This window comes from Ammospiza nelsoni, chromosome 24 (assembly GCF_027579445.1).
Source record: "Ammospiza nelsoni isolate bAmmNel1 chromosome 24, bAmmNel1.pri, whole genome shotgun sequence".
In the NCBI taxonomy this organism is placed as follows: Eukaryota; Metazoa; Chordata; class Aves; order Passeriformes; family Passerellidae; genus Ammospiza; species Ammospiza nelsoni.
In genome coordinates, this window is record NC_080656.1 from 410,363 (window position 1) to 477,308 (window position 66,946).

Here is a 66,946-nt window from a genome sequence, read left to right on the forward strand (position 1 = left end):
ATTTTTAGCTCCTGCTGTTCAGCACTGCATTGCCATGTTGATTCAAAAAATGTATATTGAAATGGGGTATAGATCAATTTTGCCAGCTGCTTGATATCAAAAGGTGTTACTTCCTCAATGGTTAAAAATTGCAGCACATTAGCAATGACAGGAGACCCCAGATCATGTTTGGCAATGAGCTGCTGTAGTTTGGAAAGAACTGGCCACTGGATGGGTGTATATTTATCAGGCACAGGTCCACTGCCTCTTAGTACTGGGTATACTTCAAGTGTCTCGCCTCCAGGCTCTCAGTCACCTGATAGGGGCACATCAATTTTGTCTGCTTCTGTGAAATCCCTACTTCTGACTGCAATTTGCTTTACCTGTTGCCAGATGCTGGTCGGGTTGGGTGTAGCCGTCGACAGCACAAGCAACAGTGGAGCTCCTTCAGGGTTCCACAGAGGGGCAACGGTTCTGGCTCTCTCCACAGGTGTCTGTCAAATCCCTAGTTGGTATATATCCCAGGGGCTGCTCTGACTCCAGTAGTGGTGGTGACAACGCTTGTGTCACTGCAACTTGGCGGTCTTCCATCCCGCCACTTCTTCCAGGTATGATGTTGGCTTTGGCATCCAGGCATTTGCAATCACGTGTCTCCAGGGTCTGCCCACTAATCACAGCAGTGAGCGGGCATGCCCAACGGCATCTGTGTAATAGGCATGTCGCTGACATCTTTTTGTGAAAATCTTTTCTTAGGATTTTTTCCTGCTGAGAAGCTACAGCAACAAAATGTAAACAATGGTTTGCTGCTGCTGTGGAATGCATCAGGTGTGTCTGTGATTGGCCCATCTTGAATGTTTACAATTAATGGCCAACCACAGACCAGTTAGCTTGGACTCTCTGTCCGAGCCACAGACCTTTGTTATTCATTCCATTCTATTCTTAGCTAGCCTAATGAGAGGAAACCTTTCTTTCTATTTCTTTTTAGTATAGTTTTAATGTAATATATATATATCATAAAATAATAAATCAAGCCTGCTGAAACACGGAGTCAACATTTTCGTCTCTTCCCTCATCCAAGAACCCCTGTGACCACTGTCACAGATGGTGACCCTCGACTGAGGGAGAAATTCACCAATTGGTGAGACCCCAGAGGAGCATTGCTACATTTGTGTAAATCCCCTTGTAAGTCACCTCACAAGTGACCACAGCAGTGAATTCTAGCCAGGAGTTGAAGAACTGAAGATCCTGATTTGGACAGAGTTCACATCAAGGCTGACCACAAAGAGAACCTTATGAAAAGCCTCCAGAGAAAATGTCTGGAAAGCTCAGCAGCACCAAGCAGCCTGCTGGAGCCTGGTGGACACTGTCACAACATACTGTTAACTTTTCCCTTCCTGACAATGCTGTCCTTTGCAGATGGTGGCTGCAAATGTGGTGGGGGCTCCCCACCGAGGTGGAGGTTCCTTTCTCCCCCTCAGAGGAGAAACTTATTGCTCTCTGGCAAAAATGGGGTGAAGAGGACAATGTTCCCATGGTGGAGAGACATTTTTATGAGTTTTTTTGATGGGCAAAGTTCTATGGGTTTTTTACGAATGTGCTCTATGCCCTTCATATGTTCGTATGGGAATGCATGGAATCAATTTAACAAGCTGTTTTGGACCATGGACTGGTGTACCCCCGGATTTATCGAGCATTTGGGACGCTCTTCCCGGTCTTGAAACGGACAGCAGCTGCCTTTCCCTGGATTGCTGCTTGCAGGAGGCAGGCGCCATTCCCCCCAGTCCCCAGCGGGAGAAGACCCTTTGGAGGGGGATGATCTGCTGCTTCCGAGCCCCTCTGACTTGCAGTGGGGGGGCAAAGTTTTGTCCGCAGCCGAAGAAGTTTTTTTTCCTGCATTTTCAGAGCATGTTCAGACGGAGCTGTCTTCCCCCCCCCTGCCTCCACCCGTTGCTCTCCAGGGGATTCTGAGTGGGCTGCGCTACCCCTGGGAGGCCTGCAGGCCCCACCCCGCCGCTCAGAGCTGAGGGCGGCATCGGTCTCCAAGGTCCTGCCTCCTGGGCCCACGGGGCCAGCTCCCGAGCTCGCAGGGCCGCCCCAACTGATAGTGGAGCCCTGGAAAAAGTTAAAGGTAGAATCTAAAATGTTAAGCTTTGTGTTTTCCCAGATCAACTGCACCTGCGTAAGCAGTGTGATAAATTATATAATTGTTAGATATGATGATTGTTTAGTAATTAAATATAATTATCATATAACCATAAGAAGAATAATGAGAAATTATGTTGGAAATTCAGAGGGGCCTAAATCTATGTATATAATAGAACAATATAAGTTTAATAATTAACATGAAAGTTATATTACGATGGAGTATAAAAACATGATCATTTCGGATGTATGGTCGGAATCAGATTTGGGTTGAATATACCCCGATTCCCAGAGCTCTTTAATAAAAAGCACGGCATATAATCCCCCGTGATTATGTGTTTTTGAACGCTAACACAACCCTCCCTGCGGGTGCAGGCGCTTCCCCGCGCGGCCTCTCCCGTGGCCGCCCCTCCGGCAGAGCCTGTGGGTGCTCCGGCGGCGGCAGCTCCGCCTGCGATCTCAGAAACACCACATCCTGCAGCTGTGTTGCTAGGCAACACACTCAGCGACACTGCGGATGCGCCAAGGGCCGACCCCGTGTGGGTCCCTGCAGCCCCACCCGCGGTCGCTGCTCCAGCAGAGCCTGTGGGGGCTCCGGCCATGGCAGCCCCGCCTTCGCCCGCAGCGCCAATGCTGGAGGTTGCAGCTGAAAACAGCGACCCGGCGCCGTCCCCACCGCCTCCCCTGCCGCATTCCATGCTGACTCCACCGCATTTGCCGTCTGTGCCTGCGCTGCAGATTCCGGTACCCGGAGACGACGTGGCTGCTGCTTCCGGGCCACCAGAGGATGTACCCTCTCCAGCCTCGACGCCCCCTCCTGCCCCCCCAGCAGCTTCGCCACCTTCCGCCGAACCAGTCCCAGTTCAAGATGATGCTGAAAACGGCCCCGAGCCCACGGGACCGTCTTCGGAGCTGCCCGCGGTCCCGCCACCCCCAGCGGCAGCTGCTGCGGCACCTCCTGCAACCAGTGTGTCTTCCCCCCTGAGTTTTTCGGGCTGTCCCAAGGCTGCCCCTGTGGGAGGAGCTGGAACAGGGGAAGAGGGCGTCAGCCTCTCCTTCCGTGGAGGAGGCATGGCCCGACAGCTGAGTGCGGGTGCAGCCCGGCTGCCTGCTTTCAAATTCAGCGTTCTTGGCGGGTTGGGGGGTGTTTGGTCGGTGGTTTCCCCTTGGAGGTTGCAATCCCTGCTGCCCCTCACATGCCCCAGTGGAGAGGGGGTGGTGGCTCCCAAAAGTTCTGCCTTTGGTCCTCAGCCCAGAGGGGGTGAGTGTGGAGGCAGATGGGAGGAACACCTTTTGCATTTGCATTGCAGAGGCAGAGGGCACAGCGGGAAGCGATCATCGCTTGCTTGCTGTGGAGAACAAACATTCCCAGACCCGAGAAGATTCTTGGGACAGCTTCTATTCCCTCACTGCTAGCATGCCTTGGTGGTTCAGCGGGAAGGAAGCGTTTGGTCACTTGTTCTGCCATTGCATTGGCAGTGTGGTGCCGGGCTATGAGAACACAGAGCCCACCTGGCGGGCTGGGCCTGGGCTGTTTGGATCGGTTCCCTGGGTCAGGGCCACCACCCAGCCTCAGGCTGTCTGCTGCTGGTGGTCTTTCTGAAAAAGAAAAAAAAAAAAAAAAAAAAAAAGAAAGAAAAAATTAAATAAAAAGGGTTGAAAGAGCTGGCAGCAACTCAAAGCATTGAAGAGGCAAAAAAAGCTTAGCCTCAGCCCAAGTTGTTCAATAGGGCTGTGGCCAAGACATTCCAGAAATTTTCTCGAAATTGTTTGATGACTGTCCCTGCAGGCTGTCGGCATCCCCCGGCTGCCCCATCTGGCTGGGCCCTTCCTTTGCTGACAGCTCTGCCTCCTGCCTGCCTCTGCCTGGACACACAAAGCTTTGGGCTGCTCCAGGCTCCTTTTGAGGAATGTGTTGCTCCACATCACTGCCCTGGGAGAGAAATTCCCTTCTCCTTGTGTCTACTCTGGACCTCCCCCAGCTGCACTTGGTATTAATTATTTCTTTCTCTGGCTGTTCTCTACTATATCAAAGGGATCCACCATCTCTGAAACCACTCTTCAGGTACTCCCAGGACTCTCCTCTGCTGTCCTCAGTCTCCACTTCTCTAAGCACAGTGCTCCTTTGTCCCTATATAGTAGTCATGTGCTTGAGGACTCAAAACCTCACCTTGGGAGATCTCTGGGCCCTCTCCAAGGTGTTGGCAAATGAAAACATTGTGCTCACAGTTTAAGAAAATCACCAGAGGCCAAGGCAGACAGACCTGTCTGTCCTGGCTACTGTTGTCTGGGAGTTATCTTTGGATAGATGGAATTTGGGAGGTCAAATTCCAAATTCGGCTATGGATGCCTTTAAAAGAATGGAAGTTCTTTTCCATCTGATGGAAAGCAGAGCCCCAGTGATTCAGGGGCAGATAAGCAACAGCCACTGGAGGCCAAGGGCCAGGCAGACTGGTCTGTCCCGGCAGCTTTTACCTGGGAGCAACACTTGGAGAGACAATTTGGGAGGTAAATCCTAATTTTGTCCAAGGCTCCTTGGACAAGACCAGGAGTTCTTTTTCATGGAAAGGCAAACATGTAGCCTCAATGTCGCAGGTGTTGCAGACATCTTTTAATGAAAAATCCTTTCCTTAGGATTTTTCCTCCTGAGAAGCTGAGACGCCTTAGGAACAAAATGTAGACAATGGTTATCTGCTGCTGTGGAATGCAACAGGTGGATCTGTGATTGGCTCATGTTGGTTCGTTTGTAATTAATGGCTGTGGGGGTTTGACCGGAAATGGGATTTCTGGGATGCTGTAGTCAAACCAATGGGTGCTCAGATTTTAATATTGGCACCTGATTGTGGCCATTGAGACATTTGGATCCGCCTCTGAGAACACAGGTTTAAAAGCAGGGCTCCCGGCAAAGGTTCTCTTTGGATTTACAGAGAGGGGAGCAGGTCAGACCTGTCCTGCACAGCAGTGGACTGCTGAGCGGGGGAGGGGAAAGCCACCTGGCCCAGAAGAGGTAGGCCTGACCCTGAGGGGCCCAAGTGTGGAAGAAAGAAGTACCGGGAGGCACCGGGCAGCCCATTCCCCCACCCCCCACCCCCACCTCGGGGGGAGAGAGAGAGAGAGGAGAGAGCCATGCTGGGGACTGTTATCTTGAAACCTGATATCTTGTGCTGCCGGCAGGGCTTGGCCTGAGGCGAAGGCGGGGGGGGGGGGGGGGGGGGGTGTTGCAGCGAGGAGTCCAGCCGTTTGAAGGAGCTTTTAATCCTTTGTAGACAATGAAAACTTTACAGAACATTAACCCTTCCTAGAAGAGAGATAAGAGTAGAGGATTAAGAAGGAAATGGGCAAATGATGAAGGTCTGGGACAGAGAGAGAGATGCTGGAGGAATAGAGAAGATGGAGTGGCATTTTTGCTGGACTCTTTTTTGTATAGCTATGGACAGAGCCATGTTTCCTTGTGATACAGTGACTGCATCCAGGGGGGACAATGCCCCAGAGCCAGGAGGGTTCAGTGTGGGTACCCCTCAGCCCCTGGGGGTGAAAAAATATGGGGGGGACAGATGTCCCAAAGTTGAGACTGTGCCTTTTTTTTTGAGTGGGACGAGGCATCCTTAAAAGAGGAAACCCTGGAAGCAGCCCTGGTCCATGCGCAGTGGTGAGAGCACTGGGCATGGAAGGAAGATGTCATGATGGCAAATGATTTCTGTGTGGTGCCACATGTGACAAGAAGCCCATGGCACAAAGAAGGACTCCTTCTCCTCTTGATGAACAGAGGATTGAGTATTCTAAAGGGTGGTGCCAGACCAAGAGTTGGTGATTTGGGAGATGTATTGCATTGGAATTTGGTGAGGGGAGGGGGAAAATGCTTTTGTAAGGTTTTCATTTTCCTTATGCATTTTTTTCTTTCCTTGTAGTTTAGTTATTTTCTTGTAATTTAGTTAATAAAGTTTTCTTTATTTCTAAGTAGGAGCCTGCTTTGCTTATTCCTGGTCACATCTCACAGCAGACACCAGGGAGAGGGTATTCTCATAGGGGCACTGGCAGTGTGCCAGTGTCAAACCTTGACAATGGCCAATCACAGTCAGCTGGCTCGGACTCTTTGTCCAAGACAGAAGTTTTGTTATCATTCTTTGCTTTCTATTCTTAGCTAGCCTTTTGAGATGAAACCTTGTCTTCTATTCTTTTAGTATAGTTTTAATGTAATATATATAATAAAATAATAAATCAAGCCTTCTGAAACATGGAGTCAACATTCTCATCTCTTCCCTCATCCGAGAACCCCTGTGAACACCATCATATCTCAGTGCTTGGTGATAGATGAGAGACAGCCCTCAGAAGGCCAAGCCAGCCAGATTTGTCTCCCCTGGCAGCTTTTTGCTGGGAGCAATCCTTGGTTATATGGATTTCTGGGCACCAAATTCCAATTCTTGCCACAGCCCCTGGATGAGAAGGCTTGTTGTTTTTCATAGGAAAGAAGGAACAGAGCCCTAGTGTTTCAGATGAGAGGTGGCCACCAGAGGCCAAGCCTAGCCAGGCCTCTCTGTGCTGGCAGCTTTTGCCTGGGGGAAACCCTTGCATATAGGCATTTTTGTAGGGGGAGTACCAATTTTCACCATGGTCACCTGGAGGAGTATGACAGTTCTTTTCTATAGGAAGGAAAGTACAGAGCCCCAGTGCTCCAGAGGCTGATGAGCATCAGCCCTTGACGTGCCAAGACCAGCCAGACCTTTCAGGTGGCCCCTAGGAGGCTAAGCCAGCCTGACTTGTTCCATATCCCCTTGGTTCCGTGAGGCCCTACAGTGTCACATGGTTCTCCTTGCTTCTCACTTTTCACAATGACCTCTTGCTTCCAAGAGGCCCTGCAGGATCACAATGGCCCTTTTGTTCTCTGGGGCCCCACAGTGTCACAATGGTCTCCAGGATTTCATGGGGCCTTGCAATGCCACAATGGTCTCTGTGGATCCACAGTGCCCTGCAGGATCACAATAGCCCTTTGGCTCCATGAGGCCTTGTAATGGCCTCTTGGTTCCACAAAACCCTGCTGCTTCACATTGGTCCTTTGGGACCATGCAGCCCAACAGATCCCCTTGGTTCCACAAGGCCTCACAGTGTCCCGACGGTCCCTTGGATCCATAGTACCCAGCAGTGTCACAATAGCCTCTTCATTTCACAAGGCAACTAAGTGTCACAATGGTCTCCATGGTTCCACAAGTGCTACAATTGCTCCTTCATTTCACAAGACTTGTGTCACAGTGGTTTTCATAGGAAAGAAACGGCAGAGCTCCAGTGTTTCTGGTGGCTGATGAAAGGCAGCTACCAGAGGCCAAGGCCAGCCAGACCTGTCTGTCCTGGCAGGTTTGTCTGGGAGCAACCCTTGAATATATGGAATTTTGAATGTCGAATCTCAATTTCAGCCATTTGTACCTGGAGAAGGATAGTTCTTTCCATAGAAAGGAAAGCACAGAGCCCCAGTGTTTGGAAGGAAGGTGGCAGCCGGCCCTCAGGAGGCCAAGGTCAGCCAGACCTGTCTGTAATGGCAGCTTTCACCTAGGAGCAATCATTGGGTAAAGGGCTTTTGAATGTGGAATTCCAATTTCGGCCATGGGCACCCGGAGAAGAAGGATGGTTCTTTTCCACTGGAAGGAAAGAATAGAGGCCCAGTATTTCAGGGGCAGCTGAGCAGTAGCCACCAGAGGCGAAGACCAGCCAGACCCATCTGTCCTGGTAACTTTTGTCTAGAAGCAATCCTTGGTTATATGGAATTTTGCAGGCAGAATCCCAATTTCAACCATGAGCACCTGGAGAAGGATGGTTCTTTCCTATAGGAAGGAAAACATGGAGCCCCAATGTCTCAGAGCAGGTTTGAAGTGATCACCAGAGGCCAAGGCCAGTTAGACCTATTTGTCCTGGCAGCTTTTGTCTGGAAAAAACCCTTGCATATATGGAATTTTGGAGGAGAAATACCAATTTTGGCCATGGGTATCTGGGCAGGAGGGACGGCTCTTTTCCTTAGGAAGGAAAACACTGAGCACCAGTGTTTGAAGGCAGGTGAGACCCAGCTCTCAGAAAGCCAAGGGCAGCCAGGCTTGTTGGTACTGGCGGCTTTTGTCAGGGAGCTATCTTTGGATATAGGCAATTTTAGAGGCAGAATCCGGTTTCATCCATAGATGCTTGAATGAGAAGGGCAGTTCTTTTCCATTTGAAGGAAAGCCCAGAACCCCATTCTTTCAGGGGCATATGAGAAGAAACCCTTGAAATGCCAAAGGCAGTTGGACCAGTCAGGCCAAACCAACCAGACCTGTTACCTGTTCCCTTGGATCCATGGGGCCCAGCAGTGTCCCAGGGGTCTCCTCGGTACCACAGTATCACAATGGACCCTTGGTTCCATAGGGACTCACAATGTCAGAAGAGTCTCCTTGCTTCCATGAGGTCCTGCAGAGCCCCTTCAACGAGGCCTCAAACTGTCATAATGGCCTCCAGGATTCCAACAGGCCCCACAATGGAGACTACTATCTGTAGTGTCAGAATAGTCTCCATGATTCCATAAGGCCATGCAGTGTCAAAACAGACCACTGATTCCATGAGACCCCACAGTGTCACAATGGCCCCTTGGTTCCATTGAGCCCCATGGTGTTACTAGGTTCTTTTTGGTTCCAAAATGCCCTGAAACGCCACAATGGCCCTTTGGTTTCACAAAGCCTCGAACTGTTAAATGGCCTCCATGGTTTCATGAGGCCATGCTGTGTCACAGTGGATCCTCAGCTCCATGATGCCCCACAGGGTAACAATGGTCTCCTTGGTTCTGCAGTGTAAGAATGCCCCCTTGGTCCCTTGGAATGCCACAGTGTCACTATTATGCCCTTGGTTCTATGAGGCCCTGCAGTGGCACAATGGTCCTTTGGTTCCACAAGGCCTCAAAGTGTCATAATAGTCTCCATGGTTCCATGAAGCCCTGCTGTGTCACGATGGCCTCCGTGGTTCCACGACGTTCTGTAGTGTAACAAAGGTCTCCTTGGTTGCATGGTGTCAGAACGGCCCCTTTGTCGCACAGAGTCCCACACTGTCAATGTGGTCCCCTTGATTCCATGAGGCCCTGCCATGCTACAATGGCCCCAATGGCTACAATGGTCTCCAGTGATAAGAGACATTATCACTCTCTGTAGCTACCTGAAAGGACGTTGTAGTCAAGTGGGGGTTGGTCTCTTCTCCCAGGCAGCCACCAACAGAACTAGAGGACACAGTCTTAAACTGCACCAGGGGGAGTTTAGGTTAGACATCAGGAAAAAATTCTTCACTCAAAGAATCCCTGGCAGCATTTAAAAAAAGCTGGACGTGGCACTCACTGTCATGGTTTAGTTGATGAGTTGATGTTAGGTCATAGGTTGGACTTGATGATCTCAAAGATCTTTTCCAACCTCATTAATTCGGTGATTCTGTGTCATACTACTCTTTGTTGTTCCATGAGGTCCCACAATGTCGCAATGATCTTGGATCCTCAGTGTCACAATGGCCTCTTGGCTCCACGTGGCCCCACTGTGTCTCAGTGGAATGTGGTTCCATCAGGCTGCACAGTGTCACAATGGTTCCTTGGTTGCCTCAGGCCTTGCTGGTCCACAATGGACTTCTGGTTCTATGAAGTTTCATAATGTCAAAACAGTCCCTTTGGTTCTGCAGTGTCACCATGGACCATTTGTTCCATGAGGCTCCATAGTATAACATGGTCACATTGATTCCATGAGGTTCCACAGTTTCACCATGGTCTCCTTGGATCCACATTGTCACAATGGACCCCTCCTTCCATGAGGCTCCACTGTGACACAATGGTCTCCTTGGTTCCACAAGGCCTTGCTGTGTCACAATGGACCCTTAGTTCCATGAAGCCTTTCTCTGTCACAATGTACTTTGGGTTCCATGAGATATCTTAGTGTCACAATGGTCTCCTTGGATCTGCAGTGTCACAATGGCGCCATGGCTGGATGTAGCCCCACTATGTCACAATGGTTCGTGGTTCCATGAGGCTCCGTTGTGTCACAATGGTGTCCCTGGTTCCATGATGTTCTGCTGCATCACAATGGAGCCTTTGTCCGTGAGGTTCCACAGTGTCACAGTTGACTTCTTGGTTCCATGAGGCCCCACTGCCACCAAATCTCCGAATTATCAGAATGAGACTCCTTAACACTAATTCTGTGTTAAAGAGCACATCATTTATTCAGTCCTGAGGTCCAACAGGGGGTAACTCCTACTCTTATGTGGGCATGTGATTCTGCAAATTATGCTGAGGCAACAAGATAATGTTGTCCCATCATCTTTCAGTTCAGCCCCTCTCCTCCCTCCTTCCTTTTGATGCCTAGGCAACAAGATAATGCTTGAGCTATGCAAAAAGCTATGCTAAAGAAGTAGTTATTTTGTAACAGGGTATGTGAATGAAGCCTCTTTAGAAATCAGCAAATTTAGCAGAACAAACTATTTGAGCAGATAATCTTATTGAGCATATACAGAAAATAGAGGTGAAAAGTTCAAGCACGAAGATTTATGAACCCTCATCAAAACGACCACCAGGAAGTGGATGACCATCTTGTGCAGAAACTGTGCATGTGCTTACATAATCATGTAATCAGAAAATATGTTACAATATGAAGGTTAGGAGAATATAATGTGGACATTAAGTATAAAAGCTAGTTCTGTGCTGTGACATGGTGTTCCCATGCTTGAGACATAACATAAGACAGACTCACTTGTGTTTCCTCAAACAAACAGCCTCATTTATTGTCTCCAACACCCTTTTTTATAGACTATTCAAAACTACTGCTGCTTCCTGGACATTGGTCTAAACTCTATGCCCCGCTGACTCTTAACCAGTCAAATGCTTGCATTTTAGGAGAGCTCCCATTGGCTGTGAGCTTCTGTCAGTCAGCCCAGAGGCTGGTTCGTGGAGCTGAGCTGGGCTGCTTATTACAACTTGATTAATGCTAATGCTACATCTCACCCTGTTTCTTTACTAAAAATTGTGATCTATTCTCTGTCATGTATTTGTAGGAGTCCCTAGCAAACAGGGTAACAGAAACAGCAGGGTTTTCATTTGCATGACTTACATATTAGTGAAGGTGCAGTTTACTGGTTTAGAGTCCATAGGTAAGAATTTTTTAATGTTTAGGTAACAAATTATAGCTTATTTTAACAACAACAAGAAGCCACGGAACTCCTAAAACTGTTGAAGAAAGTCTAACTACTAGAGAAAACAATTTGTAAAGAGAAAACAGTCAGTAAACATGAAAAATAGTTTGTACACAAGGCTGTAAGTTATACCTTAATTCTGAACTGAAATTAGAAAACCTAGAAACATTCAACTTTGGTACAAGCTTAACAAATAAGGCAATTAGTAAATGAGCAGAGTCCTTATATGAACTGTTATTTCTAAAGTCTCAGATTTCTATGAGGTAGTTATTTGCTATGGTTACATGGCTTTGTAATGTCCGTTGGTTTTGGTAGCTGAATATCATAGGGTTATTGTACTATTATATTATTTACCTAAGACTCAAAGAAGGGGATGTACCCTCACCCCAACACCCTTCCCCCCCTTTTTTTTAAACAAAACTTTATTAGTATCTAATTCAAGAAGAATTTTAACAAGAATAATAGTGCAACCCATTTATCCCTTAAAGAAAAGCCCAATGCCCAGAATAGATGAATTTTAAGTTTTAAAATTATGAAAAGTGGTAGAACTTCAGTTAAAGAACTTTGTAATTGAAATTTGCCTATGATAAATTGATTTTGTTATGAGTATCATAGCGGATATCCCCTGGATCTTACTCATCCTTCTTGAAACAATGCAATAATAATTACTTGGAGTATTAAAAAGATACATAATAACACACACACTAAATTATTCCTTGATGAACAGCAATAATTGTTTGAGACAGAAATACAACACTTTACTAACTATAGGGATACTGATTTTGGTCCTAACAATCCAAAAAATCCACAATGAATATTGTACTATGAGCTCCAAGGCATATCTCACAAACAGTTGCACATTTTTATAAGTTTTGTAAGTGAGAACCCCTCAGTTCTTCCATTAGTTTTTGGAACATGACAACCCTGATTTATCAGGGGGTAAAGTGGTTGTGAGGCTCTTGAGAGGTGGAAACTTGGTGCCTATTTTCTTCTTCATCATCCATTTGTAGAGGAAAGCTGGCTTTCCCTCACTGGGCTGGATGAAAGAGTGTGTTGTTTTTAGTTGCTTTGAGACAGTTATCCCATGTGTCCGACCCATTTCTTCGGGCAGACTCAATTGTTTCTGCTCCCACAGCACCAAATCTCTGCATGTCTTTTTCCACTGCTTTTAGGCGGGCAACGTCCCCGCAAAGGTTTTTCCCATGCGCTACTCCCGGGTTCTGCGCTTGCAGTCCTCAGTGGTGACGTTCTCAGAGCCGCCCATGGAGGCAGGACTGGGGTAGGACCTCGCCTGCTGGAGGCATGGCTGTGTTCTCTGGGCTTCGGCTTGGGTGCGGGCCCCCGCCCCCTGACGCAGGCTGGATGGGGATGCGGGTAGCCCCAGCGAGGATGGTGGGGCGGCGGTCCCGGTGACCGGATGATATTTCGGGGCTGTTGAGGCTGCACAGCCTGCTGGAACCATGGTGGTCATCATCCCGCCGCCTTCCTGAGCATTGCCAGCAGTCGCGGCGCAGACAGGCTGGGGATGTTCACTGCTTCTTGGGATTTCCCCACCCCCCAGGGTCGTGTCATTTTCTACAGTCGCGGAGAGGGTGCCCCGCCGGCAGCACATCCCAGTGTGGGCTGGCCTTGCACGTCTACTCGGTGGGAGATACCCTGTCAGGCTGAGTCATGGTCACAGGCTGCGTCCCTGAGGCGGCGGCGGCGGCGAAGTCTGAGCCCCAGCAACAGCTCCGGGAGTCGGGAAATATTTTCGAGGGACTGGTGTGGGATGTGGGACGCCCCAGCTCTCCATGGCACTTTAGCCTGGGCGCGTCCCCGCTGCTGCTCGGGACGCCCCCTCCATCTCTCTGCGCGGCGGTGCCCGTCTGTGCAGGGGGGCTGCGGAGGATGGTTCTTCCAGAGGCAATGCCGATGTAGGGGGTTATTCAGTGCAGCCCGGCCATGTGAGGCGGCATGGCCGGCCCCTGTATTAGGCCACGTGCTCTTCGGGCTTTGAAAGGTCCGCATTCCCCCAGAAAACTCCTCCGGTGTGTTTTCTTCTCCATATTTTTCAGTATTTATTAGTCTTATTAAATCTAAAACCTGCCTCCATGGTTTTATAACTCTTATTGCATTTTCATCACCTTTGGATGCTCCTCACAGGATAATTATACCTGTATGTTTCCAGATATTAGAGTCAAAAGCAGTGTCTTTAGTTAATTTAAGTCTGTAGCATTCCAACCAGTTAATTAGTGCACAATCTATGTCCCATGCCATAAAGGAAGCCTTCCATACCTTTAAGATGGGATTTTCCTGCTTAAAGATAAGGTTTCCCATGTCTCCCGTGGGGTTTTTCTCCAATTTTCAACTTCTCCAGTTTCCTTTCTACTCAGCCCTTTGGCTGTGATTTTCTGCAACCTGTTGTAAAACTTAATCCCTGCAGCTTTTGCTGCAGCTTCCAGGCTTTTTTAAGCCTCTTCCTTTTCTAGCTTTGTCTGGTTTCTCTTCCACACAGCCCTTTGACTGTGATTTTACACAACCTTTATTGCAAAATTAGCACCTGCAGCCTTTGCTGCCTATTTTTGGGCTCTTTCCAGCCTCTTTCTTTTTCAGCTTTTCGCTCTGTCTCTTCGCAATTCCTCGGGTCCTTGGACTGTTAATCGTCACATTGTGGCACCACCTGTGACGTGGTGTTCCTATGCTTGAGACGTAACATAAGACAGACTCACTTGTGTTTCCTTAGACAAGCAGCCTCATTTATTGTCTCCAACACCCTTAATAGACTATTCAAAACTCCCGGTGCTTCACGGACATTGGTCTAAACTCTATGCCCCACAGATGTGGGATCTCAGCACCTCAGGATGGAGGTGCAGAGTGGCCGAGACCACCCCTGGGGGGCTCGGGAGTCCTGGAATGTTGCCAGAAGTGTCTGGTGGCTGGACTTTGATCCCACACAGGAGACGACACCTGTATGAGGACTGGGAGGAATTCACTGGGTGAATGGTGAAGGGATAAGTTAATTAGAGTGTAAAACACAGGGTTTAGGATTTTGGTACAGGGGGGTCTAAAGAAGTAAGATGGAGGAATTGGGGCGTGTCCTGTTCTTCTTCTTCTTCTTCTTGGCCTCCATCTTCTGTGGTGATGGTCGCATTTTGGGATTGGTTATTACTAGAAGTGCACCGGTTAATAAGGGTAGAAGGTATTGGGGAAAAATTATAAATATTGTACACGTAACTTCGGCTATAAAGATAAGTGACCGCCCCGAGGGCTTGCAGAGTGTGCCCATGGCTGGCTTGCTGTGCAGACCTCTGTCGGGCTGAAAGAAAATCTTTTAGATAAACAATTAATAAACACCGAGACCGAGACAAGATCAGAAGTCTCTCCTCGTCCTTTGAAGCGTCGGCTCTTCAAGGCCATCCCTGGGCCTTTCCAGGCCACCTAAACAGCCTAGACAGCCGAGAAACCGAGCAAGTGGCATCCCTGAGCTATCTCCGGTCATAAATCAGCAAAGAGAAACCTGAAAGCGACACACAGACTCTTAACCAGTCAAATGCTTGCATTTTAGGAGAGCTCCCATTGGCTGTGAGCTTCTGTCAGTCAGCCCAGAGGCTGGTTCGTAGAGCTGCTTATTATAATATATATTATAGATATATAACATGGAGCTGTTTAATATAATTTGATTAATGTTAACTCTATACTGTGCAAAGAGCGGCTGAGTGAGCTTGTGGTGGAGCTATCCCCCTCACTCCTGGCGCTGAATAAACTAATACCTGCTTTGTAGGCCTTATACTATGGAATACTGTTTTCTTGCCTAGTTTTCAGGCATCACTGGTGACAGCCCTGGCCCCTTTTCCCTATGAGAGCTTATAGGGTTGATCTTGTGTAACATCCTTTGGTAGAGGCTGTAGCTCCAGGTTGACTGGGGGGATACTGGGGGACAGAGACAGGGAATGTGAGAAGGGCTTCAGCTGCAGTTCCCACCTCATCCGTCACTAGCGGATCCATACTGGGGAGAGGTCCTGTGAGTGTCCTCAGTGTGGGAAGAGGTTTTGGAGCAGCTCCCATCTCCTCCTGCACCAGAGGATTCATATATAGGAGAAGCCCTTCTGCTGCCCTGACTGTGGGAAGGGCTTCAAACACAACTCCCAAGTCATCACCCACAGGCGCGTCTACACCAGGGAGAGGCCCTATGAGTGTGGGGAATGTAGGAGGAGCTTCAGCTGGAGATCCAACCTGATCCACCACCACAGGATCCACCCCAAGAAACGGGCCTACAAGTATCCCCCAGTGTGGGAAGAGCTTCTCCAGGAGCTGTCACTTGACCAGACACCAATGGAGCCACTGGTAAGGGAAGCCCTGCGAGTTCCCTGACTGTGGGAATAGCTTCATGGACTGCTCCAACATTCCTCATAGAAGGACCCACATTGGTCAGAGCCCTCGTGAGCCACATTCCCTGTGATCCATGTTGGGAAGATATCTGTCTGGTTACCCTTTTGGTTTGGCCCTAATTTTCTTCTGATTTATCTTCACTCCTTAAAAACACCTGAAACAGGACTAAAAATAATTCGTCAAAGCTGTCTAACATCCCACCATTTCACCGGTATTTGAGGGGGAATATAGGGGTTTGGGACCTATTCTGGAGGATTTGTGGGTTCTTGGGGGATTTCAGGTGGTGGTCTCCATCTCTTTGCTTTCCAAAAGCCAAGATGGATTGATCTGTCATCTAAAAACTACTCAATCCCACTGAAAACAACTCAATCTTACGCCAAAAGGGCTCAATCCCACCTCAAAATGCCTTGCTCCCGCCTCAAAAAATTTCAATCCCCTCCCAAAATTACTTGATTCCATAGCCACCTGGGTGAGATGGGGTTGGAAGGAGATTAGGAGAATTGGTATCCAAATTTGACGATATGGGATCAGGATTGCATGGGTCTGGGTGGGTGGGATGAATTTTCATAGTACAGAAAACTTACAGAATTGTTGATTTCTGTCCCAATAATTTTATATCAGTTAGAGTTTGTTTTTCAGAGTGCCACCTTTTCAGCTGATTTTGTTTGTGTGCTTTCTTTCCTGCCTTTCTTTGCCGCTCTGTTTCTCTCACAGAGTCTCTCTTGACCCAGGCAGCTCCTATCAAACACCCTCCCCTGATTTAATTCCCAATCCATGAGCTAAAAACACCACGGGATGGAGTTATGAAGGCTGGCAGTGAAATGTCATTGTAAGATCTTGCTCCACTTGGCTTTTGGCTCCTTCTTAAGAGCTTTGCCTCCAAGGCCAGGAACATCTTCTCATTGCTGGGAATTGGAATTCCAGACCCTGCGAGAGTGTGTCACAGATCCCAGAGGGGCATTCCCAAGGCTCCCAGGGAATCAATTTTGGTCCTGCCGTGCCTCCCAAGGAAAGTGTGCAGGGACCGGGGACAAGGTCCAGCAGCTCTGTTGGTTCTGCAGTGCCTCAATGGCCCCTGGTTCCATGACTTTCCATACTTGGTTCCTTGGTTCCAACGATGCCCTGCTGTGTCACCATGGATATTTGGTGTCATGAAGTTCTTCAGTGTCACAATAGCCTACCTCGCTCCATGAGCTTCCACAGTGTCAAAATGGACTCCTTGGATGGGCAGTGTCACCATGGACCATTAGCTTCATGCAGCCCCACTGTGTCACAATGGACTCCTGAGTTCCATGAGGTTCTGGGGGTGCCTCCATGGTCTCCTTGGATCCACAGTGTCACAATGGACCACTGAATCCACATGGCCCTGATATGTTACAAATGGCCCCTTGGTTCCATGGGACCCCAGTGTCACAACTGACTCCTTGCTTCCATGTCACCTCCTCAGTGGCAAAATGGCCCCTTCATTCCATGAGGAACACAAAAGTTTTGTAGAAACATTGAGCAAAACCTGCTTAACACACCTGGGAACATCTGTTTGCATTCAAAAGAGAGGTTAAAGGTGAGGATGGCACCAGCAGCTCCCATCTGCAACAGAGATCCTGGGAAAAGGACAGGGACACAGAATTCAGCTGAAAGACTGAGAGAATTCTGCTTACAGAGATCATTTCTGGTCACTGTAGATCATTGTAGAGAGGTGACACCATTCCAGGCAGCTTGTACTGAGCATGTGGTTCCTGAGTGGGGTTTGTGGTTTAGGAAACCTGGTCAGGCTTTTCCATTCCTTCCTTACAAACAGGAAAACTTCTCCTAGGACTGTGTGCAGGCACAGCCCTGAGGAGAGCAGGTGGGACATGGTGCAATGGGCTGGGACATGAAGCTGCAGAACTCAGGAGACAAGGTTCTGATGCAGAGCACAGGGATGTGACTCCAGGGTGGGAAATGTCAGACATGGTGGGGCTGGGGGTGAGGAGCAGCTTGTCCAAACAGGGTCAGCCCACAAGGGGCTCATTCTTCTACATGCCCAGATCTCCTAAGCAGACATTCAGCATCAAGATCACCTGGGGAATGCTTCTATCCCCTCTTCTCTGAACTGAAAAGTAAAGAAATACTCACTTGATTAAAGAAAAAAAGTCATGATGTGCACTTTGAAATCTTCCTCCTTAACAGAACTCCAAACTGACTCCAATCAGCTGCACAAGCCCTGGAGACTTGAAGATAATTGAAGGAAGACAAAGACCCACCAAGCGCTTTCTGTATTTTCATTAGCCCCATGGTGGATTAGGGGCTGAGTCTAGGATCCTCAGGCACTGAGGGAGGGTTGAAGAAGCTGCTCAAGGAGTCAGCAGCAAAACTCCAAGTCCCTTGAAGCATCAATGAGCCCCACTGAGGGCAAGGACTGCCAAAGCCTCCCCAGGGACTGGTGAGAGCAGGTGCTTTAGGCCAGGGTTGCAGGGAGCCAAAGGCTCTGAGCAGGGAACTGCAATGCTGAGCCCTGGCTTGGTTGGAGGAAGCAGAAAGGACAAGCCTTGAACCCAGGCCTGGGACAGCAGGGCCTGTCCCTCATGAGTGGCTCGAGGCTGTTTGTGGGGCAGTGAAATGTGAGGGGCAAGGACAAATGTCCAAAAACTGCAACCCCTGCCAGCCTCCTCAGAGAGGGGTGAGGGAGGACAAAAGTGCAGCCCCTCAAAAGAAAGTTCCTTCTGTGGGGTCTCCAGAGGCACTGCCCGAGCCCCGGGGACAAAGCCCTGGGTGCCTGTGGCCCTGCCAGTCCTGCCCAGCACATGGCCATCTGTCCTGCAGGCTGTGCCACGCTGTGTGTGCTGCTACGCTGCCCTGGCCAGCTGCCCATGCTCATCTTGCTGTCTCCCCCAGCATTTCTCACCCAGCATTTCTGTACCCTCCCTGGGGTCCCTGCAGCCAGCGCTGTTGGTTCCTGACACACAGAGCCAGGGCTGGCTCCTGCCCAAGGGGCTTTGGAGCAGGGTGGTGGCTGGGGTTGCTTCTGACCTCAGCAACTGCTCCTGGGATGGTTCCCTGGAAACTGAGCATAGCAACATTGCTGTGCATTGTCCCTGCTGAGGCTCAGCCACTGTCGAGGCACATTCCCTGGCTGTAGGATTTGTTCCCAACCCAAGCACTGCACTTGTGTATCCAGCATTGCTTTCCAAGAAAAACAGGGAAGGCAAACTGTGTGTAGCTCATGGTACTTTAGTGTATCTAAAACTTGCTAAGTCATAGAACTTAGAGGTGAGATCCATTTGTAATTAACGGGATGGAGGAGTAGTGTAACATGGAAAAGGGGAGCATATAAATAAATAGAGGAAAACATCTCGGCTTGTTTTATTCCATTTTCATTTCACTTCTGGCAAGCTTTTTTCAGTTTCCCAGGAATCTTCTCCACATTCCTGTCTGCTCTTTTCAAGAACCTTTCCTGGAGAACAAAGTTGAGCTTCTGTCACAAGAGGTGCCACCACCTGCAGCTCCTCTTGGCTTTCCACACTGTGAGTACAGCACGACTTCTGCAGCAAAGCAGGACAAATGTTTGGATTACCTGACAACTTGTCCTTTCTTTTCCTTGTGGGCTGGGCAGTTGTGCTATTGGTGAAGTTTTCATTATCACTGTTCTGACACAAGAAAATAGGAGACTGGTACCAGGACTTGCTGGGGAATGCAACCCTGACTGAATGCAGAGAAAGGATCTCCAGGACACTCTGGGATCATCCTGGGCTAGGCTCAGGTTCTGTGACGGCCTCTGTAGATTGATTCTATTTCAACAGCACCAGTGACAGGGCTGTGTTTGAGCACTTGGAATGTGGCCAGTGTGGCTTTAATTCCCTCGACTTAGTGCTCAAAGATTTGAGAGCATTTCACGATCTGCTAATCATGATGCCTGTGACAAAAACACCAAGTTCACCATCACAAAAGCACAGTGGGTAGCATGGATTGAAAGACGCAATTGCAGTTGTGCTAATAAAATTCAGGTGGCAACCAGAAGAAGGACAAGAGCAGCCATGATCTACTATTCTCAAGGCAAAGACAACAACAGCCTCCTGCTGTCGCCTCAGCGTGAGTAAAACTGCTGGAAACAGTGCTGGAACCTGATCCTTTCTTTCTCTGAGGGCTGGCTCAGGGCAGCACAGGCGAGCCCTGAGCTTTCAGGGCTGTGTGTGGGTGCTGGTTGCTCTAGTCTAGAATTGAGCTGGAAAAAGCCCTTGGGAGCCGAGGCAGGAGCAGGCGGGAAGGGGCCGGCGCTGCTGCTGCTCCTGGCCGGGAGCCCCGGCTGGGCCGGGCCGGCGCCCCCTGCGCTGCGGCTGCTGCTGCTGCCAGAGCCGGGCGGGACTCGGGGACAGGGAACGGACACGGGGGGACAGCAAAGGCCTGGCGGCTGCAGGGATGGTGGCACTGGGGCCGGGGCCAGCACAGAGCTTCAGCCTTCAATTAACCCAGAGGGAAACGCTGGAGAAAGGTTCTATTTCAGCCTTTCTTTACTTGTCGCTGAGAAATTAAAGAACAAGCAGGGCCCAATTCCTCCTCCTTTGGGAAGAGCCCTGTGCCTGGGGCTGCAAGGGGCTGTGAGGGGTCATGAGGTGCTGTGAGGGGTCATGAGGGCCGTGAGGGGTCATGAGGGGCTGTGAGTGGCCCTGAGCTGCTCTGAAAGCCATGAGGGGCTGTGAGGGGCCCTGACGTGCTGTGAAGGCTCTGACAGGCTGTGAGGGGCCATGACACACTGTGAGGGGCTGTGGGAGGCCATGAAGGGCCATGAGGGACTGTGGAAGTTGGGAGGGGCTATGAGAGGCCATGAGCTGAGGGACCATGAGGGAGTGTGGGGGTTGTGAGTAAAAGTGAGGGGCCATGAAGGGCTGTGAGAGGCCAAGAGGGGCCATTGTAATGGGTTAATGTCTCAAGTTTGTTCATCAAGTTGCTAAAGTCTGTGAAAAGGAGGAAGCCAAGAATAGATAAACCACAAAACAAATATAATGGGCTAAGATGTTGGAAAATGAATGTCATAAAGCTTAAACCACAATATATCACAAGCTAGTATGTTGAAAGGTTAGATATGCAATATGTAACTGTGAAAAATGCATGCATTTTATGATTGGCTTTTTGCAAATATTAAAATGAATATTATATATGTTGTGTTAGAAAGTTATGCTGTATTAATTCTCTTAAGTACTGTGTTAAATATAGTTTTAAGTTATAAAAATTGTTAAAATAGAAACTATGCTATGTAAGATGCTTTGTTTAACAGAAAGGGCTTGCAGCGAGATAGCAGCCACAGGACACCTAAATCTTTCAGAGAAAGGGAATTTATTGTCTTCTTATCAGAAGAAACGAACTTCTTCCCACCTCGAAGGCGCTATTAGGATTAGAAGGAAGTTGACAATGACCAGATGGAATCCTGTGTTTGAATGGAATTTATGCATCATGTATGAAGTGTATGAATATGCAACGGGCTATTGTTCTTAAGGGTTAATCCTTTGTTAACCGGTGTCCTTTTTTGGGCTCGTGATGCCCAGAAAAAGGTACCCGGAGGACGTCCATAACTCTTTGTTTTTATTGTCTCATATTGTCCTAATTCAATTTGTCCAAATTGTTATTACTCTAATTGCGTTACTATTCTTTTTAACTATTTTATTACTATTAAACTTTAAAAATTTTAAAAACAAGTGATTGGCGTTTTTCACAGTAACTATATGCAGCTACACGGCTATAAATAGTAAAGACTATTGCAAAGTCATCAAGATCTTGAAGAAGAAGACGGAAGCCTTCTTCCAAATGACCACCAGAAGGCAGAAAAAGACCCCCTAGCAACTATCGGCGCAGACGCAGAGAACACCGAAAGAATTGCATCTCTAAGAAAAATGGACATATAAAAAGCTTGCAAACTGTCGGGTAGAGTGTGAGCCATTAGTGGAGTGGTGACTCCCTGGCTACACCCAGTGCTGAACTTGCTTGCTATCACTTGCTCTGAATCAATAAATTCTCTATTGGTTAAACTTAACGAGTGGTAGTTTATTTCCACTACCAACTTATAACACCATGAGGGCTGTGATAAGCTATGAGTAGATGTGATTGGAAATGAAGAGCCATGAAGGGCCATGAGAGATTCTGTGGGGCCATGAGGCAGCCCTGGCAGGAGAGGGGTCCCACCATGTCCCCAGGGCAAGGCAGCCAAGAGGAGCTGTGAGTGCAGACCTAGTATCAGAGCAGGCTTGGGACACCTCTGGGAGGGGATGAGATCCTTCTCCAGCTCCAAACCACACTAAACCCACCATTAATAGGATTTTCCATCTTTAGAATCCACTGGCAGCTTGGACTGTACAGTTTAATTCCGGTGGGAAAAGCAAGGGAATTTTCCTAGTGAGTTACATCCAGCCATTGTTAATAATGTTTAAGATTTAAAAGTCTTAACAATAAAAAGTAATACTCATAAATAATAATAAGAAGAAACAACCCCCAAATTCCAACATGCAGCACCACACCAAAATTATAAACATCATTTTTCTTTGCTATCACAAGGTTCATGAAAACAAATCCTGTTAACTTTCTCCACCTCACATCTTCCCTTCCAGATAAATAAGGTCATTTGCAGTGTTTAATACAAGTTGCAATTGCGGGCTGGAGGAAAGAAAAGGTAGACACTACCAATTTCTATGTCAAACCCAGCAGGCCAACTCCAAAATACAGAGAATAAAATGAAATGGGGACAGGGGCTGGTCAGATGTTTCTTTGAAGGATCACAAAATCACCTCTGTGGTGTTCACATGCCGTAAGAGAGACTTAGCTTGTCAGGATTCTCCTGAGAGAAGCAGAGAAAAGAATGATCAAAACAATTCTTAACTCATTTGCTGCTCCTGTATTTGTGTCCATGTGGAATGTATTCTGGAGATCATTTACTTGAGGTGATTGCTTGATTAGATTCTGGTGATGGTGTTTTGGATTCATTGACCAATTGGATCCACATGTGTGTATTGGCACTCTCGGGAGGGACTCTTGGGCAGGAGTCACGGGTAACAGTTAGTGATAGTTCTCATTAGTAATTAGTAATATAGTTATAGTATAATATAGTGTAATAAAGTAATCAATTGGCCTTCTGAAATCATGGAGGTCTGCACATCATTCTTCCCAGACGCTGGGCATTGTAGCGCCAATACACCTCCAAGTGAACAGGAGGGGAAAATAAATCCCTATAAACCACCCTGTGTGTTTAGGGACTCAGCTGTGAGGTGCTGGACACGGCCAGAGGCATCTGGAACAGTTTTTCCTCAGGATGAGCTTTCCAGCCAGGCCCTGAAGTCAATAAAGAGCTTTCCCAGAGGATTCCATGGTTGCTAACCACCCCTCAAGATGTGACTCAAAGGAGCACAGAACCTTTTTCAATCTCAGGAGAGCAGAACAAAGGACAAGAGATACCCAATCCAGAGCTGTGTTTAAAAACCTGGAAAATAAAAATCAGTTGAACTCTGAAGCCCAGCTGTGGGCCCTGGAATTCAACGGAAAACTGGAAAGGCTTTTTACAAGGACTGACAGTGAAGAGCTAACAGATTAATGTGTGTGGCATTTTGAGAGGCTTCCAGTTTTCTACATTTTTCCTTGAACTGTTGAACTTGACTTTTTCTTTGCCTCCTCTTGCACTAAAGGAGTCTCATTTCACCAGCCAGGAAGGCAAAGCCTATTCCTTATTCCTGGCCCCATGGACTGGTGCTGTCCATGCAGCATTTCCATCCCTCCCATGGCCTCTTCCCTCAGAGTCCCCAGCAGCAGCTGCTAGAGCAGCACATGGAAGCTTGCAGATGGAACTGCTGCCCAGCCCAGCCTCAAGCTACACAAGGATCCTGCTGACAGAAACCCCAGTATTCCCTCCCAGGAGCCCTGCAAACACTTCCCTATCTGTTTTGGCTGTTCCATGCAGACATTGCAGGAAACGTCCTGTCTTTCCTTTGGGGCAAGGCCAGGACCCCAAATTCACACGCAAAATGCTGGATTCTGGCCTCTTTCTGCATCTGCTGAGATGGGGATTACAGCATTGAAGTACAGAGAAACTCACTGTACTTCATCCTCCTGGGGGGTGTGGAGATTCAGGGACATCACACCATAACTAATATGATACAGTGAAGCCAAATTTATTATCCCTAAAAAGACTATATTTATAATAAATCTCTACTGTCCACACGTCTCTAGCTAATACATCTAGCTAGGTTAATCCTAGCTGATTGGATCACCTGATTTTTCACGCGTCTTGCTGTGGTCATCTGGCCCACCCATGACTCACTTTTTTTTTACTTTCCCAAGCTTGCTGACAAACTTGCTGAGTCCTGATGGCTCTTCTTCTTGTATCTTTTTCAAGCATATACCGACCCTATTTCTGAATATGTCCATTATTCATTGCTTGTGTACATGACCATTGTCCATCATTACAAGCAGGCTGGATTGTGCATTGGCTGAATATGGCCATTGTCTAACAAAAACTCCTCAATCTGCAAAAAACTCTCAACAATTCCCCGTTTGTTTTTTTTTTTTTGCACAAGCCAGACTGATTTAAAAGCACACTCAATTATTTTTTGCACACAGCGTAGTAAGCAAGCACTATAAGCAGAATTGAAAAAAGAATACGAAGTATCATAATGCCAAAGCGTACTAAGTCCTTGAGCCAACCTGTTATTAAATGGTGGCTGCAGTCCTTCTGGAGTGACAGATGTGGTTCCGTTGAAGCATTGATCCTGTAAAAGGGTGTAGTTTTCCTCTGGAGATCCAGTGGTGGTGTAGATGGGCCTGGTCTTCCCCTGGGAATCCAGTGGAAAAGGCTGCTTCTGGTGTTCCAAATCTCAGAGTCTATCCAGGTAGGAATACTTGGCTCCTCCCCCTGGGTAAAGCATTTCACAATAGGATGCTGTGATTTTATCAGACATGCAGTGAGACTCAATGGCCCATTAACAGAAGACATCTTCCCAGAGGGAGAATTGGTTGTGGAAGAGGTAAACTGCCCAATTACAAGAAGAAAACTACCCCACCTCTAATAGATAGGAAATAGAATACACACCCCTAAACCACATCTTAAACCCCCAGACAGGATTTTCTTGAAATCAGAATTCTTCATGATGCCAATACCTTGTTTTAACAGGCAGGTGGGCTCTCTTCTCTTCTGACAAGAGTAACAGACCTCCCGTCTTATCTACCAAGCCTCTGTTCAGGCTAGGTGTCCATGCATGGACAGTTGCTGCCTTCCAGACATCCAGAAGGGCTCAGAAGGTTGGTTTTGCTTTGTGTTTATCTGCCAGCATGCTGGAGAATGCAGCAGCCAGGGTGGGTCTCTAATGGATGAACCATGTGTTCAAGTTGTCTTGTGTGTACTGGGATTTGTGAGATAACTAATGATCTGTCTGGGTTTTTACAGGCATTAGCAGAAGTAAAGCACCGAGGCTGACATTACTCAAGGAATGAGTTTTTGTAACTTTTCTTCCTCATCCCAGCTCACGTAAGGGTGTTTCTAAAGAAAAGTGGCTCCCAAACAACAACCAGACCAGCAGTACAGAGGTACTGGGGCAGTTTCCTAAACTATTAGGAGGTTTTGAGGTTTCAGACTTAGTAAATAACTGAAAGAACTTGCCTGAGAACACATAAACATCACACTTTTATTATGTGAAGTGTAAATTTCTTGTCATATAAATTCTGTCTGAAGTATTTGAGCTTGGAGATTTAACAAGCCAAGGCTAAAGGCCACCAAGGTGGCTGTTGCAACCTTGCGGTCCTGTGTTATCCTGGCTGCTCCATGGGCTGCAAGTTTTCCTGAAGATACTCATGATGCTTTTCTTGTTGCAAGCTGTTTCTCACCTCACCTCAGCGCAGACCTAGCAGCCCAGGGCCCAAAGGCTGTTATATGAGCTGTGTTGGTGGGGTTGACTCACTCTGGCATGTTTGATAGCAACTGTTAGTTGTCTGTCTTACCTGTTCTGTGCTGTGTAAGCCATCAGCTCTGCAAACTTCTGGAACCACAAAATTTGGAGATGGGATGACCTCAGCTCTTTCCAATTCTCCATTTCCCTCCTTTGGGGGAAAGCTTGGTCCCTCCACTAAATTTTCCTATACTGGCTCCAGTATTCAGTGACTCAAGCACAGGGTTTTCATTGTTTCTCTTCGGGGCCTGTCAGACTGCTCACCATGAGATGCTTTCCTAAGCCTCTGCCTGATGTGTTCTGCTCCTCGTTTCCAGCCTTGAACTGTGTTGTAGTGTGTTTTTATACTTTGTAATACTTTGTAATAGTTTTGTTTTTGTATCCCCGCATTTTTCCCAAATGGTTTACCCCAGATTGTACCCCCACCCTCTACCTGTGTAATCCCTCTCCCTGGATGAGATCATCCCCAAATCCCTACCCTGGCTCTCTGTCAATCACTAAGCATCCCATCCCCTCCTTCTAGAACTTTTGGTCCAGGATGTCAAGTGATTAGCTGGAGGCTAGGAATCAACCCCCCAAGTGTTACTCCATATGCTGTTCTAAATGTCCATTTCCCAGTATCCATACCTTAATTTTTTCTTATTGGTTAGTAAAATGTTATCTACTTTAGGTTTCCACCTCCCTTTAAATGTAACCTTGGCACATCTTCCGGGGCTCTCAGCAGAAGGCCCTTTAAGGTGCAGGAGTTCCCAGGAGCTCCGAATAAAACCTTGGATTAACCCCTGCTAAGAGTCGATCCCTTATCTTCTACCCATGCCTCTGGTGTCTCTTCTGCTGCAAAGGCACCAGCCCAGGTGCCCTCAGCACCCTCGGGGCACAGAGAGCGTCTCCCCGCTGTCGGCCGTGTCGGGACTGGCCAGGGTTCCTGAGGGGCTCCCAGAGAGACAGAGACAGACCTAGAAGAGTGGTCAGCAAAAAGCTGCAGGGGGTTAATGCTAATCAAATTAAATACTTGAGTACTGGTTAACCCTTTCTGGGTTACTTTGGTTCATGTTCTGAATAAAAAGGCTTGAAAGGAGAATGTCATAATCACTTGAAGGCTGATTCAAGTGTGAGCACTGAGGTCCTAGGACTTAAAGCATAGGGGAAGGTTTTAACCTGTAGAATATAAACATTCCTTCCATGATGATCTTTTCAGCTGAAATGCTGAACTACATGGTCAACTAGATGTGGCAATTGCTGGTTTTATTTTAGGTTTTGCTTGTGCCTAGAATTGAGTCAAGAAGCTTGATTTTTCTTAAAAAGCTGAAGATTTTCCCAAGGATTGCTTTCTCTGTTATCCTGTCTGTGCTGCCAAAGCTGCATAACCAGTAGCTTGACTGTAATGCTGAAGTAATTATTAAAATATCATCTGCAAAACAGAGCAGTCATGACAGGATAATGCCATTTTCCATGAAAGATGAGTGGTATCAGACCCTGGATACTTTCAAATGTATCCTGCACTGAGCATGATTTCAAAAAGTTAAGATTTCAGCTGAGGGTTAGAAGCAATTCATATTGATCAGAATGTAAGTTAGATAGGTAGATGATAGGTTAATGATTATTAGATGCTTAAGCGAGAGCTGATTGTTATATTGTTTGCTATTATGAACTTGTTTGTAGAAGGAAGTGAAGTAAGTGAACTGTTATAAGAACATATTGAAATCAGGAGAACAATGGTTAGCACCTGGGCTTGATGTCAATCAATCATGAAGCAGTGAAGTGATATGCAGAATAAATGGACTCCACAACTTGATGTAGTTATGAAGGGGGTATGTATGTCAGCACCTGGCACAAGCAAGATAGTTCTCATGAAAACTTGTGCCCTGAGCCCTGGTCTAAGCCACATCTTTATTCACAAAGGTGTTCCATATACATTACATTGCACAATCTTTCCATACATATTCAACCCCTGGCCCCACCTGCTGCTGGCAACTATATACATTCACGAATGAGACGGGGCACTCTGAACCAGTATCGTGAGCTATTTATTCAGCACATCAGTCTCAGTACATTGTTAGGACAATGGAGACAGATTACATTAACAGCTCTCTGGTCCAAAGGAAAAGCTAAGGGGGTGTTACATTACAGCACAGCATAAAGCCATGTCAGCTTAGGTTTCAGCTAATCACACATAGAGCAAGACATATTGACAAGAATTCAATCATATGAAACACACATAATGGTAGTTAACACAATGGCTCGTTCATAAGAGACAAAGCACAGAGACTCATTCATACTAACTTTCTAAAGATATACATTAAATAACTTTGTTGCAATCTATGAAACACATTACAAAAGTCTATTGTGCTATTTCTCACGTATGCTCTACTGCTTAGAAAACTTTTCGCTGTATTAGCAATGTTCACAAATCTGCTCTCAGAGGCCTGCCTTTTTAACCATTTTCTCAAAACCCTCTAATTTTATGAATCCCAGCAATTCCCCCTCTCTGTTGACTCAGAAAGAAACTTTGATTTTCTTGTCGTTTACTACTTGCGTTTCATAGCTCTACTGTAAAATTTCTGCTTATTATCTGCTGGAGGCCTATTCGCACTGATCTTAAGCATTGCTATGTTACAGAACAACAACTTAATGCTGTGAAGGCTCAGTCTTTGAAAGAAATATGAATCACGTTTGACAATAGTTACAAGTCACTGTTCAAAAAACTCTGGTCGATTTCTCAAAACCCTCTAATTTTATGAATCCCAGCACCAACTGTCCTCGCCTCACATGGTAATTAGATCCAAGCCCTTCTGAACACGCATTGTTTGCTGTGGTGGTCGCATGGGGGTCTTTCAGTGGTCTCTGAGGCTGAAGGCTGTGGTCTTCCTCATGATTGAACTTTTGAACTTTTCTCCTTTGTGCATGTGCTTTGGTCCCTTGGTGCTTATCTGAGTATGTCTGTCGATTTTGATCTGCTTGGAGCCAGAGGAGCCCCTTTATCTGGGTTTCTTGCATTCCTTGGTCTTCTCCTGGTATTGTTCTTTATTGCAGGAAGCTTCAGAAATTTGCATTTTCCTATATCCTTTGTACCATGGCAGAAGTTTCTTAAGTTAAAGATTAAAATTCAACACACAATTCTACAAGCTAAAATTTAAATGCTTAATTCATATTGCTAACTTAAGTGAACCCCCAAAACCTCAATTTCAGCAGGGGACCTTGGATTGTGCCACAGGGTCCCAGAGATCTGACAAAGACATTGTTGACTTCATCCCTGGGACCACTAACCCAATTCAAGACCACTGACCTAATTCAAGAGAAGAATTGCACCTGTGTGAAGGACTAATAACCTAATTTTAATACAGAGGATGGGAGGTGCTGGGGTTATGCATATATATTGTATGTAAGATCTTGGGAAATAAATAGAGGACAAAGAACCTTGTACAGTGTGGTCACGCCTTTTGGGATGACTCCCCTGCCACCCACTGGTGTTAATAAGCTTTCTAACTTAGACTATAGTCTACTTAGTTAGATAATCTTTGTCCATGATCTTTGGCTTTAATGACTCAAGACAAGAAAGGAGAATTAATTCCAAAGTGTGTCCATGCAGGGGACAAAACTAGAAGAAAATCCAGTGTACACCACCGAGAATTCTGGAAATATTTAGGACAGGATGGAAAGCTGGTAGAAGTTAAGAAGTCTGTGGTAGGGTAATTGTCTCAATTTGAAAGACAGGTGTCTGCAAGGGAAGGTAGAAGCCTCCCTGGGAATGGAGAATGTAAATCCCCTCCCTCCAAATTACTGTAAGTTTGAAATTAAGGGGCTCTCAGGCAAAGATATGGAATAGGAATTACAGTTCTTTACTAGTATGTATAACAAGGCAAACAAAACAACAACTATGGCATTAACAACAAACAGAACCAGGGACCCGGTAACAGTCTTCTTGATTGCAGGCACTTCCCCCTTTGGTGCAGTTACCATCATAGCTGGCAGAAGTAAGCAAAAATCCCGGGCTCGTGGGCAAGGTGTATCAGAAGTTTCACGGTAGCTGAACTGTGGGGACATGCTGGCAAAGCAGCCAGCTGTGGGTTACAGTGTGGAGAAAGCCAGAGCAGTACCAAACAAAACAGCAGGGGTGGGGCAGCGGGGGCGCGGCTCGAGCAGGGCAGGGAGAGGCGAAGTTCAGGATTCCCAGGGCACATGAGCAGATGGTGATCGGTCCCTCAGGGCTGAGCTCCAGCGGTGCTGGTGAAGTCTCCTCACAGTATGTGACAGCCTGGCTGTCCTCCTCCGATGCCAAAGAGCAAAAGAGAGCGAGGCTGCCTCCCAACCGTGCTTTTTACTCAGAGGGGGAAAAAAAAAAAACCACAAGTAACAAGGAAAGAAAAGAAAAAATAAACCAAAAAACTCAACCCCAAACAGTGATACCTTGTGAGATGGGAAGCTCTGGGCTTTTTTGTTGAATTGCTTGGGAAGCTGGTTCATGGACTATATGAAATGAGCAGTGGGCTCTTCAAACTTGGGTAGAGAACAAGGACTGAGCAGGCACAGAGAAGGGTGTTGCCCTTGCACCTCTGCCGGGGGAGTGGAGGGAGGTTACTTGATGCTTCCTTACAGCCTCACACCACACACCTGTCCTGCCAACCGCTGTGTGCACAGGGAGGAACTGCTGCTTCCTTGGGGAGAAGTTTTCAGTGCTCTGACTGGCTGTGGCAAGGGGAGGGAAAAGCCCAAGAGCGCAACAAAGGGTAACAGAGAACCAGCTTCTGCAGCCTGACTCACAGCCATCTGCAGCCATCCCTGCACAGCTTCCCTCTGTCTTCCAAGAATGTTTAATAATGCAGCACACGTAGGTGAGATCACCCTTCTGGCAAGTGCGTGCTGTGGTGTGAGACCAGACATCTGGCACCATTGCACCCACTATAGTGCCACCATCTGGCACTACTGCACCCAAGGCAATAATTTCTCCTTGCTCTTTGGAAGCTCTGTGTGTTCCTAAAGAAGCTGTCATCCTTCTTGATGTAAATGCAGCAGGTATGAAAGGCTTTATCTGTGCTAACAAGCTCTAGATCGGGTGGCTGCTGCTCCAAGGAGCAGTGCTGCCTGCTCCTTGTATTGCCTGCTGAAGATATGCTGCCGGTCCATTCCTCATGTCCCAAAGCCTCTCCTGCTTGTCCTGTGTGCCATGTCTGTAGCCAGCTGTTCTGCCAGGGGGATCACTGGAGATCTCTGCTGAGGTGAGGTATTCAGGAAGAATTAATTCCAGAGGAGGTACTTGCCAGCCCTGAAGCACTTTGTAGCACTAAAATAGTCACAGTAAGCAAACAATTTAGCAGTGCCCCAGAGTTGTTTCTCTGGGCTTCTCTTGAGCAGTTGGCATTTTCTTACAAATGGGGTTGTATTTTGGGGCAATGTCAGAGGAAAACTCCTTATGCTGTTTATGTAGAAGAACCCCCTGTTAGGTTTTACCTGGACCTAAGACCAGCTTTATGTGCTTGAAAGCAGGAATTTACTGAATATTCCTGATTGTGGGGTCACTGATGTACAGTGAAGGACTCCCATCTCCTGGAAGAAAGACAGAATTGCTCTTCTGGCACAGCTGAGCCATCTGACAACTGGAATGATAGTAAGAGCTGTCTCAGCCCAAGCATTTAATGTTCCCTGTTTTCGCCGTGATATTTTCTGAAAAATCCCTTCACCGGGATTTTTCTCCTGAGAAGATGAGAAGCCTCAGAAAAGAAATGTAAACAATAATTATCTGATTGCTTGGAATGTGGTCTGGAGGCTGCTTACCAACAGGTGCATCTTTGATTGGTTCCATGTGAATTGTTTTTCATTAATGACCAATCCCAGTCCAGCTGTGTCGGGACTCTGGTCAGTCACGGCTTTTTATTATTCATTCTTTTTCCACCCTTCTGTCTGTATCCTTTCTCTTTCTTTAATATAGTTTTAGTATATAATTTTCATTTAGTATAATATCTGAGACACAGTAGAGATCCATTCTGAATTAGGTGAAGTGTCTAGGAGAGGTGAAAAGCCTGTGAGGCCAAAGCTGAAGGAAAAACTCGAATGCCGAGACAGCAAGGAGACAGAGAAAGAAAACCAGAAAAGACCATGAGGTCAGTTTGCCCCCGACCTAGGAATTCCTTTGATAAAGAAGAACTGGCGATAAATGTCACACGGAATGAGTATGTATGAACCTATTGTGAAACTGTATGCATATGCATTTGGAAGGGGGATAAAAGGAGACCTGAGGTCTTCAGGGGTACGCATGCCTGCGCGAGGGCGTACGTGGCCCTGAGGTCCGGCTAGCTTATGGGAGAAGGCGGCCGACGCCTCCGCGCATCTGAGGTCCAGCCCCCCTCGGCGTCCTGGCCTCAGGCTGGGCTGGATTGCGGACGTGGTTGAAAGCGCGCCTATGAGTCGAGGAAGGAGGCGACCACTCGCTGGGGTGGAAAACGTCGGTTTATTGAAGGTGGACGCAACCAACAGGTGGAAATGCCCACAGCAAATGGCAACCAACAGATGGAAAGGGCCCCAGCAAATGGCAAGGAACAGGAGGAGGAACAAGGTTTTAAAGGAGAGGGGTGGAGAAAGGAGGGACGCCCAGCTAGCCAATAACCAAACAACATGGGAGGTACAGAACTTAATAGACATACAAGAATAACCAATAAATACAAAGTAAAGGAGGGGCCCTGGGACCACAGCCAACCACAAACCCCAGAGGGAAGAATCCTCTAGAACAGAGGGAGGAGTGGGGGTGATTGACTGGGCCCAGGGAGGGGAGAAACTTGACTTATAAGGACAAGAAATGGGAGGAGAAGTCACATAACCTAGGAGCTTAAGAACTAAGGGGGAGGGGGTAACCATGGAAACTGAACTGGCAGGAGAACAGTGGCGGGAAAACTGTGAGGGGAAGAACCATTTACAAGAACTTGGGGGAGGTTACATCAAATGGGGGAGCAAACAGAAAACTTAGAAAACACACTACAACACATGCCTTTTGAGGAGAATTTTCTCTGCATGCGTCCGGCGCCGTAAATAAACATACCGAGCTTTACAACTTTTATAAAGTTTTGAGGTTTCTTCTTTTCTCCGCAAAACATATCATAATATAATAAATCAGCCTTCTGAGAACTTGGAGTCAAATTCTCATCTCTCACCTCATCCTGGGAACCTCACAACACAAGACCCTGTGGGTAACAGTGTGCTGCTGATTTATAGGAGTTGCTACAGTCACTCCTGTCCCTTGCTGTGAGCCCTGTGAGGGAAAATGATGTAGTAGGTGCAAACTCAGCTTCATCATGGAAATGGTTTGTTTGTGTGCTCCATATTGAGTGACAGCAGCTGCAAACTTGCTCCCCGGCAGTTCTCTTGCTGCATTTTTGTCTGTGCTCCCAAACCTGGGTGGACTCTCCCCTCTGCTCCCTCAGGCTTGGGTTTCTGCCAAGTTATCTGTCAACTGCACCAGCTAATTGCTGTCAAGTATTGGATCAGGTGCTTTACAGGAACTCTGGCAGCTGCCATGGCTGTAAATAGTGGCTGGCTGATGTTTCCCAAGGGCTGGAGGGGAGAAAAGGTGTTTCCCACTGATTATTGGGGTGATGCTGTAGCACTTGGGAGGCAGGAGCAGGTTTGCCCTGTTACTCCAGGATGTGGGCCTGGGAGGACCTGCCCTTGCAGGCTGTGTAGCCCCAGTTTGGAAGCAGACTGGAGTTGTTGGGCAGAAAAATGAAGAGGCTGAGTCATTTAGCAATTAGTGAGCCTTCAGCCCTGGTAAGAATCTGAGTAACTGAGAGGCAGTCTGCCTAGCGATTGCTGTTGAAGGATGTCATGGAGGTAGTCCACTTACAGTTCTGGCTGCTGTTCTGGGTTTAATATTTCCTTTTTTTCCCCTGCTCATCTCCCCATCAGCAAGCTGGGGAATATGCATGGAAAACAAATCAGCAGCAGATAGTAGCATGTGAAGTGATTCTTCTGCTGGCACGGGTGGGACTCTGGGCAGTAACACCCGTGGTGATTTAAAGTCCTAAGATAATGTGTTGCTTTCTTGCTTGCAAGCCCTAAAATGGTTTGGAGGAAGGAGGTGAGAACCTGAGCCAGTTGGTTTGTGATGGATGTTGGATACTGTACAGCTGGTTTGGGTTTTATGTACTTGATTTCTTCAGAACTCATGAGTAGAGGGGACAGGCTGCTGTTACTGGTGTAAGCTGCTGCTCTACTCGTGAGCAGGCACAGGTGTCTGTGCAAGAGGCTCTGGTCTCCCAGATAATACAGGTCCCAAAATGCCCATAGAGGTTTTTTTCCCCTTCTTTAGCATTTTTCAGGCAACATGGAGGCTCCCCATCCCCAGTGGACTGGCTGGAGGCCTGTGCTGGATAAGGAAGTGAAAGAGAATGGAGGAACTAGGGACTCACAGTGAGAATCTATGCTTGGGGTCAGCCAAGAATGCCAGGAGGCAGGGAAATGGGAATTAGTCAAGCAGGAAGAGAGCCAATCCTCTTTGATGCCAAGAGGACCTTCTAAGCACCCAAGATTGCTGTGGGTGTGGAGCTGCCTGGAGTAGCCTGTGGCATCCAAAAGAGAAGGGTGAAGCAGGACGGTCTGTGCAGCTCAGGGTGCAGGGGCAACCCCCCAGCCTGGGCTTGTCACTGCCCACACCCATGGAAGCATCTGAACTGCCCCAGCTAGTGGTTGTGAAAGGCTCTATAAGCAATCATGTGAAATGTTTTCCTTTGATTCATCAGCTGTAATTCCTCCTGGAGACATGCTTTTCTCATGGCTTGCCTCCTGTAAGTCAGCTGTTCCCGCTCAGGAGCTGAACTCTGGGCAGCCTTGCCTGGGTTCCTTTTCAAGGAATGCAGCCTTTCCTTTCACCCAAGCATTCGAGTGCCCATAACACTTGGGTCTCTCTCTTCCCTGATCCTGTTCTTTGTGTTCCTAGGCTGAGGTTTCCCCTGATGAATTTATTTGGCTCCATGATCTCTTTACTTTTCTTACAGGTTCTAAGAAGATGGGTACAATGAGACAAAAATGTCAACCCCTTGTTTTGTTCAAGGGGACAAGCCAGTGCTGTTGCTGGATTACACAATCCCCTGGCATTGCCATCATTTGATGGGACTCTTGAGTTTCCCATTCCCAGTTCAGTGGTATTTTGCCCTGACCAGAACTGAGCACAAATTTGGGCTGGTTTGTGTTTCCAGAATCCTGAATTGTCAGAAATGTGCTGCATCAACATGAAATGCAGTTTTTGGAGTCTAAGGGGTTTCTTTGTCACATAAAACAAGTAAAGAAGTTTTCTCTGATGCCTGAATGTTGAGGCACAGGGGGGAAATCCAGGGAGTTGCTGATAGACTGATGAGGGAATAAAACTCAAGTGGACTGGTGGCTCTCAGCAAACTCGTGAACCTTTTCCTAAGGGATAGAACTTTTCAGGGTGATTCAAAACTGCTCTTCCCCCACAGAACCCCACTTGGGTACCCTGCAGGCAAGGCCAGTTGCTCTGAGCTGCCTGCTCTGAGCTGCCTGGCTCAGTTCTCCATCTTGCCTACACTTGTTTCCCTTCTCTCTCATTCTTTCTCCTGTTGGCTCCCTTTCCTCTGGACTATAGCAGAGGGATCTGGGATTTGCAGCCCGTCCCTTCCCACTTGCCAAACCTCCTTCCTGGCAGTGCTGCTTCAGGAGTCCTTGTGCCTTAGCCAAGAGGGACATCTAGTGGGGCTGGAGCTCAGGGACCTGGGGCTTGTCAATATTTCTTGCATTTTTATTTATTAATTTGTAATCATAATGAAGGAACAGGAACTGAGGTTTTACTTTGTCCTGGTGGCATGGTGGCAAGGTGGACCTTTGGTGCCAGTTCATGGGCTGTTTCTCTCTTCTTACTTGCACAAAGGGAAGTGACTGTGGAATAGGGCTTTTATGGGAAGAAAGGTGCTGTGGTAGGTGCCACTGTGCTCAGTAAAACAAAACCTGTCTGAACACACTTCTCAGTGGATTTGGTTGCACAAGGTTCAAACTTTGACTTGGAAAATCATCTTCTGCTCTCTTCTTGCTTGACCATGATCCTGCCAGTTGTGGCAGGAGCCCCAGACTGCATGTGGGCACAAGGGAGAGAGAGTAGACGCTGGATCTGGTGTTCAGGTGATGGAACATCCCACTGCAGATCCTGTTGGAGCAGGTGCTGGGGCCCAACTGCTGGCCTCTTCTCATTAACTGTTTTATCCTTTAGCATCCTGTTATTCCAGGCATCTTCTGGGGACCATCATCCATAACAACTCCTGTTTAGGGAAGCTTTTAGTGGGCCACGTGTCTGGGGAGCTTAACTGCAAACTGTGGGACACTAGAATGCAAACATTTCTACTTTTATTTGCTCAGTGCTGCAAGTGCTGCTGATGCTCCCTGGGCAAGAGAAGGACCACAGTAAATGCTTCCTTTTGTGTTGCTGTAGCATTGTGTAAGCACAGATCTCAGAATGTTCCTTAACTCTGCAGGGAGGGCTGAGGCACAAACAATGCTCCTATTGTTAGCGTTCAAAAACACATAATCACGGGGGATTATATGTGGTGCTTTTTTATTAAAGAGCTCTGGGTACCAGGGGTATATTCAACCCAAATCTGACTCTGACCATACATCCAAAATGATTGTGTTTTTATACTCTATCGTTATATAACTTTCACGTTAATTATTAAACTTATATTGTTCTATTGTATACATAGATTTAGCCCCCCTCTGAATTTCCAACATAGTTTCTCATTATTCTTCTTATGGTTATATAATAATTATATTTAATTACTAAACAATCATCACATCTAACAATTATATAATTTATCATACTGCTTATGCAGGTGCAGTTGATCTGGGAAAACACAAAGCTTAACATTTTAGATTCTATCTTTAACTTTTTCCAGGGCTCCACTATCACTATGAGCCGTCACAGCTGTTTCTGGTTAAGATTTCTCCCCAGACTCCGCATCTCTGTCCACACAGTGGCGCTGCTGTGCAGAACAGCAGTGAAGTGTTTTACTGGGAGAGGCTCAGCTTCCCCCTCAGCACTGAGTCTGTGCTATAGGTTTCTGTTTCAGGAACACTGGCACAGAAGCTCAGGAAGAACCACACAGCCACAGTATTAGAAAATATCCCAGTTTATTGCAGCATCTCAGTTCTGAGAGTTTTACAAAACAATGTATTTACAGGTAAGGAAGGGACTAAGCTGGAGTGTGCTTTGCTGGGGCAGGAACAGACTACAGAGGAAAAAGGAAGAAAATCAGCACATTCACAAGTCACATTTTTCTTTACAAAAGTAAGACAGGTGTAAGGCTGGTGTGCACAGCTCATTGGTGTTGTCCTTGTGGGGAGCACTCCAAGAAAAATTCAGTGCAGCCCTTGTGCTCTTCACAGTGATTCCAGGCACCTGGGGCTCAGCAGAAGCTGTATCAACTCAGCTCAGTATGATGTTAAGGCACAATGCAGTGATGCCAATGGCTCTGGGTCTCCACATGTGCCAGCAGCTCTGCCTGTGGCTTCTCTCATAGCGAGTGATAGTGTTTGAGCTCTGCCCATGGCTTTCTTTGGGGTGAGTGATGGCTTTGAGCTCTGCCTGTGGCTTCCCTCAGGGTGAGTGGTGGTGTTTCAGCCCAACATCTCTCTTTCAGGCCCCCAATCCTGGACTTGGCCAAGCCAGAAGCAGAGCTGGACAGAGGACAGAAGGAGGAGACCATGGTGTGGGACAAGGGAGGGATTCCAAAGGGAATCTCCCCAAAACTATGGTAAGACCTCCATTATGGCTGAAAACCAGAGAAAGGATATGGACGGCTGTTTGAAAACAAATGCACCACTTAGAATATATGCTGAAACGTTGTTTTTGAACTTGTCCAATAAAGTTTGCCTCTAAACACAAACTGTTTGTCTTTTTTTTAATTAGATTTTTTTTTTAAGTTTATTACTATATGAAATCTTGAATGATGGCTCATTCAAATTGTTCATGGGAGCTGCACTAGCTTACCCCCCCAAGGGAAACTTCTCCAAACACAGATTTCTCAGACTAAGGCCTAAACCCAACTTTGGCTGCACATGGAGTCCCAGGCGCTCACAGCGAGGTAGAGGGAGGGTTGAAGTTCACAGTAGAGGCTGTGCATGGCTGGCACTGCCAAGTGTCTTCAGCCAGAGCTGTCCAAGAGGTGTCCAGGCCGGGATCCATCCCTAGAGGCCTGTGTGCTCCTGGATCCAGTCTCGCAGGCTCGTGAGCCGGCTGTACACCCCAGGTTTGTTCCTCTGGGCACAGCCATCGCCCCAGCTCACCACGCCAGCCAGGAACATCCGACTGCTGGGCTCCACACTGACCAGGGGCCCCCCAGAGTCTCCCTGCACAGAACCACACAGGAGCATAAGGACCAGCCCCATAGATCACTCTCATGCACAGTGTTAAAGTCACTCACAAAAACTGAGCAAGAAATAATCAGTAAATCTCTGTCTAAGTCAGCTGTCATTACAATTTTTTGGCCATTCCCTGAAACAAATATTTAAGCACAGCAGTAAGAGCCACAGTGCCAGAACAAAGAGCTATAAAATACCAGTCAAGCAGCCTGGCTTGCTAACTAAGAATCTGAATAAAAGCCAGAAATTGGAGTATGGCTGTATATCGTATCTGGTGAGATGGAGTCTGGGCTGTAGTTTTTGAGCTGTAAGTCATGCATCAACGTAACTTGCTGCTGGTGCCCATTGTAATCTGTTCATTTTCTGAATCCAGGAGAATTCCCATAGATTTGTTTTATGTTAAAAATGTAAATATAAGTGGAAGCACATGAGCAAAGGACTGTCTCCCTGCCTAATAACCAATAACCAGCACTAAATCCAGGTGCTGCCTTACCTGGCAGGCATCCACACCACCGGTCAGGATCCCCACGCACATCATGCGTGGTGTCAGCTGGTCTGTCAGGAGCTGGTTACACACAGTCTGGTTGATGAGCCGGATCTCTGCCTTCTGCAGGATGGAGGCTCCTGTGCCTACCAAGATGGAAGAGCATCATAAGTAAAAATACACATTTTTTAACAACTCCCTGTTTTTCCCTCAAGAAACACAGAAATCATACACTTGTAGAATTTCAGAACGGTTTGAATTTGAAGAGAACTAAAGCCTGTCTTGTTCCATCCTGTGCCACAAGTAGGGACAGTTTCCATTACACCAGGTTGCTCCAAGCCCTGTCCAATATGGCCTAGAATGCTTCCAGGGATGTGGCAGCCACAGAGTCTCCTGGAAACCTGTTTAAAATACATCAGTGCAGCACCAAATCACATGCCAGTGCTCACCTCCTTCTGCAGTTGCTCCCCATCCAGTCACCCACAGGTCCTTGCCCACAGGGAAGTTGTGGGTGGCATCGGGCAGGCAAATGGGCTGGACAACAGCCGTGAAGGTGACAGGGCTCTGCAGCTCCAGCACAGCAATGTCATAGTCGTAGGTGTAGTCATTGAAGAAGGGGTGGGAGATGATGCGCTTGATTTTGCGGGTTTGCACATTGGGGCCGCTCCGGTCACCTTGGTCAGTCAGCCCCAGGTAGGCTGTCCACAGGCTGGGATCTGAATACCTGCACAGGGGCCATGAAATACAGGGTGAGACCTCAGCTTGGAGACAGCACTGCTTACTACCTTAAACAGTTTCCTTGAGGAATGCCTCTCAGAGTCAGTGTTGGAATATTGTGGTTTTGGTCGCCACAATATAAGAATATTAAACTATTAGAGAGTTTCCAAAGAAGGGCAATGAAGATGGTGAAGGGCCTTGAGGGGAAGCCGTATAAGAAACAGCTGAGAGCACTTGGTCTGTTCAGCCTGGAGGAGACTGAGGGGAGACGTCATTGCAGTTACAACTTCCTATGTGAGGGAGAGAAGAGGGGTAAACTCTGATATCTGTTCTGTGGTGCCCAGTGACAGGACCAGAGGGAACAGCCCGAAATTGTGTCAGGGGAGGTTTAAGTTGGGTATCAGGAAAAGGCTCTTTTCTCCAGAGAGTGGTCAGGTACTGGAACAGACCACTGCTTGATGCAGGGCAGTGGCCACAGCACAAAGCCTGACTGAGCTCAAGAAGCATTTGGATGATACTCTCGGGCACATGGTGTGACTCTTGGGAATGGTGCTGTTCAGGGACAGGAGCTGGACTCAGTGATCCTTGAGGGTTTCTTCCAACTCAGCTTATTCTGTGATTCTGTGAAATACTTGGAAGCACAGGGATATGAGGCCAGTACCTGATGCCCTGCAGTGGCAGGAAGCAGTGTGCTGCCGACACCAGCCAGCTTGCTGACACCAGCGAGGCCCCACAGATGTGGCCCTGGCCCTTGATGTGCAGGCTGACCTGCCAGGGCCACTCTCCCACGTCCGAGTTCTGCCCACCAACGATCCGCGACTTCCTGATGTAGGAGCGGAGACCACAGTCTAGGGCAGAGAAGGAGAACGAGTGCTTGCTTTCTCCTGTTCTCATCCCACGCCTCCCCTCTGTTCCTCCAGGACATCTGACAGGACAAATACCCTGTTTACACATGTCAGGAAGGGTTGATGTTCTCTGCACAGATGCTAAATTACTACAACATTTACTGGCCAACTCTATAAAGGGGAGATAAGCCTCTGTATTACCCATCTAAGCCTTCCTGAATAACACAGACACCCCACAGGCCGCTAAAGAACGTGGCTTGGATATTTCCAGATCAAGCTCCTGTACAGAAACACACAGGGGCTCTCTCTGCCACACTGGGGTGTTTCTCTGAGAGACCCAGCCCAGAGTCCCATGTCTCCCCTATTCCTGAGGCACTCACTGCAGTTGTCCTCATCAGAATGGTCCTCACAGTCCTGCTCCCCGTCACACTCAGGGTTCTGTTTGCTGATGCAGTGTCCACTGCGGCACTTGTACGTGTACTCCTTGCAGGGGACCGTGGTCTGGCCTGCTGCAGGCAGGATGGAGGCACAGGGGTTAGTCCCAGTTCTGGGGAGGTCACATCAAGTCCACCTCTTCTGCCCAACCCCAGAGCATTTACACCCCATGCAAGCACACACATGAGGGTGCCCAGCCCCAAGGAATTCCATCAGAGGCTGCGTTTACTGGCAGTCGCCCTCCAGCCGACCCTCACCTGTGCTGCAGCTGCCCTCATCGCTCCCGTCCCCACAGTCGTCCTTGCCATCACATTTCTGTGTGCTGGGGACACACTTCCCGTTGTCACACTTGAAGCTGTCAGCTGGGCAGCCTGGGGACAGAGAGCAGTTCCTGAGGGCTGGGCATGAATCGTGCAGCACCTCAGCACACGGCTGTGCCCAGCTCCCCTCCCCGAGACAAGTAAAGCCTCTGCAGCTCCAAAATACTGTGTCTCCAATGTCTTCTCCAAACTGCACACCACCACGCAGTTATTCAGCCCTTTCTATTCCTACACCAGTGCTCATCCTTCTTTCCTCTGAGCTCTCATTCACCTGTATCAGGTGAGCGCTCATCATGCCTGGGCTTTTTTGCCTGCTCATTTCCAGCACAGCACTTCCCTCCACCCCACGAGCCTCCATCACCCTAGTCACCCCCTGTGTGCCTGCTTGAGCCCTCAGCCCTTTGTGCCTGCAGGGTGAGTCACTCACTGCACTGTAGCTCATCGCTGTTGTCACCACAGTCGTTCACGTTGTCACAGACCCAGAACCTGGGCTTGCACCAGCCATTCTGGCACTTGAACTGCTGCTCTGTACAGGCTGGAAGAGCAGAGTAAGAATCACAGGATCATTTAGGTTGGAAAAGACCTCCAAGACCATCAAGTCCTACCTGAGACCAATCACCACTTTGTCAACCAGACCAGAGCACTGAGTGCCATGTCCACTCATTCCCTGGACACCTCCAGGGATGGGGGACTCCCTTGGGAAGGCTGTTCTAATGCTAGAAATTAGGGGAGAGGCCTGCAAAGGCACCTGTGAAGTCACCAGCAACCCACCCACCATGGCAGCTCTCCCAGTGGGTGTGCAAGCACTTGGGAACCCCAGAAACCAGCTTGGGACCATGCACGTGTACATAAATACACTACACACTCAGTACATCACAGTATTGCCACTTCTCTGGAGAACAAAGCCATTTGGAGCTGTTGTGTCTGAGGTAGTGGATGCTGAAGCTGACATCACAACAGCAGGACAGCCAGAGGCAATACTGAAGGAAAGCAATTGCTGCAAGCAGTGGGAAAGCACCTGAGAAACCAGGATCATGGGGCAGCAGCACATCCTTCCCCAGAAAACTGCTCCTTCCAAACCAGGGCACCTCGTCCTCTCTAATAAACTGCAGACCCTGGACAATAACATTAACTATAGGACAGCTGTGCTAATCCAAGAGGAAAACCTGTTACACAAAGAAACAACTCCTGTGTGTCCCATGGGTTTTCCAGATGAGCTCTGCAAAGCCTGCCCAGTTGGGTAATGAAATGTGTCCCTCCACACCACTCAGCTCAGCCAAACCCACAATCAGCAGGATTAAACAGAAAAACACATTCCCAGCTGGAAAGAACTGGAAAGAGAGGGCGATGCCACTGGGAGAGGGCTGGATTAGCAGGAGCCCACAGCTCTTAGGCTGAGAAAGGATCCCCAGTTGTGCACCGAGTCTCACTCCAGTCTGGAGGAGGGCGGCAGTGCTGGTTCCAGCCAGCACTGAGTCACATTACCCAGAACAAGCCTAACCACCCCATGGTTAGGCACCATGGCCTTTCCATGCTGTGCCAAAGAGAAACCAAAGGCTGGACTTACTGCAGGACCTCTCATCACTGCCGTCCACGCAGTCCAGCCACCCATCGCAGCGCATGCTCCTGTCGATGCAGCGGCCAGTATTGCAAGTGAACTTACCAGGGCAGGCTGAGAGGGAGAAAGGGACAAAACCACACATGAGCCCTCATGGCATCCCCTCTACATCCCTTCTGCAGAGTTTCCTATGCCTGCTTACAGCAGAACACAACAGGAAGACCAGGAGGTTTTCAGGAAAGCAAGGCATGCTGCTATGCCCCTATGGAAAAGGCTGCTTCCCATTTACAGGGCAGTGTAAACACAGAGGAGGGACAGCTCCACATCTCAGGGAAATGACTTTCCCCTCCCCAGCCCCAGGGTTTCAACTCACGGTCACTGGAGTCGTAGGACAGGAACTCTGCAGAGAAGCCTGTGTCTGTGTAGGACTGGTCCGAGTGGAACTGGAGCTCGATTTTGTTGGTGGTACTGGCCACCACAAACTGGGAGCGCTCCCCACAGTACCTGCAGGGAGAGAGCAAACAGGAGTCAAAAGGCTCGAAGTCAGCACCAAGAAAACCTCCTTCTATCCCTGATCTCCCTCCACACTTGGGAAGCTGAGAGGGCAGGAGAGAAGGGAGCAGGTCTGATCCCAGCACAGACTGCTGGGCCTCAGGGTCCGAATTCTGCTGCTGCTGCTGGCAGAAGGTTTGGGCCAGTTGTAAACACCAACTTGTGACTTTAGGAATGACTGGGAACAAGTTCTTCCACATCCTTGCCTGCCCTACAATGTGTCTGATCTCAGATACACTGGACTCAGGCAGGATCCCATCTCACCATGGGCAGATTGGATCACGTACGTGAATAGCACTGCAGAGGCAGGTGCTGACTTTGATACCCTCTCTCTGAGGCAGGGTCAGCTCCCTTGTCCAAAACATTGTGAAACAAAATTAATCACCTGCCTCTGAGATTCTAAGTTTTCTCTCTAGCCCAGGTTGTATCAGGCTGAGGAATGCATCTAGAAATGCATCACAGGATATGAGTGCCCTGAGAATGGAGAGCTCATTCAAGCAAACCTACCCCAGATGTTCCTGCCTTCCCACACATGAGCTATGTGCTGTGATGCTCCACAGCATCTGAGGGGTGTTTCAGCTGCAGCACACCACAGTACCAAGTGTGGGACTCCCCACTCATCATGGGGCAGTCCTGGGCTGAGGCAGCTGTGGGGTTTTCAGGGTCTCCCCCGAAAATGACTGCCGTGGGCCTCCCAAACAGAGAAGTCCAGTTAAGCAAAACCTGTCTGGGCCCCTCAGGCAGGCTCCAGGGCAGCAGGCAGTCTTAGCAAGCTCAGCTCTTAAGTGAGCCCAGCTCTTTAGTGATTTTCAGCTCTTTTGCTTGTTAAGTGCCTTTGGCAGATGCAGGGAGAGAGAGGAGAAGCTCTGTGTGAGGTTCCACAGAGATGTCTTTATTGGTGTCTTCTGGAAAGGGTCTCAGTGACAGCTCTTCTGCCAAACTGGGCAAAAGCAGGGGTTTATATAGGGTACAGGAGTTTTAGGAAACAGTCCAATAGTAAAGGTTGAGGCAAAAGTGACCTATAGTCTTACAGAGAGACAACAAGGGTCTGAAGGAAGAGGGGCTTCTTTTGGTCCAGTCATCATGACTAGGCATTTCCTGTCTTAGCAGGTCCTGTGCCTGCTACACTGGGCACCCTCCTGCCTCCTCCCAGCCCTCAGAGCACCAGCACACTTGTTCCCACAGCAGATTATGGAAAGCACCAGTTAGTGTGTAAGTAAATGAAGCCACTCCATGGGTTCAGCCACCCAACACCCACCTTGTGCCGTTGATCTGCACATAGTCTTTGGTGCAGGAGCTGACTGGGATCCCGGGCTCCAGCACAAAGAACATGTTGAAACGCACCTTCACATTCTTTCTAGAGGGAACCTGCAAAAGGAAGCACGTCAGTGGGATGTTCCTTTCTGGAGCAAGAAAAAAGGAATAGTTTCACAGGAAGAGGGTTGTGCTTGAGGGAGGACAGAAGATAACTAAAAAGGGGAAATCAGTTTTCCAGTAGGAAAGAAACAGCTTCATAAAAGTCCCTGAGTTACCCTGGCTCCAGAATCCCCAGTGGAACAGGCATACAGAGGGGTGGAAGCCAGACCTGTGGTCAACAGCCAGTAACTGGCATGTCCCAAAGCCCACACTCTCATCCTTCTTGCGTGAAGTTACAGGGTTTTTCATGGTCTTCTGCGGGGTTCAGGCCTCTTACAACCTCTTCTGCCTTTGCCTCCAGTTCCTAAAGGTGCCCTCAATCATGCCAGACTTGGAGCCTCTGGGCCCCAGTTGCTGTGAGCTCCCTTGCATCATGTCCTGTATGACCAGGGTCATTTGACAGACTTGTTAAGGGAAAGAGAGGGCCCATCTCACCTCAATGTTCCAGACACAGTCCATGTCTGGGGGGTAGTGTGCTGGGTAATAGGGAGTTGTGAAGGTGCCGCTGTCTCCCTTCAGGGTCTCACCACAGGCTAAAATCAAGCAGGAAGGTAATAACAAATTAGAGATTTAGATGTGGTTTTTCCAAGCCTCAGCTGGCTGTCATTGGAGGCAGTGGCAACAGTCTCTAACATGGTTAAGTCACTCTCTGGAGAGAGCAGCTTTGCTCCAAGGCTTGAGAGAACCCAGGAGATCAATTAGGTGCTTCCATCAATCTGCATGTCTAATCCAACATAATTCTCATTTTTGCCTCCTTGGGGAACATCCTTACTGCAGTCAAGAACACCATAGGCAAGGCAAGCACCTGCTTCCAGGTGCTCCAGCCCTGGAAACATCCCTGGCAAACTGACCCCAGCCACAGCCACCTCCCTGTTCAGCTGCCCATGGCAGGGAGACATGGGGAAACAGGCCAAGGCCTCTGCTCACCTTTCATCTTTGGGAGCTGGAAGAACTCAGCCTTAAAGCCAGGGAATCGTCCCTCCTTGTTGGTAACCAAGGTGACTAGCATGACATTCTGGGAGGAGAGGAAGGTCAGGTTGTAGGATGGGGCATAATTCCCACAAAGTCTAGGAAGCAAAGGACAGAATTCGTAAGGCACTACTGCACAGGGAGCCTCAAGCAGCACAGCTCAGCTCTGAGCAGGAGATCTCAGGATCACCCCAGACTTGGTGCCATACAGGAACACCCACCTAACCAAGGCATGGGGCTCCACGGGGCTCAGAGAGTCATACACCTTGATGTAGTCACTGTCATCTCTGCATGGCTCCAGCTCCAAGGTCTTGAAGGTGAGACTGATACTGGAACTGGCATCTGCCCTCAATGCCCAGTAGCAGAGGGCATTGTTGGGGTATGGGCTGTTGGGGAAGCCTGGCGTGGTGAAACTGGTGACCTCCCCTTCCTTGGCATGAAGGGAGAACATGCAGCTGTCTGCCCAGAGAGTAGAAAACAGTTAACAAGGCAAAGAAGCCTTGCCCTGCCTTTCCCTGGGATGCAGAGAGTAATTCCTGCAGGCTATCCCAGGGCAGAGACCTCTTCCTGGATAACAGCAAGGCCTATGCCACAGTCTGTCCAACCCCAAAACAGCTCTAAGAATCACACTGGGGTCTGCCTTGCATGCAGAGAACCTCTCTCCAGACCCTTCCCCATCTTGCAAGAGAAACACCACCCTAAAGAGACCACTGAGATGGAAGAAGAACTGTACTTACTGTCCCGGGCAGAGTGAGCTATGCTGGGGTCCACAGCTGCAGGAAAAAACAGAGCTGGCATCACCCTTTGGGCTATGGGAAATCCCTGGGCACAAAGCCAAGGTTGTTCCTCAGACTGTCATTGATCTGGCCTCACTTGTGGAACCTCTCCCTGCAAACTGGCAGGAGAGCTCTTTCCTGGCCTCTGGGAGCTGAGGGAGCTAACTTTCCCTCTACAGAGGGAGAACTCATCCTTGTCCCTCTTCCCTGGGCTCAGAGGAGAACACAGAGCATTTCAGCAGAGGGGAACAGGTCCGTGCAGCCCCCTTTAGACTCTACATCCCGTTAAGCTGTGCTGTGACATCCAGGCCCTTATACCACCCTCAGGGCTGGCTTTCTCATGAGAGGGCTGTGACCAGCACCTTCTCCTTCCAGAGAAATATCCCACCTGATCCCATGCAGAGGCCCAGGGACAGTGGGACCGATACTCACGGAAAGCAATGACTGACTCCACCTTCAGCATGGGGTTTCTCAGGCGCGGGTTCCACCTCTGCACCAGGCTCTGCTTGTCAGCCATCGCCCTGTCCAGGCTCTCTTCCCGGTATTTGGGCACAAGGAATTCTGACCAGTAGTAGGCAATGACACTGCCTTCACTGTGGAAAGGGTAATTGTGGGATGAGGGCAAGGACAGACATGGGAGGACTCAAATACCACTAGAAGGGGGCCAAACTACTTGATTAGCCAGTTTTTGGAGCCTGGCCACAAGGAAGGGAGAGTTTCATTACAAGTTAAGCAAACAGCAAAGGCCCCTGCCAGCCTGAGCAGTCTCTCTCAGTGCTGCCAGGCACCACCCACTGCAGTTCACTTGATTTTTCCCAAGACATCTGGCAGAAAAAAAAATGTATTTTCAGGTCACTTTTTACTGCTCACCCTTTCCTGTGTCATTCAGGGTGATTACGGGGGTACTTCTATCCCAGCATCCTGGGAAGGAGGGTAAATGGCTGATGTGATATCCTGGCATCCTAGATAGGGCTCAGGCAGTGCCTAACACTCACCTGAAGGCAGTGATTACTGTCTCTTTGTGATAAGGACCAATATCAGCATGATTCTTGTAGATCTCCTCCACCTGAAAGAGTTAAAAAGAGGTGTTCAGCATGTCTAGAAGTGAGGAAAAGGGAAAGGCTGAAGATAGACAGAGTTTCAAGCCTGCAAAGGAAACCCAGGGCAAATCCCTGGCATCCCTGTGTGCAGGAATCTGCAGAGCCAAAGAAAGAAAGAAGGAGAGTTGAGAGCCCCAGAAGAGCACAGAGCTGTCCATCACAGCCTGTTCTGACTCAGCTCACCCACTCTTCCCTGGGGAAGGTGAATCGCCAAGTCTGAGGGAAGAGGCACAGCTTCAGCCTCTTTTAGACACCCTTTTAGCTCAGTTCCTGGCCCTGACTCATCCAGTGATTCTGGGATGTGCCCTGGCAGCTCCTATGACACCAGGAGATGCCATGGCACTGGGCTGGAGCTGGGATGTCAAGATCCAGCTCCAAAGAAGGTCCCTGCTCCCAGCCAGTGTGACACAGTGAGCAGGGAAAGCTCCAAGGAATCTTACATGGCATATCCCCATGGCCGTGGGGCAAGAGGAAAATTCCTTGCTTGTAGAAGGAGGGAGGCAAGAAATCTCTTACCGTGCTCTTCACCTTCTTGGCCAGCATACTGAACTCTGGAGAGCTGGAGTTCTCATAGGCATCCAGGAATTCCCAGTTCAGAACCCGCAAGTGGCCATTGAAAACCTTCTGGACAGGTGTGTTCCTATCTGGAAGAGAACAGCTCAGGGTCAGGAAGGGCAATCAGAGCTGGGATGGTGCCACAGCAGATCCCCAGTGACAGCAATTGGGGCAGGGAGGTGGAAATGGTGTCTCCAGACCTTCAGAGGGCACATGTGAGCAACACTGGGTAACAAAGCTTTTCCATGTGGAGGGATACGTTCCCAGGGTGTTACCCTACATGTCACCACCCACCAGACGCTACACTCACATTTGAAGTGCCAAAACAGGAGGCCAGTGGTGAGGGAGACAAGTAGAAAAACAATGATCAGGACAGTGATGACCACCTGCCGCCTTGGGCCGCGTTTCTCCATCTTCTTGGAGTTCATGGCAGGGAGGAACTCCACCCCTTCATCCAGGTTGTTCATGTCCTGGGAGAGGAGGGAAGGCAGGACAGTGAAAAAGCTGTTCTCAAAGCCTGGCTTGGGGAGGTCCAGCCACAGAGCAGCCTGAAGCAGGTCTGGGGACAAGGAATGCGGCAGCACTGAGAGCAAACCTCAGTGTTGGCAGCTCCACAGCCATGGCAGGACAAACCCTGAAGGTTTCTTCTTTGCTTTTCTGCACACACCTAATTCCTTTCTGGGCCTAATTTAAGGTCATGACTTCAAGCACAGTCAGGGGCAAGTCCACACACCCTCCTGTGACCATGGCAGGTCACAAGCCCACAAGCTCCAAGATCTGCCTCAGCAGATGAAACTGCAGAGAAAAATTCACCCCCACAAAGTGCTCATGTTGTGCAGGTGTGTCACCCAGAGCTCATGGGGCACAGCATGCTATAAATAGCATTTCCCTAATAGAAATCAAGCTGCTTCCTTCCTTTACAGCTTTTTCACAGCTCTCTGTCATGCCTCCTGAACCAGCAGCACTCCTGTGTTTCTGCTTAGAATCTCTCATCCAGCACAAATACTTGCTAAAAGAAATAAACCAAAAAATTAAGAAGAACACACAAAACATCCCCACAACCCACGAGCAGCCATGCTCCCAGGACAAGACGTGGAAGAGAGGAGTGAGGAATGACACAGCTCTTGCTGTCATCATAATGGGCTGCGTGAGGAAGAGGAAGATGTGTTGAAGCATCGAGCTCTGTATCAGCTGTAAAACCTGAGCTCTATATCAGCTGTAAAACCATTGGTATCCCAAGGTTTCAGTTTCTCACACCTTCTGTTCTGTTCCTCCATCCTTGTCCTGCTTGTGCATCTGTACCTCTCACCTGGGGGGCAGCGGGGGGGGGAAGGTTTGGACAGCTGCAGACCCAGATGTTTTTTGAGGATCCCACACAGCATCCTTGGTACTGTTGGACATTGTGGGGGCCCAGATCCACACCTACCCTGGCACCTCCTCTCCTGCCAGCATTGCCAGTGGTGTGGCCAGAGCTCACCACATCTGCTTCTGATCTGTGCCTCCCTTGGGAAGGAAGGGCTCTGCACATGCTGCAATGGCCCAAAACAGGAGGATCCTTCACCTTTCTGCTCACCACCTTCCCATTTTCTCCTTAGCAGGCATTCAGCAGCTTCCTGGGCTCTGGAACCTCAGCATGGACACCACGGCACAAAGTGCCAACTCACACAAATCTGTGGCATTTCCACGTGCCCCATGCTCCAGAAGGGTAAAGCTGTCTCCACAAACAAGAGGGTCAGACTCTGCCTGTCCTCTCTCAGCCCTACTCCAACAGCTTGGGTTAATTTGAAGCAAATGTCACAAGCCCCTAAATTAAGGAAAAATATGTACAAGGGGGATATAGCTTGATAGAATACAAGGAAATGGCTTTGAAACAAAAAGATAGCATGGTTTGACAGGATACTGGAAAGAAATTCTTCCCTCTGAGGGTGGTGAGGCCTTGGCATAGGTTGCCCAGAGAACCTGTGGCTGCCTCATCCCTGGCAATGTCCAAGGCCAGATTGGACAGGGCTTGGAGCAGTCTGATCTAGTAGAAGGCATCCCTGCCCATGGCAGGGGAGTGGGACTGGATGGGCTTTAAGGTCCCTTCCAATCCAAACCACTCTGGGATTCTATGAAAAACAACTAGCAAATGGGATCCTGCTGACACAGGGATCTCTGAGCCTGCTGTACAGACATAAGGAAAAAGCCATCTTCACTGCATTTCCTCACTGAACTTCCAGCAGGTACTTCATCTTATCTTTCCTCAGCCTTGCCTGGCAGGAAAGCCCAGCTCCCACTTGAACCATTCCCCCACTTCTTTTGCCCTTTTCTTCACCCAATGCCTGTACTCTCCTCCCACCCTCCACACCCCATTGCAGCCTCTCCTCCTTGCAGTATTTGCCCAGGGCCCTTCAGAACAAAAAGGGAAGTGGCAGGCACCTTACTCCGAGTTGTTGTCAAGGACTCTGTAAGTTTAATCCTCTGCAAACACCAGAAGACCACCAAGACCAGAGCAACTCACCAGTTTTCACATCACCTGCTCTCAGAATCCTCTCAGTTTATTATTTGGCGTTTTTGAGTTTTACTGCCTAAGGCTAGACAGAAAGAACTGTTTCCATCCCCAAAATCCACCCACCTCCAAAATAAAGAGACCTAGCAGGGCTGCAGAGGACAATGCCATGGGAAATGCTCTGAATCCTGTTTGGCTTTTGATCATACAGGAAAAGCTTGAAGATATAACCTAAGGAAACTTTCAAACAGATGGCACACAAAATAAAGCTTAAATACACAGAGACATCCTAAATCAAGAAATTCTTCAATCAAAGTCAAGACTACCTGGAATTTGACACACAGTCTTCCAAACTAGCTCCTACCAGTTTTCCAGTCATGAAATAAATCCTCCCAAAACCTGGTAAAGAAAAGAAACTGGCCACAAAACTTGCAAACACATCCTCTCTCCCTCCACATTGCTGCTCACAATGCAGAGCCTTCTCAGGACTTCCAAGACATTGCTGCTGTTTATCAACACCTGCAGGAGTCTATGGCAAGAAGACATTCTCAGGCACTTAAATGATCTATCAGTTTCCTCAGACTTCCTGGAGCCAGCGAGGAAGAACTGCAAAGAAAACCAATTTTCCACAAGAAAACTCTTCAGCTGTGGGGACCTTCAGCCCTCTGCAGAGTTCATACACTTGCGTTTCACCAAACTGCCAGGAAAAAATGAGAGTCAGCAGCAAGCAGGAGCTCCTGCTGTATGACACTGCACAACAATGTGGCTGATGCATTTTAACATCCCCTTTAAGCTAAAGATTGTGTCCTTGCAGAGAGAAAACTCTCCCAGGGAGAAAATCATTGCTGTGATTAACTCAGAAGGCAAACAGAGCCCCCCTCTACCTCCAGCACACACAGGCAAATGCACGGCTCCTGGAAGCAAGGAAATTAGACAGGAAAACTCACCATGCACTCTCTTTAGGCAATTTCTCTGCTTTCCTTGGAAAAAAATTAGTATGAAAAAGCTAAACCTGGGAGGTTACAGTGCGCCTTCGTCAGTTTTTTCTTGCTCCAAAGCTGAGCCAGCAGCAACACAGAAGTCACAGGAGTTCAGGGACTTCTGGGAAGGTTACTTTTGTTTTTCCCCCAGTACAAGGTGCACAAGCAGCCACTGGCACTGTTACTTGCCAGAAGTTATCCCATGACTACAAGCAGATAGGAGGCACGATCCAAAAAGGTTTCCCTCCCTACTCACCCTCTGTGTTGTATTCCAGCTCTCATCCTCTTCCATTCCCATACCCTATGAATGCCATTATGTTCCTCAGCCAACACACACACTTGTGTGAAGAGCCCTCACCCATCACAGCCTGGGTAAGGAACAGCCATTCCTGCAAACTCTTCCCAATACCCAGTGAAGAATCTGAAGCCTCTCCCAAGCACTGTAATGATGAATCAGGGCATGCGCAGAAGGTCTCAGATGAGGCCCTGTGTCCTGAACCCTAAGAGGCTGAAACCTCCCTGCCCACACTCTGCACAAAAATCACCAGTTTGACCTGAGGATGAGACTAGCCTGTGTCCCACAAGTGCAGCTCAGCCTCTGCCCCTCTCACTCCCTGTGCTCCACATGCCCTTCGCGCCCAACACCTGTCACCATTCTCTAAGCTGGACGGAAACCAGACAAAATCACGTGCAAGACAGGCTCAAAGATTATGGTTAAATCAAGAAAAAGACAATTGCAATGTTAATCTCCTTCAGCTGATGGCTGCTGCACATTTCCCTCGCGTGCTCTGAACAGTGGCAGCTGTAAACTAGAGAGGAGCTGAACACGCACTGGGCTCACCTTCTCCATGGTTCCTCCAGAAACCGTCTCTAGCCCCAAGTGACTCAAGGTCTGACTGTCTCACCCTTCTCAAGGAAACTGCTCCAATAAACATTATTAACAGAAAACCTCCCTTGATATTCTCTCTGCCTTAGTCACTGCAGCAGTTACTTCCTTCTGCTCCTCCTCACTCAGTCCTTGCCGGTACGGCCAGGCTCCCCACACAGGGAGTGTGACCCACACTGGTCACAGCATCAGCTGTGGCAGCAAAACCAATCCAGGGAAAAGTTCAGACAGGCACTGCCCCAGCTCTCTCATGCCTCAATTTCCCCTGGAGTACCAACCCCATGAAGAAATTTTGAAAAGAAGTGCACATAGATGGATTCATAGAGCGCTTGGAGGGCTCCTGCTCCTCTGCACAGCATTTGAGCTCAGTCCTGGGGAGAGCAGACCTCCCACTCCTCCTTCTCTAAGCCACACAATGTATTTTTAGACAGTGACTGTGCTCTGTCCAACTGGACAAACCAGATGCAGAAGTGACTAATTCTGTCAGCAGGAAATTCAGCTGGCACAAGGGGGTGGTGGGAACCAGCTCTGCACTGGAGATCTTACAGGAAAGCAGAGATTCTCCTGCAGTGGGGGATCATGGAAAGGCTGGGATACGCCATGGAATACGACTCCCCAGCATGATGTGTGCAAAGCAGGGGTCCCACTGGGATCAGCATCCCCCAGTGAAGCTGGTTTCTGCCTTTTTGGCACTCCCAGATGGTGATGTGTCCCAGGCACCAACCCCCTTACTGTTCCCCTCTCCTCCAAAACAGCTGTTCAATCTCTCCCTCAGTTTCTGCATCTGTTTACAGGATTCTGACCCACACGACTGGGCTCCTGGCCATTAGTTTCACGTGTCCTTTATGAACACCAGATAATTTGTTCATCCAGCACCAGACATGAGATTTACCTACTTCCTTTGACTTTCCCAACTCCTTGTATGATCTGGGCAGCTTTGGTCCTGAGCAGTCCTGTGGCAAACCTGCAGGTTTGCCACAGGACTGCTCAGGACCAAAGCTGCCCAGATCATACAAGGTAAGAGCAAGTGTGCAAACAAATAAAATCTCACAGCAAAGAAAGGTCACTGTCTGACACCAATGTACACAACCAAGACAAGGAACCCATAAAATGCCAGGCTGGAGGAGGCATAGGGAGGTCAGAGATGAAGCAGAGTCATTGGACATTATGGTTAGACTCTTGAGGGTAATTACAACTTGCAGATCCCAGCCTGTGTATCCAAGAGGCAATTCCCACCTCCCCTTTTGTAGCCACACCTGCCTCAGGTGGTGTTCAATAAAAACTAAAACAAATACCACATGAGAAACGAGAGGAATGAAACCTGTCGACTGGGCCACAGTCTCAGGACATAGCCAGCAAGGCAGTTCAGAGCTCAGGAGACCAACACAGTGGGCTTGTGTGGCAAAAAGTTGTATTTTCAAAAGCTGAGAATTCCTGGATCATGTTGAAAGCCCACACCAGCTTTGTGGTGCTGGTACGAGGGAAAACAGCCTGTTACCCATCAGAAAAAGTAAAACGAATGTAAACAGCATGTGCAACTCACTTCACCCAAGTAGCTCAAGTACAGCTACAGCATCCTTAAATCAACTCCCTCACCAACTTTTGCTGCAAACCCAAATAACTCCTCTGGAAAAAGATCTGATAAGAATAATCTTCTCACTTCTCACTCTTGATAAGAAATAGATGGAAACAGCACACATGGGAAGCGAAGTTTACGTAAGGTGTATTCATGCTGTGCCACCCCACCACAGGCAGCAAAACACTGAAGAAACTTTACCAGTGCATTATTTTTTGTCTTCAGTTCTGTATTAAGGGCAATGAAGCTATAAAATGATGACATCAAAACTAGAAAGGGAATATGGGGCAAGAGCTCAAGGACAGAGTCCTCTAGACTGTGCACCTTCCAGGCGCAGAGGGCAGGTGCAATAGTGAAAGATACAGGTCACACACACCTATTTCACATACCAAGTTTGAGCTTAACCCTCTACAGCAGATTGTCTTGTGATCACCCTGAGTCATATGAGAAAACAAATTCCTTTAGGTTTATTATAGAAGAAACTAATGTTAATTTTTGCAGATAGCATAGGCTTGGCTTGCTGTCCCATCCAGGCTGATCGGTGCAGCTCTGTCCTGCATCACAGCAGCTCAGAAAAAGCTACCATGCTTCTGTTTTTCTGTGGTACTAGAGGATTTTACACATAAATCTTAGCAACTCTTGGGGAGAAGCTGGGAATAAAGGTACTCTACAGCCATGATCAGTGTACCTATGGGCCATGAAATTCCTCCTTGCAACACCCTGATGTCCCAAGAGCGGCAGAGAAACATGCCACAGATGCAAACAGCTCATTTAAATCACTTGTATGTCTTTCCTGGTACAGACAGAACTGTCTGGAAAACAGAACTGCCTCCAGCAGCTTAACCAAAGCAGCTGAGCCCCAGACCTCAGCCTCCACAATCCTTGTGACACTTTACTCATTCCTGAAGTTCTGAGGTGGATCAGGATCATGGGTCTCTGATGTTTGAAGCCAACAGCAAAGAAAACACGAGCACCTCCAACCAGGAAATTCTCCGTCTGCCAAACCCATCCCTGTTGGCTGCTCCCTCCCCATCCCAGCCCATGGCCCGGATATTGCAGGGCATATTAGCTCCGGGTCTGTCCCCAGCAGCCTTTGGATGGAAATGACACATTCTACCCTGGGCAAGGGGAGGAGAGAACCTTTGTACCGATACCTTCCCCAGAGCCAGGCCCTCAAAACACTCTCACTGCTCCCTCAAGGGTTTTACAGAGTGATCTTTCGTTTGCTGAGCAAAGGTCTGGCCTCAGCCCTTTTCTCGTTGTGTCTTCCTTATCCCTGTTTGCTTTTGGCACCAACAGCAGCCAAACTGGCCCAAGCAGCAGCTCACCTGCCAGCCACTACCCCAAGGAAACTCTGCACCTTTCCAAGGAAGAGCAGCAGCTTCTCCTCAGCCCAAGAACTACAGCAGCTCCTTTACCAGCACAGGAGGAGACACAACGTGTCGCAAAACCACTAATTTCCTCCACTCTCATAGGGGGCCAAGTCCAACAACAGTCCATGGGTGACAAAATCCTTGGGTTGTTTCCTGCCAGGAGGGCAAGTACTGTCTTCAGGGAACCTGCTCTGGATCTGATCTGTCCCTCTTAAACTGACACAGGGGGAAAACTGATCCAGAACTAGGGAAGGGACCCGCTTGAGCCCTCAGTCCTGCATAAAGACAAATCAGAGCACAAAGCTACCTTCTGCCAGGAGAACAAGCGAGGCAGGGAAGATCGTGTCCCACAGGTGCCACCCCAGCCTGTGGGACAAGGAGCCACCCCAGGGACAAGGAGCTTGAGCTGAAGTGCTTCAGCGAGAGCATCTCCTTCCCACTCCCAGTCATGGCACACACCGGACAGTGGGATAGGAGGCAAGGGAAAATTTCTTGCTGCAGGCCAGCTTTTTGATCAGTGCCAGAACCAGCAGCTCCAATGTTGCTGCGAGATAATAACTACTAAAGCCAGGCCTCAGAGACAGACACCACACAGCCTGCTGGCAGGGTGGGAAATGCTGTTGTCCTGCTTTAACCCAAAACCCTGGGTTTGGAACAGCTCTGTGGCACAGAACAGGCTCTGGAGGTGCAACCCAAACTCAGCCATCCCTGCCCGACCCTCAGGAAAATCTACACAAGAAGTTCACTCAAGTCTCGGAACACACTGATTATGCAGTGGTTAATTACTGAAGTCCCACAGCCCTCCCTTTACGACGCTTGAACAGGTTTAGTTGGATCTGTTGCTAAACAACCCAGAGCCAGGCCCTGCACACAGCTTGCTAGCGTGGAGTTTACCTTTACTCACAACCCCACTGCTTTAGCTGAAGCCGAAACCAAAAGCCCTGGAGCGACGGCAGCACCAACACCGAGGAGATCCAAAGCCGGCACTGACAGGCGATCTCCACTTGCCAAAGCTGGTTTTTTTCTGCTCTGCTGAGCTCAGCAACGTCCCCCAAACAAGTTTTCCTGACCTTACCCAAGGGTGAGCTGGAATCCCCCCTTCCTGTGGGATCCAGAGCAGCCCTGAACCCACGAGGCTCGAAGGAACCAGACGAGCAGAGGACGAGGCATCTCGGCCCACGGCTGGCAGGTGTTGTGGGAGCTCCCCTGCCCAGGTGTGCCCTCACCTGCAGCTGGGCGCTGTACCGCACGCCGGCCCCGCTGCCCGGGGGGCCTTGCTCCATGGCCAGGCAGTGCGGCGCGGCTCAGGCCGCCATGGCGCGGTGGCTGCGGCCTGGGCGCCGTGCCCGGCTCCTCCTCCCGGCGCTCCTGCAGGTGCGGGCAGCCGGAAACGCCCGCAGGTGCTGGGCCGCTCCCGCCTCGCCTCTCCACAGAAATACGGGAAAACACCGTGCCCAAAAGCCCCGCATCAGCTCTGCAACATCCAAGAGATCCTTCAGCCACGAGCTTTGCTTTAGCAAATGAAACCAGAAAAATCTTGTCTTCTAAGAGAGGCTGCCCTGCAATCGGTAGGAGGGCTGGCTGGCATGCAGAGATGCACAGTTCCTAAAGAAAAGCTTTGTGTATCCGGGGTCTCATCCCTCCTCCGGTGACAGCATTATCATGCTATGAAACCCTGCTGCAAAGAGGGCACTCTCAGCACGAACAGATAGTTTACCCCAGGGACAAGCCTCGTGCTCCCAAAAACATTTGGTACACTCAGAAGCAAAATATTACCTTTCCTCAGCCTGAAATCTGCCCTCAGCAAGGCTACATCAATGTAGGAATGAGCTTTCTCTTGGCTAACAGAGATCAGATGCAACATGAACAACACAGCAGTGCTGCAGAAACTGCTGTGCACCCAGACGTGGCACTCAGGGGATGCTCACATAGCAACAGCCCCTGGGGCCTCTGTGGTTTAATATTAAACAGAGAGGGAAAGGAGGAACTGGGGTTCTGAGAAAACTCTAATGCAGGCTTAAAAGAATTTGTAAAACTGAAAGCGGCATTCAATCTTACGTCACCATCTACCCTTTCTTGAAAAGATGATTCATACACACACATTCCAATATTTAGGTTTCTCACATTCAAGAGCAAGTCAGGATTAAAACAGTTAGATCAAACTCACTCTTTCACATAAAAGTTCTTCCTTTCTCCATCTTACATGTGCCAATCCGTATGAATATGCAATATGCCCATTCAAAGTTGAACTGGCCACCCCACTGCTGAGCCACACTTTTTACACCAATTGCATCCTGCCCTGAAACTGAATTTTTTAAACACTTGAACACTTAAAACTGCCCAAAACTCTTGTTCTGGTACAACAAGAGTTGCTGATCACACGCAGAAAATACCTTACTGAGTCTCCTTTGTTTCCCCTTGCTCTACATGGTCTCCTGCGGAGCAGAAGTTTTGCAAGCTTTTTGCAGGTGGTTTTTTTGGGAAAAAATAGAGAAGGAGTGAGGTCTCTGAGCCTGCTATGGTGTAGAAACACATAAACCACCGCCTTCCCTGCCCCCTCAGCAGCTGCCAGAATCCAACCCACCGCAGAACACGGCACAGGAGGCAGCATCCCCGAATTTAAGGTACTCCTTTTGAAAAGGTGCCGTGTTAGTCAGGCTGCTGATGTCAGGAGCTCTCAGCGCTCCTGCTGATGCCCAGCCCTGCCCAGAGCTGTTTTTACAGCCACTCCCTTACCTGCCTGGCTGCAGCCTGTCTTAACACCCCCGTGAAACAGCATATTTTGGGTACAAAGCAGCTGCTCCCAGCTGAACTACTGCTCCTACATTCTACACGTTCTTCCTGTTTGGCGCATCCACTGATCTCCTCCAGGCTGATGGCAGGCAAACACCCGTGCATCAGGAATGTAGATGATAAGGGCAAAATGTGAAGATCCACAATCCCTGGTTCGACACCGAGCTGTGAATGCTCACTGTTCCCTGTCATTCAAGCCACTGATATTTTACAAACTAATTCACGAGCCCTCTTTGAACAAGGGGACACAGTCACCGTGGGGAAAGCCAGCAAGCAATATATGTGCAAAATGTAAATATTATCTAGCTGGGAGGTGGCTAGTTCGAGGCCTCAATACCAGGATTCCGGTTTTTCTGTTGCTGGAGCACAGGGAATTCCTTCGTGGCTGTGCTGCAGCCATTACCGAGTCACCGTGGTGGGAGCACGTCCCCTCCTGGGCAGGGTACAACCCCAAAATATACAATAACAATTCCCAACCTGTCTGCCACGTGCTTTTTTTGGTGAGACACTTCCATGTCTGACTGAAAGACGCTGAGCGCAGCCGAGGCACGGTGAAAACGCAATAAAGCATAAAGTTCAAGGCACTTACCTGCATGCAATGGCAGCAGCCACCCGCAAAGCTTCTGTTTGCTCCCGCTGGAACCACTTTATCCAATAAAAGCTGTCACCTCCTCCTCCTCGCGTTGTCTCAATGTAGCCACAACAGCATCTTGAGAGCAGAGACGAGGTTTCGGAGGAAGGCGAGCCCTGAAATCTGAGAACCAAGTCCGGCTTGGTCAGAATCTGTGCGAGTTGCAAGAGCTAGATCGCCCTCAGCTCGAACCCCAGACAAGGATCAGCTGCAGGAGCAGCAAATTCTGTCGGGGCAGGCAGGATCCTTCCGCATCAGCTCCCACCCCTGGGAATACCATGCACGTGAAAGAAGGGAAGAACTGCTTACAGAAGGAATGAAAGCCGGCTGCCGGCGGGAGAGGAGTCTTCTGGTGAAGGCAATTGCCAGGAATTCTAGCAAAGGAGCACCATCCATCCACACAGCGACGGGCCAGATTCAGTAAGGGACGAAGGCTTTTCCTTCCCGTAGTATGGCTCAATGATTGTACTCTCAGCGCGACTCCCAAATTCAAATTTCAGCGACAGTGCACTCCCACCCAGATTCCTGCCAGGCAACCCTGAAACCACCCCATCTCGTAGCTCAATCCGGTCCGGCAGCTTCTAAAGCATTACAAAAGACTGGGAGAGAGATAAAACTCACAGGGTGTCCTGTTACTTTGCATTCCAAAGAGTAAATAAAAGGCTGATTCAGTGGGAGGAGAGGAAAACGTCATCCAGCAGCGCTGTGCTTTCCAGCTGAACAGGCAGCCCCCAGAGCAAGGGCTGGGTACGGCTGGAGATGGGCACAGCCACCTTGGGCTGATCCAGCCTCTCTATCTGCAACGCAAGGGAATAATTACTGACTGTGGAGAATGGGAGCTGGAAAGGTGTAGCGAGTTGCTCTCAATTGGCTACATGCTGCTCTGGGGCAGAACAGGGAGGTGGCACTCCCCTTCCCAAAGCTGTTCAAGGGTTACTGTGTCATTTGGATGGAAACTTCTCCTTTGATCTCAAATGCTTCTCTCACGAGCTCAGGAATGAGAGCCCTGCTCCCAAAACATGATTTTGGCAGAGATCAGAAGTAGCTCTGCCCTCCTGAGATCGTGAAAGCTGGCCAGAACTAAGGGGTCTAGTGCCCTGCTCCATCTCAGGGATGTCATGGGCATAAGGGCAGCCTCCAACACACCCCAGACAGCTCCTAGAATCGCTTCCAAAATCCAGGAGGGTAATTTCCCGTGCCTCTGCTTCTGGTGCCAGCCACGGGGCTCCCGAAGGAATACAAAGCACTAGGAAACACTAGGATGTAGCTTTGCTGCCGGGACTATAAAGACAGCCAGGTCTCCTTGAGCTCTTCAACGCTAGAAAGCAGAGAAACTCTTTTGTGAGCTCTGAATCAGCAACAGTGTTTGCCAGCCAAACTGTGAATGCAAGAGTAGACAAGCCTGACCGCCTAGTTTCTGGCACCGTGTGTTTTGAAACCACTGGGCACGCCCAAGGCTCCAAGTCAGGTAAAGTTTGTCTTCTAACGAGCTGCAAATGTGTAAACTGAGGCCTTGACTTAGCTTAAAGCAGAGCGCCCTTTCACCCTCCCCCAGATCTCTTTGACTCACCTCAACACAAGCTGAAAATTAAGAATACAATAAATCCTGTCAACCAGCCTAATTCAGCTTTGTAATTATAATTACAAAGGACTCATCCCTCCAACTGGGGGCTCTCCTGGTCTCAACTGCCTGAAAACAGACTAAACTTTCCTGTTGCCCTTCAAAGGAACAGAGTGCTAATTTTCTGCCAAAAAATACTTAGGGCTTTTTGGGAAATACTCAGCTTTGCACATTAACACGTTCCCTCCTCTCAGCTGTCCTAGCAGAGGCTGGAACAACAGCCCAGCTAAGTTTAGGATTTTTGGTAAAGTAGAGAGGCTGCATATGACATTGCAATTATAAAAGTGACAAGACAGATAACAACCTTTGCACCAGCACCTTCACAGCCATTTCAGGGGCCATCCTAAGTTGGAAGTCACTTGGAAGCCACTCTCAGTACAGGAGCACTGGCAGACCCAAAAGCTCAGCTTACCAAGTTACTGATTGTCATTAAGGTACTCAGGACATTCCTAGCCAATGAAACAGAACTTACTTCCTTACACAAACAAAGGGAGTGCAAAGGGAGGTCAGTCATTCGTAAAGCCGCAGTGACTAGAGGGCTTGTGACTGTCTCATATCCATAATTTCACTGTGTAACTGAGTACACAAGAATAATTCTCACCACAGGCTGACTTACAAGAACTCTCCTTAAGCAGTTTAAAAGCCCTCAGTGCAAATTCCTTTTGGGTTTTTTTTTTTTTTTTAGTAATCCAGCATATTTTTATATATATAGAAGCATATTTTTGTATGCATGTCTTGTAAATATCAAGCAGCCATTGCTTCCCCAAGCACAAACCAAAAAGTTTCCATAAATTGCTTCAGAATAACAAATAGAAACATTAAAGCCACTTGCCACGTTTCCAAAAAATGCCAGCACCTTGCAGGTCCCTGTTAACTCTTCAAGCAGTGTCAGCATGCAGGGAGAGCATCCTGACCTGCAGCAGGTTTTCTCTTCTTTTCTTTCTCTGCTCTACTTTCCAGGCCCTGATGGCCTTGCTGTGGGTCAGCACAGCCACTTACTGATGCTCCTCTGGGATTTGGTTGGCACCTTCTCTAAGTGTCATTGCAAAACCTCGAGGTTCTGGAGCTCTGAAGGACCAGCATGTTTCTGCTTCAAGGATCTTGCATTTGGCAGCTGACTTATTCTGCTCCAGGTGCAAACTGCAGGACAGTGAGAAAAGTAACATTAGGAGGTATGGGTGCAAGGCTCACCAAATTGGTTTGGTGAACACTTCCAGACATAAAGAAACACATTGCTTCTTAAAATACTGACCTCTGATTGAGTTTCAGTATTCAGGCCTCAATGCAGGATGCCGTGTACAAGATTAATCCAGGCCCAAATGAACTAATCCACATTGAATGGGTCACTTGGCATAACCTGTGTCATCACCTGTGTCATCCCTAAATTAAATCATCAATAGCTCAAATTTGCACTACTCATGCAAAATTTCTTTAATAGTCCACAAAACCAAATGGCTCTATCCAGGGAGTGATTCACCGTACAGGAACAGGAGAGAGGTCAAATAAATTGTTCCTCTAGAGGGATCAGCAGCTGCAAATGCAGTCTTGTGGTGAGAAATTCAGATTTATTTATTGAGAAATTCAAAGCACAAGAAAGATGATTCCAGCTTTCCACCTCTGGATCTACACACATCTGGTCTATCCACATAACTAGGGTCCAATAAATCTCAGATTGAGATGAGTCAGTTGCAAAGGGGTTAAGTACAGGATTAAACAATTTTTCTACCAAAGCATGTTTCCAGCCTGGACCCAGCAGCACATTCTCCCTTCCCCACAGCTCGAAACTGCTGTGTTTAGTGTTTAGGCTATGGGGCAAAGTCTGAATTCCAGAATGCCATCCTACAGGATGAACAGCACCCAGCCAGAAAGGTCCTGAGTTCAGGCACTGTGCACCCAACTTGTGGCAGGCACAGAATTGGGTCTATTGTGAGGTGGTTCAGGTTTGCCATGTGACAAACAAGTAACAAGGTTTTTGCATTTACTAAAAACAATGCTAGGATTTTCAAAGGTATTGGAAAAATGAAGATCAACTGTTAAAACATGTCCAGTTAATGACTCTTTTGAAAAGAACACTTGAGGTGAGCTCACAGGGTTATGAGGGCATCCTACTGAATTATATAAATACAGATTTCCCCCATGATTTAAATAAAACAAAACAGTTGTTAAAATAAAGTTTAGAAAGGTTTTAAATGGCTAGTGGCTGTTTGTGTAGCCTGCTCAGTTTTTTAAAGCAGGTTTTACACAATATTCTCTTTGTGGAAATAAACTCCTAATCCACAGCTTTTAGGAGATAAACAAGGCTCTTTGATAACTAGTGAGCATCTCAGTGTGACAAAAACAGGTTGAACTTATTTTTTAAACTAGAAAAGGTATTGACAAAGATTCATCAGGCTGAACGGCCCTTTAGTTCCAGGCAGGGCAGGTGGAAAATGGGTAATGTCAGTATAAATACTTTCTCTAGGCCCTCTTCCCCTGCATGCTGCCCTAGCAGCTCTTACTGCAGGACTCATCCAGAACAGCTTTCAGGCTGCAGAGCAAGAGGATGTGAGAGCATACACCACCTGGAACACAGTCTAGTTTGTAGATACCCTCCCCCAGTCTCAGCACACCCACAAAACCACAGGAGCCCTTCTCTGCCCTTCTGCCTCATATAGTTCAAAGTTACTTATTAAAAACAAGGGCTCTTGACTTGCAGTAGCTTAGGGGTTATTTTTCAACCAGAGTGGAGCAACTCATCAGACAGGTGGTAGCTGAATCACAACAGGCTGTACTTTGTTTGTGAAAGCTAGGATAAACACTTCCTACCCAAGCCAGCACATGGCCATTCAAAATCAGAAGCCCATCCAGTGTCTGATGCTCTTTTCTCCCAAAACCAGACTTCAAAATAAAAGAGCATAAACCTAAGAGAAGCAACAGGGAGGCAAATGTTGCTCAAAAGTAGGACGGTGTTTAACAGCAAGACACTTAAAACCAGCAGCAACCACCTGAGACACACTAAGCTTCTCGGATTAGATGCAGGTTTCTTGTTTTCTTAAGCTTAATACTTCCAAAGCCTCCTGTGTCCAGCAAGAAAGTCATGAGGATTGACAGAAATTAGAGGGTCTTCACAATGTAACCATCTTTCAGCACTTGATTGTAGGTTATTTAATAATTTATTAATTATGAACAGAACATAGCAGGATTATCTTGATTATGTTTTGAATTTAAAAGGCTCTTTCACATAAGCAATAGCAGGAAATTGCTCGTTGCCTGCTTAATTTAGTCTTTTAACTTCACAACTTAAAGGACTTTGGAATGTCCTCACCTCCCTCCCACACCACAGTCCTTCTGCTGGCTCCTGATTGATAAATGTGCAAAACACGTACCAAACATGGCAAAGCAGGACAGAAAACCTTTATCACTCCATACTGTGAAGCATATGGACCATAATTCAAGCACTTGCTTTCAAATGCTGAACTGATGTGTCCTGCTAACTCAGCATTTATATCCAGTCACTTCTTTTCTTACCGAAATAGCTGTTTTCCTTCAAAGTGGGAAGTGGGTTAGATGCAGTACAGAAAGATCCACAGCCCCAGCCGGAAGCCCAGCAAAACAGTAACACACACAGGGCTCCAACCACAACAGTCCCGAACTGTACATCTTGGTTCTTTAAGCATATTATATTCTATTATATATAACTTGGAGTAAACCACATCTTAAAAAAAAAGCCTACAGAAAAAAAAAAAGGTTAAAAAGAACCATCTTATCAAGAAGATGGACAGGTTATTAGAAGATGGACAGCCCTTGGCAAGCTGGACAATGACTGTACACAAAACATGCTGTAGAGAACCAAAAGGATATAGCAGAGATCTATAAGGCTTTCTACACTTTTATTCTTCTCCTGGTTCAGCACATCTTTTGATCTCATTAAGCTTCAAGGTCATGTCAGAACAGTCACAAATTCATCTCCAGTATGTGCAAAATTCAAAAATATTTACATAGACAGATAAAACTACAAAAGTAAAACCAAAACTAACAGCCAGGGTCACGGGTTAAAGTATTTCTTCCAGAACCCAAGAGACAACAGTTTGGGTGTATTTGAAAACATATTCCAACCTTTTAAATCAAGGTACAGTTTGTTTCCACTGATAAAAAGGTTTCTATGTTGAAGAAAACTAAAAGAGGATTGTTCTTGTGAACATCACATTTTTCCTTTCCACTACAGTCCCATTTGCTGACAGACTTGTTCACACAGTGACTTTCTGTCTCTCATCTCCCTCTCCTCCATGCTCACTCTTACAGCAAAACACCCACTTTGACTCTCACCCTGTCTTTGACAGTAAATTGACATGGATGTAAGTTACAATAACTCCGGTGTCAAAGATACCATCCTGAGCCACTAGGTAACAGTGGTGACAGCCAGACTCCAGTGAAAGCAGACATCTTTTCCATGACTTTGAAAAGCCACTGAATAACCCCTTCCAAGCAACCTTCCCTGCTTAATGAAGATCCAGGATAACTGCTTTGTCTACAACTGAAAATGCAGAGGATTTTTTGTATTTGCCAAAAGTCCTTTGGATGAAAAAAGAACAAAAACCAGCAAGACGTTTCTTAAAACAACAATTCCACAGAACCTGGATTTTCATGTCTGAATTGAAACATTTTGTTTTGCAGGTACAGCATGTTTTTTCTGTGGAATTTCTACCCAGACATGGCAGTGCTGACCCTGGAGAAGCAAGGGCAGAACCCAGTCCAATTCCAAGCCATGGCTCGGGTTATGCAGCCTCAGGTGTTTGGTTGGATGGAGGATGACAATAGGCTCAGGGAAGTTCTTAGAAAGTGATCCATGTTAAAACCAGAGGTCACAGCTGATCCTGAGTCTGCTTTGGAGATGGAGCTGTCGTCACAACCACAGTGGACACTGCTTTAGTTGAGCCAGAGACTGTTCCTTGCTGGAGATGGGAGGCTGGAACTGTTTGAATTCTCACCTGTGTGAAATGGAAAGAAATAACTCATCTCAAGAATAACCTGGTGACACAATGACTGCACCTGCACTGTGCTCTGGTGAAGTACCTGCTTCTGCTGCCAACAAAAACTCAGTGATTAGAACAACACCAAGCACCAAAACCACTGCCAGAACAGAATATATCATAAGAAGATCATTCCACCCACTGCCCATGAGAGATGGTGACAGGAGATTTCCAGATTAGAGAGGAAGACCTGAAAAGTAGTTTGAATAAAAACCTGTATGTCAGCTGCTGTTACACATTTTCAGAAGAAGGACTTGGATCCATTGGATACCTCACTTCTACAGACTTGTTAATATCAGCTGTCGATGCAGATTAATGATTTGGAATTACAGAACACTAAATTTCCAGACAGAAAGATGGATATGCAAATCAGTTATGTAACTTCTTCAAGAAAAAGTGACCCACAAAAGCTAAAGTACAAAGCACTACAAAGACTGCTGCATGTATAGAAAAATCCTGATAGGACCTTTGGTTTTACATTCGTTATACTGGCAGTGCTTCAAAAACATTTAAAAACTTTATTTGGATAGAGAGAACGTAAAGGTGATGACAGATTCCATGTGCTTAATGCAGACACTACAACCCCATGTATCCAGTGTAATGTCCTAATGGAGATGTTAAGTCATTAAAAAGCAAATAGAAAGATCATTCCAGGTGCCCTTACCTGTGTGGCTTGGCCTTGCTGCTGCAGCTGCTGTAGCTGCTGTGCAGTCAGAAAACTCACAGGCTTGTTCCCAGCAATCAGTTTAGTCCCTGCTGGCATTGTAGTCAGAATGATATTTCTGCCTAATCCACTGATGCTAAGGAATAATAATTGTTGAAAGGTTAGTAAACAGCATAGCAGGCTCAATCTTTCCAACTCCAAACCATTCTTCAGTTGCTAGTAGATTATAGTTCTACCACATGTACTAACCATTTTAAGCAGTGGGTTTTTTTTCCCCCCCACAGAACTGGCAAATACCCTAGTGACAAGTTTATGTCAGTTTTTATAAATATGACAGAGAATTAATTTAGCACACAAATCACACCCATTAACTCTGGACCATGCACACACTGGGTTAGCCTGATCAGACCTGAACACTTCACAATGCAGAAAACAGCTGAGCACTTGAAATATTAACTAAGGGAGACACTATCAGAATTTATGAAAGAATAAACAAAAAGCCTTCAATATCTGAATGCCAGAAGAATTCTCACTAAGGCAGTTAACTTCTCTTGAATGGAGAGACAGCCTCAGATTACAGATATTTTTCAGTGTGTTAATTCTTGCTCAAACACACAGAACTAATTGAACAGCTGATTTCAAGGCATAGAATGTTTTTTCTTTGGTGTATTTGCTAGAACCTGTATCTCAAAATAAATAACTAAAAATTACAATCTCATTGCAGACACCATATCCACTCCGTTTCTTAACAGACTGCAATCCTATTCCAGCCTCTGTCTGCTTGCTCCCCAGAAACCCACTGAACACAGACCTTCCTCAGCCAATTTCTAAAGCAGAAATGAGATGCAAAGCACTCACTTGGCGCCGATGTTGCCCTTGATGATGGGGGCAGTGACCACGCTCTTGCCCTTCACTGGCTGGCTGATCACTGACAGGGGTACTGTGATCCGTGCTGGAAGTTTGCCCTGGGGAATGGAAAGAACACATGAGGAGCCATGGAGAGCTCAGCAGAGAAACTGGTCGATAACATCTGCTTTGTGAGAGTCCTGTGAGCAGAAACCAGCAGCAGTTTTGCTGATGAAATTTGTGCTCCAGTTCAGGCTTCTTAAAATTCATGTCCCTCTCATTCACTACACAGCTGTATGGACCCTGAAAATCCACATCATCTTTGCACCACAGGATCCATGATTTTTATCCTTAGGAAACAACCATAGTGTCATTTAGCTTATGTAACCACAATACAGTTTATGGTGCCTTCAGATTAGGGTATTAAAACAGCATTCAAGGATGA

The 66,946-nt window shown here is 47.9% G+C and overlaps 2 protein-coding genes across 6 annotated transcripts in view; both read right to left on the reverse strand.

Annotated features, from left to right (window-relative positions):
• Window positions 1–36,660: 36,660 nt before the first annotated feature.
• On the reverse strand, window positions 36,661–58,910 carry ST14 (ST14 transmembrane serine protease matriptase). Of its 3 annotated transcripts, none has more exons than XM_059488259.1 (20): window positions 58,671–58,910; window positions 58,320–58,484; window positions 47,945–48,104; window positions 47,596–47,723; window positions 46,975–47,045; window positions 46,412–46,572; window positions 45,941–45,976; window positions 45,425–45,662; window positions 45,162–45,301; window positions 44,670–44,767; window positions 44,077–44,186; window positions 42,640–42,770; window positions 42,276–42,380; window positions 41,136–41,243; window positions 40,646–40,759; window positions 40,334–40,459; window positions 39,770–39,956; window positions 38,841–39,115; window positions 38,401–38,537; window positions 36,661–37,895 (listed from the first exon to the last, which is right to left on the reverse strand). In XM_059488259.1, exons 2-20 carry the CDS (start codon window positions 58,323–58,325, stop codon window positions 37,734–37,736), a joined length of 2,493 nt encoding a protein of 830 aa, XP_059344242.1. In that variant the 5' UTR covers window positions 58,326–58,484; window positions 58,671–58,910; the 3' UTR covers window positions 36,661–37,733. The 3 variants fall into 3 exon arrangements, with proteins under 3 accessions (XP_059344242.1, XP_059344241.1, XP_059344243.1); XM_059488258.1 differs by having other exon boundaries at window positions 40,334–40,462; XM_059488260.1 differs by lacking the exon at window positions 47,945–48,104 and having other exon boundaries at window positions 40,334–40,462.
• Window positions 58,911–63,830: 4,920 nt separating this feature from the next.
• The window catches only part of NFRKB (nuclear factor related to kappaB binding protein), an 18,067-nt gene continuing 14,951 nt past the window's right edge, over window positions 63,831–66,946 (reverse strand). For all 3 annotated transcript variants that reach the window (XM_059488363.1, XM_059488362.1, XM_059488361.1), the window contains 3 exons: window positions 66,514–66,620; window positions 65,656–65,791; window positions 63,831–64,949 (listed from right to left, as the gene is read on the reverse strand). In XM_059488363.1, coding sequence (XP_059344346.1) covers window positions 64,824–64,949; window positions 65,656–65,791; window positions 66,514–66,620 — 369 coding nt within the window. In that variant the 3' untranslated portion in view covers window positions 63,831–64,823. The remainder of the gene's footprint in view (window positions 64,950–65,655; window positions 65,792–66,513; window positions 66,621–66,946) is intronic.

What these genes read in the sequence shown, in the direction of transcription:
- ST14 (XM_059488258.1), bottom strand. An exon ending in CAGTGATGAGAGGTCCTGCA is followed by an intron (nt 41,244 to 42,275) that starts GTAAGTCCAGCC and finishes CTGCTCTTCCAG; the next exon opens with CCTGTACAGAGCAGCAGTTC. An exon ending in TTCTGATGAGGACAACTGCA is followed by an intron (nt 39,957 to 40,333) that starts GTGAGTGCCTCA and finishes TCTCTGCCCTAG; the next exon opens with ACTGTGGTCTCCGCTCCTAC.